At 35.6% G+C, this 65,235-nt stretch overlaps 4 protein-coding genes and 1 pseudogene across 4 annotated transcripts; 1 reads left to right on the top strand and 4 right to left on the bottom strand.

Annotated features, from left to right (window-relative positions):
• Positions 1–10,377: 10,377 nt before the first annotated feature.
• On the bottom strand, positions 10,378–13,167 carry LOC109013890 (probable receptor-like protein kinase At5g24010). The gene has a single exon (XM_018996135.2). The coding sequence runs from the start codon at positions 13,152–13,154 to the stop codon at positions 10,587–10,589; it is 2,568 nt and encodes an 855-aa protein (XP_018851680.1). The 5' UTR covers positions 13,155–13,167; the 3' UTR covers positions 10,378–10,586.
• An 8,686-nt stretch (positions 13,168–21,853) lies between these two features.
• On the bottom strand, positions 21,854–25,837 carry LOC109013894 (annotated as a pseudogene).
• Positions 25,838–26,366: 529 nt separating this feature from the next.
• Positions 26,367–29,163, bottom strand: LOC118349034 (probable receptor-like protein kinase At5g24010). The gene has a single exon (XM_035692347.1). It carries the CDS (start codon positions 29,014–29,016, stop codon positions 26,515–26,517), a length of 2,502 nt encoding a protein of 833 aa, XP_035548240.1. The 5' UTR covers positions 29,017–29,163; the 3' UTR covers positions 26,367–26,514.
• Positions 29,164–32,206: 3,043 nt separating this feature from the next.
• On the top strand, positions 32,207–33,505 carry LOC109013889. Its single transcript, XM_035691642.1, has 4 exons — positions 32,207–32,631; positions 32,720–32,818; positions 32,950–33,111; positions 33,228–33,505. The coding sequence occupies exons 1-4, from the start codon at positions 32,392–32,394 to the stop codon at positions 33,270–33,272; spliced, it is 546 nt and encodes a 181-aa protein (XP_035547535.1). The 5' UTR covers positions 32,207–32,391; the 3' UTR covers positions 33,273–33,505.
• Positions 33,506–39,094: 5,589 nt separating this feature from the next.
• On the bottom strand, positions 39,095–41,952 carry LOC109013888 (probable receptor-like protein kinase At5g24010). Its single transcript, XM_035692660.1, has one exon. The coding sequence runs from the start codon at positions 41,926–41,928 to the stop codon at positions 39,349–39,351; it is 2,580 nt and encodes an 859-aa protein (XP_035548553.1). The 5' UTR covers positions 41,929–41,952; the 3' UTR covers positions 39,095–39,348.
• Between the last annotated feature and the right edge of the window lie 23,283 nt (positions 41,953–65,235).

Raw genomic sequence — 65,235 nt, 5'->3', positions numbered from 1 at the left:
ATTTGAGGTTTGGGAAAATGGATAAATTCTTGAATTTGGAAGTACTCTAGACTTGTTAGAGTTGATTATCAGGTTTTATGAGTTAACTCTCCGGACCCTCGGGGTCGGGGTGTTACAGATGGTATCAGAGCCAGGTTAGAGATTCTGCATACTATAAACCTTGGAGGTTTAGATATCTGTGGGTTTAAGAAGAAACTTCAGATTTGAGGTGTAGAATTTTAAAGAATAAGAGATGATTATGTGGATATTTGAGGTTTAGATTTTACGGACTTTATGATTGAGTTTCGAGATTTTGAGGTTTAGGGATTTTAGATCCGACAAGCTTACTTGGTGGACTATAGGAGATAATCTTTATAAGATTAATTTAAGGTTTAGATTTTTGAGGTTAGATTTCTAAAGACGAAAGAGAGTTTAGAGCGATGTCGGGTTTGCAATATTAGATGGTAGGAATGACTATATGTGCTGATTAATGATATGACTAAGAATGGGTAAAACCATGTGTGCAGTACCATAAAAGTTTAAAGGTTTAATTGGAAATTATTATTTTTATTTAACTTGAATTTATTTGGTTTTGTTTGATTTAATTGGAAATTATTATTTTTATTTAACTTGAATTTATTTGGTTTTGTTTGATTTTATTTTATTTGAATTGAAATTATATTATTATATTTATTAAGTTTATTTTGTTTTGTTCGTTTCGTTCAAAGCTGAAAAGCAGGTTAAGGATTAAGTTATGGCAGGATGATGGTACGACTGAGAACGCTTTTGTTATATTTAGCAGAGTAAACTTGAACTTTTATCAACTTGGTGTGCATTTATAATATCAAGGTTTGAAAGGAACGGCATAGTCTGGGTAATCTATTTGGGGAGTAAGATATTTGAGATTTTCGATTTCATGGATGTATGACACGAGGGTTTAGAATAGAAGATTGTAAGTTCAACAAACTTTAAAGATAGACTTACGGAAATTTCACCAAAAGTTTAAGGTTTTGTAGATTTTCGGAAATGATTGTTATCGTTTAATGTTTAGATTTTGAAAGCTTTGGGAGTCAATTGTTTTATTATTGGATATAAGTTCATCGATCTTACAGATTTCGGAAATTGATTCTTATATAATTTAAGATCTTAGAATTGCAATTTGAAGGACTGATTTATAATGAGATTGAAATTTTTTAATTCTGCAAGCTTGGAGTGTTAGCTTGATTTATTTTGGAGACTGTTTAATCTGTGACCATTAATGGGGTTGATCGAAATTGAGTTATTAATATAGGAAATTTTAAGGGAATTATTTCTTTGAGGATTGAAGGTATTGGTCCAGTTTGGATAATAATTGTTATTAATTCGAGGTTTTAGTGGTAGGTTTTGAGATTAGATCCATAGCAGATTTAAGGATAATAGTTGGTGCAGATCCAGGAATTAATTCTTGGTGAGTTTGAGGAAAGTGTGTAATAGTTCATGGTTTTGGAGATAAAGAATTTTTTACCAAATGTGGTGAGAGTTTTTTTTGGTTAGTAGGCGTTGAGCTACCTCATACTCAATGGTATTATGTTGTATTATATTTAAGGATTCAAACTTTATGCTGATCTTAAGGAATTAGAGATTAAACTTTTGGTGGTGCGGAATTAGGATATAATTCTTGTTGATTTTGAGATAATAGGTCTGGATGATGGAAATGTTTATTGATGGTTAACTTTGGAAGTGGCTAATAGGTTACCAACTTGTAGAATTCAATTAAGGTTTGTGAGTTTTAACATAGGAGTCGATTGAGGTTATCGCAGATCGTGTTACGAAAATAGTAATAATCATTGTGATTCCTTGGATGTTGTGTAAAGGTTCTTGTGGAAAGATGAGATTTTGGATAGTATTGCCACCCTAAGAATACTGGTTGTGATGTGCCACTGGGAGACTAATACGAGTATGATGGAATTGCCTATGAAAATAGACTTGAGAGAACATTACTCATGCTTGTTGGGAGTTGTTGTTGGTATGGTCTTTTCGAGCGTGTTTTGAGTTGTATCTGGCATCCTGCTTTAGCGTGATGTTTGACCTTACAAATTTCGAGGACGAAATTTTTTTAAGGGGGGAAGGATGTAACACCCCGTATTTTAGTGTAATTTTTTACTGAAGGATTTTTATTATTTATTCAAAAATTTATCCTCTTATTTTAAAATTGGTTGGATTTTTAGTGAGTTTATTTCTATGATTTTAATTTGTTAATTTGGTGAAAATTATTTTATTGTATGCTTTCTTGATATTTATTTATTGTTATGCATTTAAATTGCTTATAATATTTAAATTAATCACTGGGTGATTTAATTATTTCAATTTGACTTTACCATTACGTTTAAATTATTTTATTTAATTTGTGGTTTTAAAATCGTTTCCGTTGGATCATTTTCGTGACCCTAGTTATGAGGATTGGACCTCATTTTTTTCCTTCTTTTTCTTTCCTCTCCTTTTCTTTTTCTCTTTTTTTCTTTTCTCCTTATTTTCCTTCGGTTTCTTCTCTCCCGCGCGATCTCTCTCTCTCCTCTCCTCCGCCCGTTTCCTTCTCTCCCTCCCAGCACCGTCGTCCGCCGGCGGTGGTCGACACCGCCCAGCCCCTCCGCTTCCCCTGCCGCCGACGAAGCTACCCCTCCATTTTTAGCCTCCCTTGTGCCGCCGTTAGCCACCACGAGACCCACGAAGCCGCGGCACTCTTTCCGCCGCTGCGCCGCCGTCGTTCCACCACCGGCCACCATCTTCCTACCACTTCATCCCCGACCTCTTGGCAATCCTTTGGACCCAACCCCGGCTCCGATCCGTCACCGGTGAAGCCCCACCAAGTCCATTTCCGATTTGTACACTTTTGGCCTTAAACCACCATGTGCGCCGTCTTCCACGGCAAACCACCACCACCATTGGCTTCACCGACCTCTCTAGGCCCTACCCTATCATTTTGGGGTCTTCGTTTGTCTCCGTTGAAAAGTGGGTATTTGTGACCCACGGCCACAGTGTATTTTACACTGTGGTGTTGCTCAGACGTCGCCTTTTTCAGTTTCGTGATCCTTCGGAAATCATTATATAGCAATGTAAGTATTTTTTTCAAAGAATTCTCGTGAATTTAATGTATTTTTGCACTAGCACATTACACTGTATTTTAATTGCTGGTTGGTTTTGCCGGACTGAGTCCGAGGAGTAACGGGGTTGATTGGATTGGGTGATGGAGTTGTTAGTATGATTGGTTTAGACTATGAGATTTGTTGGCTGTTCGGGTTTAAATATTGGTGTTTTATCTATGACGTGGGTTGTGGTGGATATTGGTGATTTTATGAAGTAATGATATACTTTGGGATTATGAGGATTTTTAAGTTTTGAGAAATTAAGATAGATTATTTTAGAAGCTTAGGCTTAAATATGGAAATCCGTAATTGTTTGAAAACTTACGGAAATTGTGTGATTATTTTTTTATAGGTGACGATTATTAGTCGACTCAACATTTTTTGAAGAAATTTCTGAAAAGCTAAGAAGTCCAGGTAAGCGGGGTTCATATACTAGTTTTGCATAAAAGAAATAAAATGAGGTTGACTTTGAAAATAAACGTGTTTGTTTTGGAAAAGAAATGAGCTGAAAATAACCTCAGATGTTTATTCTGCATATGCATAAATTCAATATAAGAGAAAGTATTTTTCTGTCATGACTGGTGTAGACATGAGCTAGTTTTGTGTACTTTATTTCTGAACTATGTAAAAGAGCGAATATGAAAATCTGGAAGTTTTGTTATGAACAAATGAGGATATTTTGTTTATGTTTATCTCCAACATGTGAAATTATCTGAAGCTTTTCAGTGTTTTGTTTTGATATGATGTGTCATCTGAAAATCTTGGCATGAAGTTCTGATTCTGTATATGATTATAATCGGATTTTCGATGAAATCCATTCTGTTTCTGTTAAGGCCTAGCCACGGGTATAATGGTGGTTTATAACCCTACCACGGGGGTGAAACATGGAAAATGGCCCAGCCACGGGTATAATGGTGGTTTATAACCCTACCACGGGGGGTAAACATGGTATTGTCCCGATGTGATATTAAATGAAGATAAGATTATAATGTTTCAGTTTAGAAATGCCAACGGAAGTTCTTTTTGGAATAAGTTCATTTTTCTGAAAATTTCGCTCTAATGTTTTTGTACAAGTTTTGTTTCTACATTCTGAAAGTAAATGTTCTGTTCGGCTTATCAAATGTTATAAATGCTCATGTTTACATGCTAGTATATGCTCTCTGCTTACTGAGTTGTTGATAACTCACCCCGTTAATCTTCATAATATTTCAGATGACATCGATGGCTCAGCTGAAGATCAGTATTAGAGTCTATGGAGAAGATTAGCATTGTTTTGTTGTTGGGTATCTCATGATATTAGTGTTGGTGTTGGAGGTTAATTATTTTTCTTAAGTTTGCTTCAATGGATTTAGACGGTTTATGGATACTTATGTTAATGTTATATTATTTCTAGTTGTTATTTGAGACATGAAGAAGAGTTGATTTTATTTGGGTTGTTGGATTGAATATTGGATAGATGAGTTTATTTGATTTATTTAATTGAAGTATATACGTTCGATTTGAGGTTTGGGAAATGGATAAATTCTTGAATTTGGAAGTACTCTAGCCTTGTTAGAGTTGATTATCAGGTTTTATGAGTTAACTCTCCGGACCCTCGGGGTCGGGGTGTTACAGATGGTATCAGAGACAGGTTAGAGATTCTGCATACTATAAACCTTGGAGGTTTAGATATCTGTGGGTTTAAGAAGAAACTTCAGATTTGAGGTGTAGAATTTTAAAGAATAAGAGATGATTATGTGGATATTTGAGGTTTAGATTTTACAGACTTTATGATTGAGTTTAGATTTCTAAAGACGAAAGAGAGTTTAGAGCGATGTCGAGTTTGCAATATTAGATGGTAGGAATGACTATATGTGCTGATTAATGATATGACTAAGAATGGGTAAAACCATGTGTGCAGTACCAGAAAAGTTTAAAGGTTTAATTGGAAATTATTATTTTTATTTAACTTGAATTTATTTGGTTTTGTTTGATTTTATTTTATTTGAATTGAAATTATATTATTATATTTATTAAGTTTATTTTGTTTTGTTCGTTTCGTTCGAAGCTGAAAAGCAGGTTAAGGATTAAGTTATGGCAGGATGATAGTACGACTGAGAACGCTTTTGTTATATTTAGCAGAGCAAACTTGAACTTTTATCAACTTGGTGTGCATTTATAATATCAAGGTTTGAAAGGAACGGCATAGTCTGGGTAATCTATTTGGGGAGTAAGATATTTGAGATTTTCGATTTCATGGATGTATGACACGAGGCTTTAGAATAGAACATTGTAAGTTCAACAAACTTTAAAGATAGACTTACGGAAATTTCACCAAAAGTTTAAGGTTTTGCAGATTTTCGAAAATGATTGTTATCGTTTAATGTTTAGATTTTGAAAGCTTTGGGAGTCAATTGTTTTATTATTGGATATAAGTTCATCGATCTTACAGATTTCGGAAATTGATTCTTATATAATTTAAGATCTTAGAATTGCAATTTGAAGGACTGATTTATAATGAGATTGAAATTTTTTAATTCTGCAAGCTTGGAGTGTTAGCTTGATTTATTTTGGAGACTGTTTAATCTGTGACCATTAATGGGGTTGATCGAAGTTGAGTTATTAATATAGGAAATTTTAAGGGAATTATTTCTTTGAGGATTGAAGGTATTGGTCCAGTTTGGATAATAATTGTTATTAATTCGAGGTTTTAGTGGTAGGTTTTGGGATTAGATCCATAGCAGATTTAAGGATAATAGTTGGTGCAGATCCAGGAATTAATTCTTGGTGAGTTTGATGAAAGTGTGTAATAGTTCATGGTTTTGGAGATAAAGAATTTTCTACCAAATGTGGTGAGAGTTTTTTTTGGTTAGTAGGCGTTGAGCTACCTCGTACTCAATGGTATTATGTTGTGTTATATTTAAGGATTCAAACTTTATGCTGATCTTAAGGAATTAGAGATTAAACTTTTGGTGGTGCGGAATTAGGATATAATTCTTGTTGATTTTGAGATAATAGGTCTGGATGATGGAAAGGTTTATTGATGGTTAACTTTGGAAGTGGCTAATAGGTTACCAACTTGTAGAATTCAATTAAGGTTTGTGAGTTTTAACATAGGAGTCGATTGAGGTTAGCGCAGATCGTGTTACGAAAATAGTAATAATCATTGGGATTCCTTGGATGTTGTGTAAAGGCTCTTGTGGAAAGATGAGATTTTGGATAGTATTGCCACCCTAAGAATACTGGACGTGTTGTGCCACTGGGGGACTAATACGAGTATGATGGAATTGCCTATGAAAATAGACTTGGGAGAACATTACTCATGCTTGTTGGGAGTTGTTGTTGGTATGGTCTTTTCGAGCGTGTTTTGAGTTGTATCTGGCATCCTGCTTTAGCGTGATGTTTGACCTTACAAATTTCGAGGACGAAATTTTTTTAAGGGGGGAAGGATGTAACACCCCGTATTTTAGTGTAATTTTTTTTACTGAAGGGATTTTTATTATTTATTCAAAAATTTATCCTTCTGTTTTAAAATTGGTTGGATTTTTTTAGTGAGTTTATTTCTATGAATTTAATTTGTTAAATTGGTGAAAATTATTTTATTGTGTGCTTTCTTGATATTTATTTATTGTTATGCATTTAAATTGCTTTTAATATTTAAATTAATCACTGGGTGATTTAATTATTTCAATTTGACTTTACCATTACGTTTAAATTATTTTATTTAACTTATGGTTTTAAAATCGTTTCCGTTGGATCATTTTCGTGACCCAAGTTATGAGGATTGGACCTCATTTCTTTTCCCCTCTTTTTCTTTCCTCTCATTTTCTTTTCCTTTTTTTTTTCTTTTCTCCTTTTTCCTTCGGTTTCTTTCTCTCCCGCGCGAGCCCGACCCTCTCTCTCTCCCCGTGCGACTTCGGCCTCCACCCAGCCCACCGCCGTCGAGCCGCCGTGGTCGACACCGCCCCCTCCTTTTGGTTCCCCTGCCGCCGGCGACCTCACCCTACCAACCTCACTTCCATCCGAGCCACCGTTAGCCTCCACGCACGGCTTGAAGCCGCGGCCTTCACCTCCTTCGCGCGCCGCCGTCGCGCCACCATTGGCCACCATCTTCCTACCACTTCATCCCTGACCTCTTGGCAACCTTTTGGACCCAACCCCAGCTCCGATCCGTCACCGGTGAAGCCCCACCAAGTCCATTTCCGATTTGTACGTTTTTGGCCTTAAACCACCATTTGCGCCGTCATCCACGGCAAACCACCACCACCATTGGCTTCACCGACCTCTCTAGGCCCTACCCTATCATTTTGGGGTCTTCGTTTGTCTCCGTTGAAAAGTGGGTATTTGTGACCCACGGCCACAGTGTATTTTACACTGTGGTGTTGCTCAGACGTCGCCTTTTTCAGTTTCGTGATCCTTCGAAAATCATTATATAGCAATGTAAGTATTTTTTTCAAAAAATTCTCGTGAATTTAATGTATTTTTGCACTAACACATTACACTGTATTTTAATTGCTGGTTGGTTTTGCCGGACTGAGTCCGAGGAGTAACGGGGTTGATTGGATTGGGTGATGGAGTTGTTAGTATGATTGGTTTAGACTATGAGATTTGTTGGCTGTTCGAGTTTAAATATTGGTGTTTTGTGTATGACGTGGGTTGTGGTAAATATTGGTGATTTTATGAAGTAATGATATACTTTGGGATTATGAGGATTTTTAAGTTTTGAGAAATTAAGATAGATTATTTTAGAAGCTTAGGCTTAAATATGGAAATCCGTAATTGGTTGAAAACTTACGGAAATTGTGTGATTATTTTTTTATAGGTGACGATTATTAGTCGACTCAACATTTTTTGAAGAAATTTCTGAAAAGCTAAGAAGTCCAGGTAAGCGGGGTTCATATACTAGTTTTGCATGAAAGAAATAAAATGAGGTTGACTTTGAAAATAAACGTGTTTGTTTTTGAAAAGAAATGAGCTGAAAACAACCTCAGATGTTTATTCTGCATATGCATAAATTCAATATAAGAGAAAGTATTTTTCTGTCATGACTGGTATAGACATGAGCTAGTTTTGTGTACTTTATTTCTGAACTATGGAAAAGAGCGAATATGAAAATCTGGAAGTTTTGTTATGAACAAATGAGGATATTTTTTTTATGTTTATCTCCAACATGTGAAATTATCTGAAGCTTTTCAGTGTTTTGTTTTGATATGATGTGTCATCTGAAAATCTTGGCATGAAGTTCTGATTCTGTATATGATTGTAATCGGATTTTCGATGAAATCCGTTCTGTTTCTGTTAAGGCCCAGCCACGGGTATAATGGTGGTTTATAACCCTACCACGGGGTGAAACATGGTATACGGCCCAGCCACGGGTATAATGGTGGTTTATAACCCTACCACGGGGGTGAAATATGGAAAATGGCCCAGCCACGGGTATAATGGTGGTTTATAACCCTACCACGGGGGTGAAACATGGTATACGGCCCAGCCACGGGTATAATGGTGGTTTATAACCCTACCACGGGGGTGAAACATGGAAAATGGCCCAGCCACGGGTATAATGGTGGTTTATAACCCTACCACGGGGGTGAAACATGGAATATAGTCCAGCCACGGGTATAATGGTGGTTTATAACCCTACCACGGGGGTTAAACATGGTATTGTCCCGATGTGATATTAAATGAAGATAAGATTATAATGTTTCAGTTTAGAAATGTCAACGGAAGTTCTTTTTGGAATAAATTCATTTTTCTGAAAATTTCGCTCTAATGTTTTTGTACAAGTTTTGTTTCTTCATTCTGAAAGTAAATGTTCTGTTTGGCTTATCAAATGTTATAAATGCTCATGTTTACATTCTAGTATATGCTCTCTGCTTACTGAGTTGTTGATAACTCACCCCGTTAATCTTCATAATATTTCAGATGACATCGATGGCTCAGCTGAAGATCAGTATTAGAGTCTATGGAGAAGATTAGCATTGTTTTGTTGTTGGGTATCTCATGATATTAGTGTTGGTGTTGGAGGTTAATTATTTTTCTTAAGTTTGCTTCAATGGATTTAGACGGTTTATGGATACTTATGTTAATGTTATATTATTTCTAGTTGTTATTTGAGACATGAAGAAGAGTTGATTTTATTTGGGTTGTTGGATTGAATATTGGATAGATGAGTTTATTTGATTTATTTAATTGAAGTATATACGTCAGATTTGAGGTTTGGGAAAATGGATAAATTCTTGAATTTGGAAGTACTCTAGCCTTGTTAGAGTTGATTATCAGGTTTTATGAGTTAACTCTCCGGACCCTCGGGGTCGGGGTGTTACAACAACAATTACACTTAGACACCATCGGGATCCCAGTCATTTTAATCTTGGCATCCACACTCAAGCAATTATTGGAGGCCTTCCACATCATTATAGAAATTTTTTTTGGGATATTATTGTGCCAAATCCAGTGAGCCCAATTAAGAGGAGGCGCATGAACCCTAATGCAGTCCCAAGCACTTTTAGTAGAAAAACTACCATCCTTCTCCTTCAACCAAACTAGCACGTCCTGCCCCTCCTTCCTTCTAGCCAAGAGTTGACACACCTCATTAGCTCTTTGTTGACCCACAAGTCTTTCCAGAAGAGGAATATCCCAGCCATTTTCAATACGACACTCTTTAATTTTAATCATAGGATCAATAACAGGATAATGGGCATATAGGGGACCACCCTCTACCCAATTATCATACCAGAAAGAAAGGTTACCCTCCCTAACAATCCATTTAGAGTTATGCATAATATCAGGGATACTATTGACAATAGACTTCCAAAACCGAGTGCCCTTATTATGCCCTAAAAGGGATAAATGATTCTCCTTGACATACTTGCCTTTGAAAAAATCTGCCCACAAGAGAGTAAAGAAAGGGTTAAAAGCGATATTGGTGCTATGGCATCTGGGGAAAATAATAATTGATACCCAATCTAGAAAACTATAAGAGTAACAATTGAACCGAGCGAGTGATGGAGGCAAATTGGGTTCAAGGATTTAGCATAAACAGATGCAGCCTCACTAACTCTGAGGTCGATCAAATATATTATATACAGGGACTCAAAAAATATCTGCAATTAATCATATGAACTCCCTATAAAGGTAAAATCAATCTTGTCAGTCTTCAGTTTTGCACAAAATCTTATCAGTGAAAAATGAAGATAAATTACTTCAATATTTCGAGTAGATGAGAATGAAAGTTTCGATTTTTCTCAAAACTTTCTTGTTTTCCAAAGAAGGTTCCACATTTTCAAGCAGATAAACACGACAGTAATCAGCCTTTTCCTCTAGGCCTCTCAGCTACAATTTGCACTCTGCCCATTGAAAGTAACCGAATTGAAGCATAAACATAAGTTTAATTGCACTAATATCAAACAAAGCAACACATCAAAATACAGTTGAAAAGCGCTGCGAAAAAAAAAAAACAGAATAAAAAAGACGGGACCAAACCCACAAAGCAGTGGATGAGGATTATCTGGCAGCATCAACCCCCAGCTGAGAGAACACTCCACTATCGGTTGTACTGGAACCATCGACCTCTCCTCCTATCAACAAATCATTATCCTCCCAATCAGGGATGCTATTAAGCAAAGGCAGCTCGACAAAAAAGGCATTTGTTGCTGTGTCCTCGTGCGGTTCTCTGTGCACAGCAGTTTGATGAAGCTGTAATGCATACTCCAAGTCCCATATCACATCAAGCATTGTAGGCCTGTTAGCTCCATCACCCTTCAAACACTTCTCAGCAGTTTCACCAAACTTTCTCAATGACTCAAGGTTAATGTCTCCCACTAACAATGGATCGATAATATTTTCAAGTTGTCCTTTCTTTTGCCAGAGTATCCCCCATTCAGCTAGGTTCATTTCCTCCCTCTTGGTTGAGTTAATAATAGCTGGTCTAGCACAAAGGACTTCAAGAAGTACTACACCAAAGGAGTAGACATCAGATTTCTCTGTGAACTGAAGGGATCTAAAATATTCAGGATCCATATAACCAAAGCTACCTTTTATCCCAACACTAAAATTGTCTGGATCATTGGGGCCTGATCTTGAAAGGCCAAAATCAGCAACTTTAGCCACAAAATTCTTATTCAGAAGAATGTTTGTTGACTTGACATCACGATGAATTATTCCCCCATGCGAACAGGTGTGAAGATAATGAAGACCTTTTGCTGAACCAATACAAATTTCAAGACGTTGCTTCATAGACAGTTTAGACCTTTTGGATGATCTATTAGACTTCTCATTCTGATCATAGAGATGATCTCTGAGTGTCCCCTTTTCCATGAATTCATACACCAGTATCATCTCGGACCTTTCTTCGCAGTATCCAATCAAGGAAACAAGATGGCGATGGCGAATTCTGGATAAGACCAAGACTTCTGTTTCGAATTCTGGAAGGCCCTGGCCATGTTTCGGATCACTTCGTTTCACCGCCACTGTCATTCCATTCTGAAGAGTCCCCTTATAGACTTTCCCAAACCCACCCTCACCTATCAATAGTTTGGGGTCAAAGTTATGAGTGGCATCTTGTATTTCAAGGAGAGGCATCTTTAACTTCAAGTTTAAACTACGAATTGAGGACGCATTCGCTCGTCCTTTACGAGAAGTAGTATCTTTTCCATGAAAAACTGGCCATGAACCCACACCATCATCACCTTGCTTTGCTTTCTTGTATTTTATACCCAAAAAGAACAGCACTATTACAATGAAGACAAAGGCCACACCACATACTGTACCAACTATAACAAAAACCCGACTCCTATTTTCATTACCAGGAACATCGACCAAACTGGACTTCTTCATAAACTCCATAATCTCCACCCCATTCAGATAGGCAGTTTTATTTTTAGAATCCTGCCTAGGCCCTACACTAATATCCATGTATCCCGAGTCATCTGATTCAACCACCAAATCGTAGTAAAGTGGAGCAGCCAACAGATTACTAATGTTATTTGTAGAGATCATGTGAGTGAAATTACCATAAAAATAGAGATTGAAGAACACATCACTAGCATTTTTACTGATAATATCGCAAAAGTGCAGCCGAACCAGATGCGTGGCCCTACTACTCACGTCAAAACGCCAAGTTATTTTCGAAGAATTTGATGACCCTTCGCTGCTATCTAAGTTCAATTCTCGACATGTCTTGTAGACAAGATCCGATGCCATATAATTAATTGGGCCATTAACATTATAGTTAAGTTTACCTTTATAACGAACACAGGTTTTCCCAGATTCTCCTGGGAGTAGATATTCATCATCCGGTATCCAATTCCTCCAGAGTGAGTCGTTATTCTGTGGACCTCCAACATCAACCCTGTGGATTGTAAGTAAAACCTGAGATCGTACACCATAGTATCTATGATTGCTCAGGCCACTGGGTGTAATTAGATCCAAGTCATCACTGAGTAATTCTTTATCAGGGACAAGAAAGACTTCAATGGCGCTTACGAAAGCAAAAGATTTTCTCCGAGGAATAAAGTGGATGCTGAATTTGGTTGCATTGATAGTGAGGAAGTATTCTTTAATCAAAGGTGAATTGCTATTGTCTTTAATTCGAAAGTTTGACAACAGCGAGAAATTAAAGGCTGAAACATCGAAGTGGGCATCGGCCAGATTAGTCCTCCCGGCGGAAAACGGAAAGAAATGGACACGAACATAATAAAAACCAAAATCAGTGATGTTAAAATCAAATGAAGATTGTTTTTTGAAAATTCTGGCAGTTTGATAAAGAGACGTATCTGTTGATGAGTCGGTGGTGACAATACTGATAGCAGAACTTGGTCCAAAAGAGAAGGAGCCAAAATTCAGGTCACCCACGAATTCTCGACCACCCAAAGGTATGTTGGATACTGATCCACAATTGATAAAGTGAGTAGAAGCTGATGAGAGAAGTAGAAAAGAAGAAAATTGGAGATTCAGGAGAGGGAAGAGAACCATGAGAAAATGAAGTTTTTCCATGGAAAAGGGGTAGGAATTGCTACCCTTTTCTTTTGATCCTCTTTGCAGTGGGAGACGGAAGTGAGACCTTAGCTGCATACGAGGAGGAAGAAACAATGGCTGACAATAATTAAATTTAGGACACGGGATTTAGAAGAAAGTTTATTGACGTCTGAGGGTATATGTTCCGTTAAGAAAAGCGTCTAGCATATAACGCCAAATGTGATGGCTCGCAGCTTGAGAAAAAATAAGATGTAAGAAATGTCTGCATCAACCTTTCGTGGGATTGGGGTCGGAGACATTTCAACGTAAGAAAAGTCTTCCTAGTTTTTTTCTCAGCTTTTGCATCCAGCAATCAAAAGGAAAAGGGTAGGAACTTGCGAATAGGACTTTTACAGAAATAGAAAAATGTCTTTCAGCGTGCAGAAGGGTATTTCTCACAAAACTTGAAGGATGGAAAGGAGCGTGGTTCCATGGTAAACCATCAAGTCACAACGTATGGTATCCTGTGTTCTTTCCTTAAGCCTTTTGAAACTGCCCTCAGCTTTCTTCTTGTACTGTTCTTTTCAAGGAAATTTGCCTACTCTTGGAGTTCAACACTTGCACGTCGCCCAAAAGCACTAAGACATGGTCTCTGTTCACATCCTAACATAAGATTTAGGCCTTATTTGAATGTTGAGAACTCTTCTTCTTTTTTTTTTTAAATATCACTTAAATATAAATATTTTTTAATTTAAAATTTTTAATTTTTTATCTAATCATTACATAATCGTTATAATTTTTTTAAACTTTTAAATAAAATATAAAAAATAATTCAATTTTTTCAAATTTTAAAATTAAAATATTATATCCTAAAAATATTTAACTTTTTCTCTCATTTTTCAAATTTTAATAAAATATTTTAACTAAAAATATTTTACTACTAATCACAAATTTCTCATTTTATTTTCAACATCCAAATAAGATCTTAATGAAATGTTTCAAATTTATCTAAACAGTATAATATTATATTTTCACTTCCAAATGATATTTATAATTATAAAATGTTTAAGTGTTGTGATTTTTTTAAAATAATTTATATATATAATTTATATAAAAAAAATTAATCTTTTAATAATACAACCAACAATTTAAAAATAATATGGCTGTATAAATGGCCATATGACTGCATGGAGCATACTCTGTGACACCTTGTGTCCCTGCACTTTGCTAGACCTCGATGCTCAAGACGCTCAAAGAGGAAGACTGATAAAAGTAGAACAGTTTTTCTAACTTTGACGGCTAGCTTGTTGACAGATTCTGTTGACTGCTCTGCAGTGAAGAATCAGTCAAAATTCAAGTCCCGCTGAAACTAACTATGTTAAGCTGGTTTGTCATTTTTGTCAAGAGCTTCAATTTATTTAAACAAATCTTTTCTGTGCAAGTATACCTGTAACGCTCCGTTTTTAGAGGTATAGTTAACTCATATAATTTAAAATCATCTCTTATAATGTATTTATCTCCGTGAAATATAAACTCATTTATTCAAAATCAAAAATAGATGTTCCTCCATCAAGATATCAAATAAATACATCAATGAAATAAATTAAAAACTCCACATACTCAAAAATATTCATGACTCAAAGTACTAAATGACATAAAATTATAAATCTATTAGATAAGACTCTCCAATAAATACTTGTACCCCTTTGGCACTTATTCCTCTATTATAACGTCTCGTTCTCGGAGGTCCTGATAGTTAGCTCTTGTAACCTAAAACCATCTCTCTTAATATGTTTATATACTCTAAATTCTCCATCAAAATACAAATCCATTTATTCAAACCAAATAAATATGTTCCTCCACCAGGACACAAAATAAATACTTCAATAAAGTAATTTAAAAAACTCCATAAAGATTTAAAAATATCCATGGCTCCAAATACCAAATAACATAAAATCATAAACCTACTAAAAAATAATTCTCCAATAAAAACTTGTACTCTCTGACACTTATTCATCTATGATTATTAAACCTTACTAACACTTACTACTCTTGACTTCCAGCTGAGGCATCAAAATTATCTGAAAAATATTGAGAAGATAAGAGGTAAGTTATCAACAACTCAGTAAGCAGAGAACATATACTAGTATGTAAATATGAGCATTTACATAATTCAGAATGTAGAATAAAATATTTACTTTCAGAATGCAAAACAAAAACATGTTATCAAAGACATCAGAGCGAAACTTTAAGAAAACAATCTTATTCAAAAATTCTTTGGCATATCAAAATCCGAGACCTCACATTTATCATATCGGAGCATCACAGCGGGACATATACCATGTTTAACCCTCGTGATAGGGTTATAAATCACAATTATAACCCGTGGAAGGGCCATATCCACTATTATCACCAATTGTTGGGCCGCATACCATGTTTAACCCTCGTGGCAGGGTTATAAACTACAATTATAACCCGTGGAAGGGCCGTATCTATTATTATCACCCGTGGTTGAGCCGTATCCACTATTATCACCCGTGGTTGGGTCGTATCCACTATTATTACCGGTGGTTAAACCGTATGCCACTATTATCACCCGTGATTGGGTTGTATACCATGTTTAACCCTCGTGGTAGAGTTATAAACCACAATTATAACCCATGGAAGGGTCGTATCCACTATTATAACCCGTGGTTGGGCCTTATCAGAACATAATAGAACCATCAAAATCAGATTTTAATCAGAATACAGAATCAGAATCTCATGCCAAGGTTTTCAGATGCCACATCATATCAAAAACCAAATACTGAACAGCTTCAGATAATTCCACATGTTCGAAATAAATAGAATCAAAACATTTTCATTTATTCACAGCTAAACTTTTAGATCTCATGCATCAGAACATCTTTATGTCATCAAAACAAAACTTTCAAAAAGAAAAATTCATATTCGCTCTTTTCCAAATCAGAAATAAAATGCACAAAAACTAACTCATGTCTACACCAATTATGACAAAAATACTCTTCTCTTTCTTACGGATCTCATGAGTAATGCAGAGTAATTAATTGAAGTTATTTTCACATTTATTTTCAAAATTTCTTAGCTTATAAGAATTTCTCCACATCAAAACTGAATGAAAATCAATTGTCACCTATAAAATTGTCATGTAACTCCCATAGGTTTCAATCGAACACGTATTTTTAATATTTAAACCTAAAATGCTAAATTGGGCTATTTTAAATTTCTCCCACTGAGGCATTAAATTCTAACTTATTTACCATTGAAGTGTAACTATAAAATCTAATACTAGATAATATAATTATAATAAAATCTATTAAGGAAAACAACCAAAAATTCTGAATAATAAACTTAATCAAATTTAAGTATTAACAATAAAATAAAATAAAAATATGCACTCAACATTTACTTCTGAAATTAAATTATAAAAAATTAATGTTTAACAACATAATTTAAATCCCTTAAATATTTACTATAAAATAAAGTTGATGGACTGTTTTGAAATAAACTGAGTGAACTTAAAAATATAAAATCCAATGCGTAAACAAAATAAACAAAACAACCCAAACCCAAACCCAAATGTAATAATAAGGGCATAAAGGTAATATCAGTTTCAAGTCCCCCTATTGTAAACTAGACTTCACTAAGCAAGAGGAGCCGTGCACGGATCCTTACCGCGAGGTTACATGTGGTGGTGGTCTAGGTGCATCTCTACCCATTACTTTCCATTCCCACCCATTACATATACCTGGAGTCATAACAATTGGTATCAAGTGCCGTCGATCCTATCCATTTCTACCCAAAACATTTTCTACCGAGAATACATCATTCAATATCCAACCTAGAAAACACCCACACAAACACCCACCACCATGGCCGAAAACACCAGATCCAAACACAAACATGAAGTCTTGCAGCATCAGTTGGAGACTCACCAAAATGAAATCCTGGAATTGAAAATAGATGTTAGTACATTGAAAGATGATGTCCAGGAAATTAAGGATATGTTCGTACCCTTTTTGCACAACCACACAATCCACCCCCTCCCCCAATCAACCCAAAAATGCCTCTGGAAGTTGAAAATCCAGATCCACGAAAGTTCAACCTCAGGGGAGTCAAACTTGATTTTCCTAATTTTCAATGAGTTAATCCAGCTGCGTGGCTTTTTAAAGCCAACCATTACTTCGAATTTCACCAAACGCCACTAGCACAGAGGCTGTTGATGGCCTTTTACCACATGGAAGGCGATGTCCTCGTACGGTTCCAAAATGCTGCAGAGGGAGGGTTCTGCCGTGATTGGGACACTTTTTGCAGATCGTTGCTCCTTCGTTTCGGGCCGACAGCATATGACGATCTCATGGAGGCATTAACAAGACTCAAAGTCAAACAGACCAGCTCAGTGGCTGGATATATGGCAGAGTTTGAGGGCTTCATTTTGGCGAATAAAGCTCTTTCACCAAAATGAAGCTTGAACATAAGAGACCTCGTTAGTCTAAATATAAGATACCTCGTTCAAACTAGTAAACAAAGAAAATAAATTTAAATTGTTTAATTAGTTATATAATTTTATGATTGTTTTGTATATTATATTTTGTAACTAATCTTTTTAATTTTATTATTTAAATTTCAGGTTGAAATGTCTGCTAGGGGAAGGTCAAAGCATGCCAGACCAAGAGAACAAGGTTCTTCTAGTAGTACGGTCAATACATTCTTAGGTCGTAAAATTTTATTAAAGCGTCAAGTAAAGATCGACAATTTTTAGGATCTTCATTTTTAGGGCCGCTTCTTGACATTGGTGTTCGTGAAGCGCGATTGGTCACCGATTATGGACCACAGGGACAAGGCGTTCCAGTTCGTGACATATATTGATCTCGTCGTCGACTTTTATAGAAGGCTTGGTGCCTTCAGTCTGGATGCTAATAGTAAATATATTATCAGCATACAAGGTATTTCATTCCCGTTCTCGGCAGACATACTTGTCGATTTTATCAACATCGCATGTTTGGAGACTACATATCCAAACATGGTGTCCAGGGAGTCTACAGCTGATGAGGAGACAGTTGAGGACAAGGGCACTAATCCTGATGGACTGGATGGCATCTCGGATGCTGAGGTGAGGTAGTTAGTTGTTGGTCCAGATGCTCCTCTTTATAATGGGATGAAGAGCATCAAACGAGTTCATTTATCAGGTTTTTTCAAGTTATGAACTTAATCATCTCCCATAACATTGACCCTCAGCAGCACAAGACGGAGGTTGGCATGGATAGGGCGAGATTTATGATACATGTCACATGTATGATGCCTATCGACCTAGTGGGTTATATGTTCACAGGATGCGATCAGAGGTTTCATACGTTATGACAGATATTTTGTCGTTCAACCTCATGATCACATGATTTCTATTGTCAGTTGGGGTCTTACCTAATGTTGATGAGCGTATTCGAGAGCCGATTGGACCGATCAACGCCTCCACCCTGTCACAGAGCACGGGGCACTCGAGACTTCGTCTTCGTGCTCCTACTTCAGAGCCGGTCGATACTCAAACCATAGATAAACACCCAACTAATCGTGGGGTATCGGCCGATGAGACATCCATCCAGGCCAAGGCATCACGCACTCTTACTGCTAATCAGATTGCTGATATAGTGCGTACAGAGATCCATATTGCCTTCTCTGGCTTATGTACAGAGATCACGGGTGCCATTGATCATATGTCTCGGACTCAGGAGACAATCTCTACTCGATTGACACAGATAGAGACAAAAATAGATGCAATTGGGAATGTCCTCAAAGAGTTGGGGACATAGTATTTTATATATTTTGTTTGTATTTTGTTTTATTTTTGGTATGGACAATATTTGATATTTTGTAAGTTTAATTAATTATGCATTATATCTTTTTTTTATAAATTAATTGTTTATTACTATTATTATTTCGTTAATTGATTAAATGTTTTATTAAATTAGTGTCATCGTTCGAGCACATTATTACCGTTCGAACATTATTTAATCATTCGAAAATTAGTGATCTACATGTTCGAACGCTTAACCAGCCAATTTTTTTACCAACCGCAAATAATTATTTTATAAGTGACAAAATTTATCGTCCTTAAGTATACTGTTCTAACGTGTTCAAAAGGAATGCATGTTTCAATATTTTTTTCGAACGAAATTAAAATTTTGTCCTTAGATCTAACGTTTTGGGACAATTTTCATTTTGTTTTAAAGAAAAATCATCCCAATAGCTCAAAATTGTTGTAGTGGCACAAGGAATGAGGCACGTAATGCAAGGCCAGAAAAATATACATTGTAAGTAGGCTTAGTTTGGGTATTGAGAAAGAGATTTTCTCATAATATTTGTGAGAATACCTCATTATTATTTATTATTTTATTATTATTTTTCACTTATTTTCACTAATATTAATTATTATTCAATATTCTATCATTACTTTTTTATTACTATTCATAGAATATCTAAAAGTACCTCACTACCCAAACACAACCTAAAATCTTTAACGCTTTCAAGATTGCAAACTTAGAAGATTCCTGTAGCTGGGATTTTTAAATAGATTAAGGCCGAGATCCAATCATAAGTAAAAAAAAAAAAAATGTTCAAGTGGAAGTTCTTTTCAGGGTACGTACTGAGCTAAAGAGCAAGGCATAATTGAATTGAAAATTGAATGGGAGAGAAGTGTGGATCGAAAGAATCTTATATATAGGAGTAGTAGTGAAGCATGGATTTCCATTGATGTTTGGTGATAGTTATTACTTCCTCACTCTAAATGGGACTCACGTGTAACTGAGGATTGGAATCTTCAAAGTTGATGACCACCCAAAAGCAACATATAAAGGGATTACATGAATCTCGAATCACGTTTACGCAAATCAATATGGTAAAAAGATCAATGCTAAAGACGGGATAAAGTTGATGTCGAGCAGTAATCTCCACTAATCGTGCAATATTCGTAAGTTGCATGGAACTAGGGCTGTAATTGAGCCGAGACGAGCCGGTCTTTAGCTTGCCGAGCTCGGCTCGACTCAAAATATTCGAGCTCAAGTTCGAGCCCGAGCTCGAATTTTTTTTTTTTATTCTTTGTTTGAGCTCGACTCGATAAACTAAACTCTCAACTCGAGCTCGAGCTCGTCCCATAAACGAGTTCGAGTCGAGTCGAGTCGAGCCGAGCTGAGCTCGAGCTCGAATTGTTTATTCTTTTATTTTTTGAATAAATTTTAATAATTAATAAATTAAATAAAAAAAATAAAAGATTTAATATTGAATTTATATAAGTAACAAGTAAAATCTCTATTGAATTATAAAATTTTAAAAAGTTTATAAATAATTAATATCTAACTAGTTGATATTTATCCAAAATAACAATCTATTATATGCCTACATATATTATTAATACATACACTTAATATGATAGAATATATCTATTTTATATATGGTTCCTACATACTAGTATATGAAATAATTAAATTTTATCAACTAATTATTATACAAATTATAAAATATACATAGCTGTATATATTTATTAATATATAAATGAGTTTTAATCGAATCGAGCTAATGAGTCGACTCAAGTATAAACGAGTGGGCCTTAACGAGCCTTAGTCGAGTCGAGTCGAGTTTTGTTGGGTATGTGTCATTTACAAGTCGAGCAGATATCTACTTTCACGAACGAGCTTTCTTTTCACTAATCAAGTTCAATTCAAGTTTAACCGAGTGGGCCATCGAACAGACTGGTTTATTTACAGTCGTACGCGAAACACAACTTTCATCATATCATCCATGCATTTAAAACAATACAAAACTATAGAAACTCTTATTCCGTAGTACTCTTAATATTCTTCATAGTTATAATAGCAGTTTCTGTGTTTTCATTAAAGAATGAAAGAAGACGAAGAGTTTTCTACTTTTAAAATTTTATGAACTTTAAAATTATGATCATTTATGAAAAGGCTGAATGGCATGGCTTAATCTATATGAGCAAAATTGTTGATCCATAAATTATACCTAGAGAAAAGAAAATGAGAAAACATGTTAATTTGGAAATCAGTTATATAAAGATGGCTTATAAATATCCAAGGCAAGACTCATATATATATATATATATATATATGTAAGATAGGGGCACCCACAGTGGGCACCTCTTCCTCTTCTCTTGGGAGTCATTAAGTAGCTCTTAATCCACTTCATGAGATTTGATGGCTAGCCCTTAATGGCTAACAAGGGATTATGCTTAAATGGGCTACTATTACCTCCCCCTTTGGATGACACACTGGCATCATAAAGAAGTTTTCTCTCTTAAATGGTTCTCTATAGTCCTAGCATCTAGACTGTAGAATATGTGGGTGTTGTTCTGGTATATTGCTACGTAGCAAACTCCACAATCGCCAGGAGGATTTTGGATGAACAACAATGACAACGGAGAATCTGTAGAACAACTACACTAAAACCAAGATATTTCCAATGAGGTAATATCGTTTCCGCTGTATACTTTGATCTAATATTTCAAACAATATATATACACTAAAACCAAGATTTTGGACTAATTTTTCTGTAAATTTGATTGTCAAAAAGTTTCAAATGAGAGTAAGAAGTCCTAGTATCCATCCTATATATAATTATATAATCATCATAGTGTAGTGGTAATTTCTCCTCCTTTAGAAAACCGCAACCTTCAAGGTCGTGCCCAAACAATACCAGAAACATTTGTTAGATATTTATGCTTAGAATAAATAAATAAATATATCCAAAGTGATTGAAAATTAACTTGTATCATGCTAGGTTTGATTTTAACGGTTGTTGGGGTATATGAAATCATGAACAACAACGTGCTCTCTAATTTCCCCGTCAATAATTGATTTCAAATGGTGGGCCACACCATTATTGCTGAAATATTGGACGAGTTCCAGCTTTATGCAAAAAACAGAAGAAAAAGAAAATGTAAGAATAGCAAATCTCTAAAAATAATCTCCAGCTGTCCTCAACAATCTTCTCCAAGGTATCCTAATTTTATTACTTACCCTTGCACGTGGTAAAGGAATACCCTCATTTATGTCGGTCTTTTCTCTCATATCTTTCAATAAATTTGTAGGTAGAGATATAAAGAAAAATGTTGAATACTGTTCCTCCACATCAATACGCTTAGAGGGGGATATCAAGAATGAAACCTACTCAAGTGATCAAGGGTCTCGCTGGCTAGTTCTGATTTTTTTTACATTTTTTTTTTTTTTTTTTGGATCAGAATTTCAACCAGAGTTTATCCGGTTTTACTTGAATTCGAAGAGGCCAACAAGATGTTCACAATATAAAATAGTGGTATCGATACAGAATTTAAGCATGCACAAAAAGCCTTTTTCAAATTTCATGGCCAAAAAGATGTTCAAGTCATGCGAGGCACACTGCATTTGACAATACTATTAATTAAAGTTTTTTTTTTTTATTAAATTCCTGAATTTTTTAAAAAGATTATTAAATATTGCTATGAATTCAGGTGCAAATGCAAACCTGACAGTACTTACCCAAACGAGTTAACTGACTTCACTAACCGCTATATCAGAACTATCGTCCCCTCCTCTAATGGTTGCATCATCATCTTCATGAACAGGAAAGTTCAACACAACAGGAAACTGCAACTCCAATGAAGTTATGGTAGTCGTTGTGCTGTCCTCAAATGGCTCTATGGGCATCCCAGCTTCTTGAAGCCACAGTGCATAATTTAAGTAATATTACACATCTTGCATATTCAGTCTCTCAATACTAAATGCCTTCAAACACTTTTCTGCAGTATCACCAAATATTCTCAATGAACTTGGTTTGATGTTACCAACAAGCACCGCATCAATAATCTTCTCGAGTTGGCCTTTCTTTTGCCATAGCATCCTCCATTCTACTAAGTTCACCTCATCTAGCTAAGATGACTGTATGATAGCTGGTCTAGCACAGAGAACGTCAAGAAGTACAACTCCAAAGGAGTATGCATCAGATTTCTCTGTCAATTGTAAGGTTGTAAGGTATTCTGCATCAAGATAACCAAAGCTACCCTTTACACCCATGGTGAAGTTGTCCATATCGAGAAGGCCGGATTTTGAAAGCCCGAAGTCAGCAACTTTAGCCACAGAACGTTCATCAAGAAGAATATTTGTTGACTTAACGTCACGGTGAATGATTCCTCCAGCCTGACCAGTGTGTAGATTAGGAGTGTAAATTCAAATCGAAAAATCGGAAAATCGGACCGGACCGGTTTTACCAGTTTTGAACCGGTCCGGTCCGGAACCGGTTTTTAAAACGTAAAAACCGGCCGGTTCCGATCCGGTTCCGGTTCCGGAATTTTTTGGACCGGACCGGACCGGTTGATTAAAAAAAATAAAAAATAATATTTTTATATATAAGTTTTATACAAAATATTTTTTATATATTAAATATTAATATATATAAGTTTTATATATAATGTATAATTATAAATTTTTATGTGAAATTTTATATATAACATATATATTCATATATGAAATAATTTCTTATTATAATTTATAAATTATTACATAAAATGTTAATACTAAATCACTAAAAGTTTATAACTAATACCAATATATAACTTATAACTATACCAATAGTCTAATATTAATACTATTATATAGTCTAATATATTAATAAAAGTATAAAACACTTTTTTTTAAATCAAATTTTTTTTTTATAAACAAATTTTTAATGACAAATTGCGAAATTTACATTTTAAAAAAATCGGAAAACCGGACTAGAAACCGGTAAAACCGGAAGTACCGGTTTAGGAGGGTAACCGGTGCGTAATCGGTTTTGAAAAATACAAAACCGGTACATACCGGTTCGGTCCTAGATTTTATCCAAAACCGGACCGGACCGGACCGGTTACACCCCTAGTGTAGATAATGTAGGCCATTTGCTGCACCGATGCAGATTTCTAGTCTTTGCTCTCAATATAATTCAGACACTGAAGTTGATATCTCATAATTGTCATATGAATGATAAAAGTGATCTCTCAGAATCCCCTTTTCCATGAACTCGTAAACCAGTGTCATCTCACGCCGTTCCTCACAATATCCAATCAGAGAAACAAGATGGCGGTAACGAATCTGAGACAACACCATGATCTCCGTTTGGAATTCGTTCAGACCCTGCCCATGTCGTGGATCACTTCGTTTCATAGCCACTTTCCTGCCATCTTTAAGTGTTTCTTTGTAGACTTTCCCGAATCCACCCTCACCCATCAATAGCTTTTCATTAAAGTTCTTCGTTGCACGTTGTATTTCAGAAAAAGGTACACTTAATCTAAGGTTTAGACTAGGAGCAAGGGAAGCATTAGGAACTCTTTGAGTCAACCTATTATTGGAACTAAACCCTCCAAAAAGAAGCACTCTCAAAATGGGGTCGATTTTCTATATTTTAAAGCCAAAGCCACAATCATTATTAAAATGAAAAATGCCCCAATGTGGACCAATTACAACAGGGGAGAGTTTCCTCTTCTCTACTTCACTCCCCCAATGTGGAATGAACTTATCTGATTCCTTCACGACCTCCATAATCTCTAGCCCACTCAAAAAGGCATCAGGAACCGTGGAGTTCTTCACTGGTCCGATACTAACATTCATAGATCCCGAACCATCCGAATCAACCACAAAATCCACATAAAATGGAACTCCACCGGGTTGATCTCCAGTTAGATTGTAAGGATTGATCTCCCGACTAAAATTGCTAATGATATAAAGATTGAACCACAAGATATTAGGTGTTGTACTTATTATATCAGAGAAATGGGCCCGAAGAAAGTATTTAGATTTCTTATTGATAGGAAAACTCCAAGTTACCTTTGGGGAATTAGTATCTGCTATAATATTCAACTTTTTTGCCGTATTACAAACAAAAGCTGGGGAGATAAATCGATCTATGCTCTGTCTTGGTTTGTAATCATCTTTGAAAACATTCGTTGCATCTTTTTGGTTAGGTAAGTAATCATCATCTCGATCCCAATTCGTCCAAAACTCATCGTGGTTGGACGCGGTAGAAGTCCCAACGTCGATCCTATGGACTTTATGCAGAACTTTGGAGCTCAAACCACTGTAGTTACTCTTAGCTCCTTGAGAAGTAATGTAAGGGGCCTTATCAGGGATGAAGCTCTCGGGTCCAAGAAAGACTTCTATGGCATTCACGAAAGCCAAAGATGTCTCGTATGAAGTGGATTTCAAATTGACCACTTGGGATGGTGAGCAAGAATTCCTCAATCTTTGGAGAACTAGTAACGTTTCGAAAGCTATAGTTCGTCAAAAATGAAAATCGAGAAAGCGAAATATTGAACCAAGCAACAGACAGATCAGTATGTGACATGAAAACAAAACAAATGGAGGCGTACAATGTATGTGCCATCCTGGTTGATGTCAAACTTATACGAAGACGGGAGTTTGAAAATTCTTGCCGTTTGATAGAGATCAGGTGAAATGCTTGCTGATGAGTTGCTGTTTTTTACTGTTTCTCCCTTTCTGACTAAGAAACCCCGGTCGCCAACGAAGACTCGTGTATCGTTGACGGTGATGTTAGAGTGTGCTCCACAGTTGATGAAGTAATCATCAGGAGGAGAGTAAGCTGAAGAGAGCAAAAGTGAGGTGATATGGAGAGGTAAGAGAAGACAGAGTCGGAAAAGAAGCTTATGGGAGGAAAGAACTTTCATGGATTTTCTGGTAAGGATTGCTGCTTTTCCAGTGGTTATGGGTATCTGAGAATGGAATAAGGGTGGTGACAATCATGAAATTCATGGAAATCTTAAAGAAAGACCATGACTTGGACATTAATTATTCCACCTATTTCATAAAGAATGGCAGTGTTAGAAAGGCGGAGTCAATGCCCACAAAAAAGAAGAAAAAGAGCTGGGAAACAGAGGAGCCCCCACAAGAGAGTAAAGAAAGGGTTAAAAGAGTAACAATTGAACCGAGCGAGTGATGGAGGCAAATTGGGTTCAAGGATTTAGCATAAACAGATGCAGCCTCACTAACTCTGAGGTCGATCAAATATATATACAGGGACTCAAAAAATATCTGCAATTAATCATATGAACTCCCTTTAAAGTAAAATCAATCTTGTCAGTCTTCAGTTTTGCACAAAATCTTATCAGTGAAAAATGAAGATAAATTACTTCAATGTTTTGAGTAGATGAGCATGACAGTTTCGATTTTTCTTTTTCTTGTTTTCCAAAGAAGGTTCCACATTTTCAAGCAGATAAACACGACAGTAATCAGCCTTTTCCTCTAAGTCTCTCAGCTACAATTTGCACTCTGCCCATTGAAAGTAACCGAATTGAAGCATATAAACATAAGTTTAATTGCACTAATATCAAACAAAGCAACACATCAAAATACAGTGGAAAAGCGTTGCGAAAAAAAAAGGAATAAAAAAGACAGGACCAAACCCACAAAGAAGTGGATGAGGATTATCTGGCAGCATCAATCCTCAGCTGAGAGAACACTCCACTATCGGTTGTATCGGAACCATCGACCTCTCCTCCTATCAACAAATCATTATCCTCCCAATCAGGGATGCTATCAGGCAAAGGCAGCTCGACAAAAAAAGCATTTGTTGTTGTGTCCTCATGCGGTTCTCTGTGCACAGCAGTTTGATGAAGCTGTAATGCATACTCCAAGTCCCATATCACATCAAGCATTGTAGGCCTGTTAGCTCCATCACCCTTCAAACACTTCTCAGCAGTTTCACCAAACTTTCTCAATGAATCAGGGTTAATGTCTCCCACTAACAATGGATCGATAATATTTTCGAGTTGTCCTTTATTTTGCCAGAGTATCCCCCATTCAGCTAGGTTCATTTCCTCTCTCTTGGTTGAGTTAACAATAGCTGGTCTAGCACAAAGGACTTCAAGAAGTACTACACCAAAGGAGTAGACATCAGATTTCTCTGTGAACTGAAGGGATCTAAAATATTCAGGATCCATATAACCAAAGCTACCTTTTATCCCAACACTACAGTTGTCTGGATCATTGGGGCCTGATCTTGAAAGGCCAAAATCAGCAACTTTAGCCACATAATTCTTATTCAGAAGAATGTTTGTAGACTTGACATCACGATGAATTATTCCCCCATGCGAACAGGTGTGAAGATAATGAAGACCTTTTGCTGAACCAATACAAATTTCAAGACGTTGCTTCCAAGACAGTTTAGACCTTTTAGATGATCTCTTAGACTTCTCATTCTGATCATAGAGATGATCTCTCAGTGTCCCCTTTTCCATGAATTCATACACCAATATCATCTCAGACCTTTCTTCGCAGTATCCAATCAAGGAAACAAGATGGCGATGGCGAATTTTGGATAAGACCAAGACTTCTGTTTCGAATTCTGGAAGGCCCTGGCCATGTTTCGAATCACTTCGTTTCACCGCCACTGTCATTCCATTCTGAAGAGTCCCCTTATAGACTTTCCCAAACCCACCCTCACCTATCAATAGTTTGGGGTCAAAGTTATGAGTGGCATTTTGTATTTCAAGAAGAGGCATCTTTAACTTCAAGTTTAAACTACGAATTGAAGACGCATTCGCTCGTCCTTTACGAGAAGTAGTATCTTTTCCATGAAAAACTGGCCATGAACCCACACCATCATCACCTTGCTTTGCTTTCTTGTATTTTATACCCAAAAAGAACAGCACTATTACAATGAAGACAAAGGCCACACCACATACTGTACCAACTATAACAAAAACCCGACTCCTATTTCCATTACCGGGAACATCGACCAAACTAGACTCCTTCATAAACTCCATAATCTCCACCCCATTCAGATAGGCAGTTTTATTTTTAGAATCCTGCCTAGGCCCTACACTAATATCCATGTATCCCGAGTCATCTGATTCAACCACCAAATCGTAGTAAAGTGGAGCAGCCAACAGATCACTAATTTTATTTGTAGAGATCATGTGAGTGAAATTACCATAAAAATAGAGATTGAAGAACACATCACTAGCATTTTTACTGATAATATCGCAAAAGTGCAGCCGAACCAGATGCTTGGCCCTACTACTCACGCCAAAACGCCATGTTATTTTCGAAGAATTTGATGACCCTTTGCTGCTATCTAAGTTCAATTCTCGACATGTCTTGTAGACAAGATCCGATGCAGAATAATTATTTGCTCCATTAACATCATAGTTAAGCGTACCTTCATAAGGAACACAGGTTTTCGCAGATTCTCTTGAGAGTAGATATTCATCATCCGGTATCCAATTCCTCCAGAGTGAGTCGTTATTCTGTGGGCCTCCAACATCGACCCTGTGGATTGTAAGTAAAACCTGAGATCGTACACCATGGTATCTATGATTGCTCAGGCCACTGGGAGTAATTAGATCCAACTCATCACTGACGAATTCTTGATCTGGCAGAAGAAAGACTTCAATGGCGCTTACAAAAGCAAAAGATTTTCCCCGAGGAGTAAAGTGGATGCTGAATTTGGTTGCATTGATAGTGAGTAAGTATTCTTTAATCAAAGGTGAGTTGCTGTTGTCTTTAATTCGAAAGTCTGACAACAACGAGAAATTAAAGGCTGAAACATCGAAGTGGGCATCGGCCAGATTAGTCCTCCCGGAGGAAAACGGAAAGAAATGGACACGAACATAATAAATGCCAAAATCAGTGATATCAAAATCAAATGAAGATTGGTTTTTGAAAATTCTGGCAGTTTGATAAAGAGACGTATCTGTTGATGAGTTGGTGGTGACGTCACTGATAGCAGAACTTGATCCAACAGAGAATGAGCCAAGATTCAGGTCACCCACGAATTTCCGACCGCTCAAAGATATGTTGGATACTGATCCACAGTTGATAAAGTACTTGGAGGGAAGAGTAGAAGCTGATGAGAGAAGTAGAAAAGAAGGAAATTGGAGATTCAGGAGAGAGAAGAGAACCATAAGAAAATGAAGTTTTTCCATGGAAAAGGGGTAGGAATTGCTACCCTTTTCTTTTGATCCTCTTTTCAGTGGGAGACGGAAGTGAGTCCTTAGCTGCTTACGAGGTGGAAGAAACAATGGCTGACAATAATCAAAATTTAGGACAGGGGATTTAGAAGAAAGTTTATTGTTGACTTTAGACGTCTGAAGGGTATATGTTCCGTTCAGATAAGTGTCTAGCATATAACGCCAAATGTGATGGCTGGCAGCTTAAGAAAAAATAAGATACAGAAATGTCTGCATCAACCTTTCGTGGCATTGGGGTCAGACTTCAGAGACATTTCAACTTAAGAAAAGTCTTCCAAGTTTAAGAAAAAATAAGATACAGAAATGTCTGCATCAACCTTTCGTGGGATTGGGGTCAGAGACATTTCAACTTAAGAAAAGTCTTCCTTGTTTTTTTCTCAGCCCTTGCATCCATCAATCAAAAGGAAAAGGGTAGGAACTTGCGAATAGGACTTAAAAAAAAAAAAAAGAGGAAGGGTATTTCTCCGAAAAACATTACTGTCTACTTTTTTAACACCCCGCTGGTCACCCGAAACTTGAAGGATCGGAAAGGAGCATGGTTCCATGCTAAACCATCCCGTGTTCTTACCTTGAGCCTTTTGAAACTTCCCTCAGCTTTCTTCTTGTACTGTTCTTGGAGTTCAAGCCCTTGCATGTCGCCCAAAAGCACTCGGCCATGGTCTCCGTTCACATCCTGACATAAGAGATTGGGATCTCCTCTCATTGTCTTCCTAATCATAAATATTTTTTAATTTTAAATTTTTAAGTTTTTAAGTTTTTCACCTTATTATTATATAATCATTAAAAAAATTTCAAATTTTTAAATAAAACATAAAAAATAATTCAATCTTTTAAAATTTTAAAATAAAAATATTGTTAAAATATTATATTCTAAAAATATTTAAACTTTATAATATTATTTTTTAACATTTTCTATCTCATTTTTTAAAATTTAATAAAATATTCTTATTCAAAACATTTTATTATTATTGACATATTTCTTATCTTATTACAGCATACAAAAAAGGCCCTTAGTGAATCGTTTCAAATATATCTAAATAATATAATGATATATTTTCACTTTTCAAGGGCCAATATAAAAATAATATTTATAATTATAGAATATGTAAATATTACATATTTCTTTAAATAAATAAAATTAAGAGTCATATTAAAAAAAAAAATTAATATTCAAGTCTTTTGAAAAATATGACTGTACCAAACATCACTGATGGCCAAATGACTGTATCGAGCATACGCTATGACACCTTGTGTCTCTGCACTTTGCTAGAACTCGTTGGTCAAGATGCTCAAAGAAGAAGACTGATAAAAGTAGAGGAATTTTTCCAACTTTGACGGCTATCTTGTACAGAAGCATCAAAACAAAAAGTCTATATTGGCTGCTTAAAAAAAAAAAAAAAAGTTGATTACATACACTGTTGACTGCTCTGCAGTGAAGAATCGGTCAAAATTCCAGTGGACCCGCTGAAGCTAATTATGCTAAGCTGGTTTGTCATTTTTGTCAAGAGCTTCAATTTCTTTAAACAAATCTTTCTGGGCAAGTATACCTATTCCAGGTTTATCCAAGACAAAGCATAGGAATTCAAATTTACTTCGAATATGCACAAAACTTTTATTCAAGATATTCAATTTTGGCATGCCAGTATTCACGGATTACTAGTCGGTAAAAGTTCAAAGATCGCAACCAAGAAAATGGGGCCTGATAAAGCAAGAAAGTTGGGGTCATACGTACTGTTCTGAGCCCATTCCAAGCTCAATTCAGTTTAAACATGTCCATAGATATGAACAGAGGAAATCTGGCCTTAAAATTACAACCCAATCCCGAAGGCGGTTCTTTGACTCTATAAAAATTAAGGTGACAAGTGGGAAGTTTGTTGAGGGGTATGATACCAAATCTTGCCTATTAATGTGCCCATGTGCCCCCACATCAATTAGGAAAAGAAAATCCTTATGCTCAACATGAAAATTTGCCATTTTATGACGTTTCTGGCCCATCACTCCCAATTACACACTGGGTTTGAGCAAACCTATTGGATTGCTGCAAGTTCAGCCCCATCTTCTTATTCTAAAGTAGTTGGTTGGGTTACTGAAATTATCAAAGTACCACTATATTTTAACACAAAGATCTACCAATTTGCTCAATCAATTAGTTAGTCGATACTCATGCAATTATATGATAAGAAAACATTAACATAAAATAAATAAATTGCATAACATCAAGATTAGTAACGAAAGAAAACCCTTTAAAAAACTCCTTAAAGGTAAATCCTACAGGCAATCAAATCCAAAAAAATTAATTTTATTATTTGAAAATCAAGTAGAAGTAAGTCTCAATTACAAAACTTTTGTTAATTGATTCTCTTACTTGACACGACAAACAACTTGTTTGCCTCTACCGTAGTAGCAGCCAAAACATCTGACGATCCTTAAACATTGACTTTTCTCTTGAACTCCAGTAGCTGAATCACGATCACGCTATCTCTATCTTGGATTAATGATCTCACTTGATGAGAGAGAAATAACTAAAAAATTCTCAAGAATTTTCTCACACATATGTACTCGGAATATCATATCCACTATCTCCAAGCTGAAATCTCTATAGATACTAACCAATAGAATCCCTAAAATAAATAATTTGAAAGCAGTTTAAATTGCAATAGAATTCTACGAACAGAATGACTCTGTCGCGACGGACTCTTCTGATGTGATACTAACACATGACACTTTATCTTTTCAGCAGTAACAGTTTCTCATTCAAACTCTCCTCTAAATAATACCAGAACTCGTGAAACTCGAATTCTACTCTTTTGACTTGTCTAAAACACTTCCTAATTATTTAGATATAACTATAGATAAAATCAAAATGTTTTACATTCATCGAAATCGTAAAACTAAACCTGATTTTAGATAGTGAGATAAGATAAGATGGTTTTAAATAAAAATTTAAAATTGAATAAAATATTATTATAATAATAATATTATTATTTTGATATTTAAAAAAATTAAATTATTTATTATATTTTATATTAAAATTTTAAAAAATCATAATGATAAGATGAATTGAGATATTTTGTCAATTCAAATGGAGACAAAAAATAAGATGAAATCCATATCTTAATAACCCCTACCATCTACAGTTTCCATTGCCCACTCTTTTACAACTTTGTGGCCAGCGGTTTCACTTCACACGGCCCCTAGTTTCCATTTCCTCTCACACTTTATATACTACCCTGCCCTCGCACCTCCCATTCCATCACACCAAGGCAGAGAGGCAGACAGAGACACAGCACTGTCAAAGAATAAGACCAAAATAGAGCAAAACTCAGGAGGATGGTGGGGCAGTTGACGGTGACTAAACCAAGCCGCAGCGATGAGTTGTTAGATACTGATCAACAACTCAAAATCACCGATGAAATCAGAGCTCATTTCGAGTCCTTGGTCCCCAAGCGCCCCCTCAAACCCAACAGAAGCGAGTCTGACTCTTCAACCCCAACCCGGGTGGACTCCACACCCATAGACGAAAATATTCCTGAGCTTGACAAGTTCCGAGCGCTTCAATCTCGATCTCAGGTCTCTAGCAAGCATCTAGATTTTCTGCTTTTCTTTTTCATGATTCTTTGTAATTGCTCAATTTCTCGGAACGCTGGACGATTTGCAGATAACATTTTCGGTCGATGGAGTTCCTGAAGTGCAAGATGAATATGTGGAGACCCAGTACTACAGGGAGTTGCACTCCATCGACAAACAGCATCACACGGTTCGATATCGTTAATATCAACCCTTGTCTTACCATTTATTTTCTTTTCCAACGAAAGTTAATGATCTACTAATTTGGTTTCGAGATCTTGAATGCTAGCTTGTTGGGTTTCAATTTTTTTTATTAAACAGACAGGATGCGGGTTTATAAGGGTGTTGGGAGCAGAAGGTGAAGGTGGATACGAGGTACTTAAGTTGCAGAACGGCCAAGATGGCGCAGGTGGGGTGTCGTGCATTGAATTCAGAAGCAATCCTGCAACAAACGATTGGGTTCCAAGCATCAACGAAGATCAGGTACTAGTTTTTCATGGTTTTTATTAGGATCTGATTATATTGGAAGAAAAGGATTTGAACCATACTAAGTTGATAATCAAGAACTAACTGTTGTTTTGTTCTTTTAATGAACATAGGTCTTTGTCTCCTCCTCAAAACCAAATCGGAGCGAGAGCTCTTAGATACGTCGGTAGGAGAGAGTTCTCGAGAAAGGGACTTGGCACCAACTTTCCCTGTAAACTTTGATATTCGATAGAGATCAGATAAGCATCATGAAAGTTTTAAAAAATTCAAGTAATGGCTTTTCAATTATTCAAGCGACGACTTCTCCATTGTTCTTATCCGATTCCACCTGTACCACTAAGAAATATAATAGTTTTATTCACCATTGATAAGGATCCTTGACCTTTATCCGTTAATTTTCGTTTTGAATTGTGTTAATTTCGTGTAGAGAATTTGTATATTTGTATTCAAAACTGTCGATCATTATTTAATTCAATTATTTATGGGCATCATCGTTACAGACGCCAACAACTATTGAATATAGATTAGGACAAAGAGCCCACCAAACATATGATAATTGAATACGGAAATTTCTTTGGTAGATTTTTCTAATCATCGAAAGAATTTAAATGGTTTTTAGTTGCAAAAGGGATGGAATCTGTAGAACTGTTGTTTGAACATAGGGAGCTTTTATATATGTTTTTTGGTTTTAAAAATATTTTCTCAACTTTTGTAAAATTGTTTTCAGTTTGTGTTTGTGACGAAAACAAGTTGATAAAGAGATTAAAATAATGTTTGGGAGTTAAAACCTTTTTATGCATAAAAGATATTGAATAATGATTTACATATAATTTTATATAGTCATGTTTTAAATTGATAATATTATTTATGTAAAATGATGTTATTCTATAAGATATTTTATAAAAATGTTCATCATTTAAAATAAAATTGTGTAAAGAATTATGAAAATAGTCATATGTATATTATTTTCTATAATTAAAGTTTACAAGGGAGATACGATATGTGAACTTGCATTATTCACAGCCCATTCTAAGAGAACCTTGTTTGGTAAATATATGTTCTAATATTTTGGTTGCAATAATGATATATATAATTCTTTATAATATTTTAAATTGAGGTTATTTTTATAAAATGATGTTACTTTTATATTTTTTTTTCTTCCTAAACAAAAGGGGAGGCAAGGGTGATCGACGTAACAACTCTTTTTGGGCGTGATCATAAGAGTTTCTTTTCACTATAGAATATTTGGTTTGAGTCATAGTTATTGTCCCAAGGGTAAGTCTGTCACCATAGCATCCTAAAATATCTAACTGGTTCAAAATTCATCTCATTGCTCAAAGATCAGGTTTTACTAGTTTCAACTTATATCCTGAAAGGATTATGAAAATGATTATATGGATATTATTTTCTATAATTAAAGTTTACAAGGGAGATATGATATGTAGACTTGCATTATTCACAGCCCATTGTAAGGTCTAGTTTGTTTTCTCAACTCTTCACAATTCATTTCATCTAATTATTATAATTTTTTAAAATTTTCACACAAAATAAACTAAACAATTCAATTTTTTTAAATCTCAAAATAAAAACAATAATAAAAAATATATTTTAACAATATTTTATTTAATTTTTATTTTTAATTTCAACTCATCTCATCATATTTCATTTGTAAAAACAAACTAGGTCTAAGAGAACCTTGTTCAGTAAGGCTCAATTTGGATTAAGAAACACTCTCAATCCATCTTATTTCATCTCATCATTACAAATTCACAAATTCTAACATCAAATATAATAAATAATTTAATTTTTTAATATCTTAAAACAATAATAATATTAAAAAATAATATTTTATTCAACTCTCATTTCAACTCATTTCATCTCAACTTACCATCCAAACTTAATCTAAATATATGCTCTAAGAGATGTGCTACGTACAGGCCCGCATAAGCAGTCCCCGCGTACACTAGTTTTTGTCGTTTGTCCATTTCAGCTTAGGTGAATGACCAAATTAACCTCCCCCAAATTTCCTCATTTCAGTTTTTCACGAACGAGCTACGGAATTCAAAACTAGAATTCATTTTGCCGCTAATCCAGCCCACGCGAGACCCAGATTTTTTTTTTTCCTCCACCACCGGCATCCTACTCATCTCCTCCACCACCAGTGTTGTGCTCAACTCCTCCACCACCCTCATCTGCTAAGTCAATTTATATACTTGCTTGCAAAATGAACTGAATAATAAATCAATAATATAAACTGCTTTCATGAGAGAGAAAAAATTTATAACTTAAGAAGAATGGCCCAGAAAAAAGGGTAAATAAGAAAGAAAAAAAGAATGGAACAAGTAGGTGACATTAACTCTTTTAGAACATACCTCAGTTTGATTCAATACAACTCACTTTCTGAAACATAACGGAGTTAACAACATCCTTTACAATGATACAAAAGCATTCTCGGCAAGAATTAGGCATTAGAGTGGACTCTCACATTTTCTCAAACAATTAGACTGCAGCTTTCCAATAAAATTGTGTTTAAAACTCCCAAATTCAACACATGCCCATTAACTTGTTTATTCTATTCTACATCAGAAAGCAGACCAAGAGCATTTTACAAAGATGTAAAGAATCTGAATTGCTCCGCTGGAAAATCACATTGCAGAACATAGAAAAAAATCAAGATGTATGAACCAAGGGTTTTAATAAATCAACATATTCATATGATCAGACCATAACAGAGGAAACATTGCCATAAAAAAATCCATAATAGAAATGCCATAAATAAACCTATCTCACGAATGGAGTGGAATTAGGGCTCAAATAGAATGAAGTTAGGGCTCCAACGGAATGAGACTTGGTTGGGCAGAGCTTCGGTCTCTGAGAGGAAGGAGGAGAACAATCTCTCATGAGGTCTCGAGGAGGAAGGAGAAGAGAAGCCAAACGAGGAAGGAGGAGAGCCATCTACAATGAAGAGTTGTCTCACAAGACGACGTCGTCCAGAAAATTAGTGAAACGGGTCGTTTTTGTCACGTTGGGCGTGCGCAGCCAGGCCTCTAACACGGGACTGCATAAAGAATTTTCCATGCTGTAATATTCTTGCTGCAATAATGAGATGCATACAATTTTTTATACAATCATATTTTAAATTGAAAATATTTCTATAAAATGATGTTATTTTTATAAATTATTTTATAAAAATGCTCATTATTTAAAATAAAATTGTGTAAAAGATTATGAAAATGGTTATATGGGTATTATTTTTTATAATTAAAGTTTACGGTAAATTTTGGAGATGGAGATACCATATGTGAACTTGCATTACTCACAAGCCACAGCTCATTCTAAGAGAACTCTGTTCAGTAAATATATGCTCTAATATTCTTGTTACATTCTTATTCTGTGTTTGAATGCTAAACTGAATTGAGTTGAGTTAAGTTTAGATAATAAAATATTGTTAGAATATTATTTTTTAATATTATTATTATTTTATAATTTGAAAAATTTGAATTATTTATTAGATTTTGTATTAGAATTTGAAAAAGTTGTAATGATGAGTTTGAGATCCAAACGTACTAGAAAAATGCTATATAATACACATTTATCGTATTCCTATCTTATTGTTATGATGTAACGTTATCTATTAATCTTTGAATTTGTCCTTTTTTTAAATAGTTGATATAATGGTTTATGTATGCTGCTGCATTACTAGAACATCAAGACAGAAGTGAGATAAAAATATAGTATATGATATAATTTTTACAACAAAGGCCAAATTTTATCAACGATTCTAATGGATGCAATGTGCCCCCAATAGTTTGTAGGATAACTTGACACTTTTTTATTCATCATCATTTAATCATCTCATGATATGACATTAAATGATTTAAAAATGATTTATTAACTTTATTTGTATATTAATCATTTAATCTCTCAAAAAATGTTGTGAGAATGGATATAAAAAACATCCAAAGTGTCGTAAAAAAAATGAAACCCGATAGAAAAATTAGACACATCCTACAATTGTACAACTTTTGCTCAATAGATAAATAATATGTATTTAATTCAAACACATCGGGTAAAAAATTTAAATGAATTTATCCCTAATATTATAGTAATTCTACTTATCATTCACTCATCATTTCATGATATGATATTAGATAATTTGAGACTATTTATTATATTTTACTTGTGAACCTATCATCTAATATCATATCATGAGATGATGAAAGGATGATGAGAAAATAGATTATGAATAGATTTTTTGTAATGAATTATGCAGAAGAGTTTAATAACATAATGTCTCGTAGGTGGAAAGAAAGGCTTAGTGGTTGGAGTTGGCGATGATCGTTAGAGAAACTTACCGTTGAAGAGATTTATAAGATAGATGATCACCGCATCGTTGATAATTCATTAATTGTAAGGGGGCCAAATTCACATATGGAATTTATTCCATAAAATAAAATAAAATAAAAACTATTATCCGTGACAATCTATTCTCAGAATTATGCATCTAAGATAAAAGTACGATAATTCTTTTTTTCCAACTGAGAATGTGTAGATCCACTGCTTTTATGACTTTTTTGTTTCTACAATTTCATTTTCCAATTACCCATTCTTTTTTGCAACTCTCTCAAGTATGCGCCAACATATTCTCAATGTCGTTCAGTGTAGTTATCATCATCATACATTTCTTATTGAGTGGACACCTACAACTTCTCAAAAGTCATTCAATGTAGCTATTCTCTCTAATATAATATGATAACGATATTGTACTAACATAAAATTCATATATCATATCACGCGATTTATTTCATTAAAAAAATATAGTGACCATACCATAAATCACATAAAACTGCCAAATAATAAATAATCATCTATGAAAATGCCATGACAACATATGCAAAAATTCATGCTATGAAACCATAATTTTCTTTTAGGCAATCACATATTTCATGAGATACTAATTTGTTTGAGATGTTCTAACATTTAGGCTCGTTTGGAATTTGGACTGAACTGATATCAACTTAGTTCAGTCTAATTTTAAGTTGGATCTAACATTCAAACACCTAACTCTCAAATCACTAAACTCATCTCAACTCAAAACCTCTTTACACATAGGACCTACAATTTTTTATAACTCAAAACTTTTTTACATGCGGACTCGCAACTTTTTTCAACTTCCCATAAATAAATCTAAACTCATTTTAATGGATTTTATGGTCAACATCTCGGTGTCACGAATTCCACAAAAATAACACGTGGGGGTCGAGGGTGCCACAAACTGCTTGCTGATGAGTTGTTGTTTTTTACTGTTTCTCCATTTCTGACTAAGAAACCCCGGTCGCCAACGAAGACTCGTGTATCGTTGACGGTGATGTTAGAGTGTGCTCCACAGTTGATGAAGTAATCATCAGGAGGAGAGTAAGCTGAAGAGAGCAAAAGTGAGGTGATATGGAGAGGTAAGAGAAGACAGAGTCGGAAAAGAAGCTTATGGGAGGAAAGAACTTTCATGGATTTTCTGGTAAGGATTGCTGCTTTTCCAGTGGTTATGGGTATCTGAGAATGGAATAAGGGTGGTGACAATCATGAAATTCATGGAAATCTTAAAGAAAGACCATGACTTGGACATTAATTATTCCACCTATTTCATAAAGAATGGCAGTGTTAGAAAGGCGGAGTCAATGCCCACAAAAAAGAAGAAAAAGAGCTGGGAAACAGAGGAGCCCCCACAAGAGAGTAAAGAAAGGGTTAAAAGAGTAACAATTGAACCGAGCGAGTGATGGAGGCAAATTGGGTTCAAGGATTTAGCATAAACAGATGCAGCCTCACTAACTCTGAGGTCGATCAAATATATATACAGGGACTCAAAAAATATCTGCAATTAATCATATGAACTCCCTTTAAGGTAAAATCAATCTTGTCAGTCTTTGCACAAAATCTTATCAGTGAAAAATGAAGATAAATTACTTCAATGTTTCGATTTTTCTTAAAACTTTCTTGTTTTCCAAAGAAGGTTCCACATTTTCTAGCAGATAAACACGACAGTAATCAGCCTTTTCCTCTAAGTCTCTCAGCTACAATTTGCACTCTGCCCATTGAAAGTAACCGAATTGAAGCATAAACATAAGTTTAATTGCACTAATATCAAACAAAGCAACACATCAAAATACAGTTGAAAAGCGCTACGGAAAAAAAGGAATACAAAAGACACGACCAAACCCACAAAGAAGTGGATGAGGATTATCTGGCAGCATCAACCCTCAGCTGAGAGAACACTCCACTATCGGTTGTATCGGAACCATCGATCTCTCCTCCTATCAACAAATCATTATCCTTCCAATCAGGGATGCTATTAGGCAAAGGCAGCTCGTCAAAAAAAGCATTTGTTGTTGTGTCCTCGTGCGGTTCTCTGTGCACAGCAGTTTGATGAAGCTGTAAGGCATACTCCAAGTCCCATATCACATCAAGCATTGTAGGCCTGTTAGCTCCATCACCCTTCAAACACTTCTCAGCAGTTTCACCAAACTTTCTCAATGAATCAGGGTTAATGTCTCCCACTAACAATGGATCGATAATATTTTCGAGCTGTCCTTTATTTTGCCAGAGTATCCCCCATTCAGCTAGGTTCATTTCCTCCCTCTTGGTTGAGTTAATAATAGCTGGTCTAGCACACAGGACTTCAAGAAGTACTACACCAAAGGAGTAGACATCAGATTTCTCTGTGAACTGAAGGGATCTAAAATATTCAGGATCCATATAACCAAAGCTACCTCTTATCCCAACACTAAAATTGTCTGGATCATTGGGGCCTGATCTTGAAAGGCCAAAATCAGCAACTTTAGCCACAAAATTCTTATTCAGAAGAATGTTTGTTGACTTGACATCACGATGAATTATTCCCCCACGCGAACAGGTGTGAAGATAATGAAGACCTTTTGCTGAACCAATACAAATTTCAAGACGTTGCTTCCAAGGCAGTTTAGACCTTTTAGAAGATCTCTTAGACTTCTCATTCTGATCATAGAGATGATCTCTGAGTGTCCCCTTTTCCATGAATTCATACACCAGTATCATCTCGGACCTTTCTTCGCAGTATCCAATCAAGGAAACAAGATGGCGATGGCGAATTCTGGATAAGACCAAGACTTCTGTTTCGAATTCTGGAAGGCCCTGGCCATGTTTCGGATCACTTCGTTTCACCGCCACTATCATTCCATTCTGAAGAGTCCCCTTATAGACTTTCCCAAACCCACCCTCACCTATCAATAGTTTGGGGTCAAAGTTATGAGTGGCATCTTGTATTTCAAGAAGAGGCATCTTTAACTTCAAGTTTAAACTACGAATTGAAGACGCATTCGCTCGTCCTTTACGAGAAGTAGTATCTTTTCCATGAAAAACTGGCCATGAACCCACACCATCATCACCTTGCTTTGCTTTCTTGTATTTTATACCCAAAAAGAACAGCACTATTACAATGAAGACAAAGGCCACACCACATACTGTACCAACTATAACAAAAACCCGACTCCTATTTCCCTTACCGGGAACATCGACCAAACTGGACTTCTTCATAAACTCCATAATCTCCACCCCATTCAGATAGGCAGTTTTATTTTTAGAATCCTGCCTAGGCCCTACACTAATATCCATGTATCCCGAGTCATCTGATTCAACCACCAAATCGTGGTAAAGTGGAGCAGCCAACAGATCACTAATGTTATTTGTAGAGATCATGCGAGTGATATTACCATAAAAATAGAGATTGAAGAACACATCACTAGCATTTTTACTGATAATATCGCAAAAGTGCAGCCGAACCAGATGCGTGGCACTCCTACTCACGTCAAAACGCCATGTTATTTTCGAAGAATTGGAAGACCCTTCACTGCTATCTAAGTTCAATTCTCGACATGTCTTGTAGACAAGATCCGATGCAGAATAATTATGTGCTCCATTAACATCATAGTTAAGCGTACCTTGATAAGGAACACAGGTTTTCGCAGATTCTCTTGAGAGTAGATATTCATCATCCGGTATCCAATTCCTCCAGAGTGAGTCGTTATTCTGTGGGCCTCCAACATCGACCCTGTGGATTGTAAGTAAAACCTGAGATCGTACACCATAGTATTTATCATTGCTCAGGCCACTGGGAATAATTAGATCCAAGTCATCACTGACGAATTCTGTATCTGGCACAAGAAAGACTTCGATGGCGCTTACGAAAGCAAAAGACTTTCTCCGAGGAGTAAAGTGGATGCTGAATTTGGTTGCATTGATAGTGAGTAAGTATTCTTTAATCAAAGGTGAGTTGCTATTGTCTTTAACTCGAAAGTTTGACAACAACGAGAAATTAAAGGTTGAAACATCGAAGTGGGCATCAGCCAGATTAGTCCTCCCAGAGGAAAACGGAAAGAAATGGACACGAACATAATAAATGCCAAAATCAGTGATATCAAAATCAAATGAAGATTGGTTTTTGAAAATTCTGGCAGTTTGATAAAGAGACGTATCTGTTGATGAGTTGGTGGTGACAGTACTGATAGCAGAACTTGATCCAACAGAGAAGGAGCCAAGATTCAGGTCACCCACAAATTCCCGACCGCTCAAAGATATGTTGGATACTGATCCACAATTGATAAAGTACTTGGAGGGAAGAGTAGAAGCTGATGAGAGAAGTAGAAAAGAAGGAAATTGGAGATTCAGGAGAGGGAAGAGAACCATGAGAAAATGAAGTTTTTCCATGAAAAAGGGGTAGGAATTGCTACCCTTTTCTTTTGATCCTCTTTGCAGTGGTAGACGGAAGGGAGACCTTAGCTGCATGCGAGGAGGAAGTGTTGACTTTAGACGTCTGAAGGGTATATGTTCATTTCCGTTCCGTTCAGATAAGTGTCTAGCATATAACGCCAAATGTGATGGCTGGCAGCTTCAGAAAAAATAAGACAGAATAAATGTCTGCATCAACCTTTCGTGGGATTGGGTTCAGAGACATTTCAACGTAAGAAAAGTCTTCCTTGTTTTTTTCTCAGCTTTTGCATCCATCAATCAAAAGGAAAAGGGTAGGAACTCGCGAATAGGACTAAAAAAAAAAAAAAAAGAGGAAGGGTATTTCTCCGAAAAACATTACTATGTCTACTTTTTTAACACCCCGCTGGTCACCCGAAACTTGAAGGATCGGAAGGAGCATGGTTCCACGGTAAACCATCCCGTGTTCTTACCTTGAGCCTTTTGAAACTTCCCTCAGCTTTCTTCTTGTACTGTTCTTGGAGTTCATGCCCTTGCATGTCGCCCAAAAGCACTCGGCCATGGTCTCCGTTCACATCCTGACATAAGTAGGCGATATTGATATCTCCTCTTGTTATCTTTTCAAACATAAATATTTTTAAATTTTTCATCTCATTACATAATTATTAAAAAAAAATTAAATTTTTAAATAAAATATATAAAATAATTCAATCTTTTCAAATTTTAAAATAAAATATTATTAAAATATTATATTTTAAAAATATTTTAATTTTATAATATTATATTTTAACTTTTTCTCTCTCATTTTTTAAAATCTAATAAAATATTCTAACTCAAAATATTTTATTACTATTCATATACTTCTTATCTTATTTCAACATTCCAAATTCTAAATGAAACTTGAATCGTTTCAAATTTATCTAAATAATATAATGTTATATTTTCACTTTCCAATGACTAATAAAAAATAATATTTATAGTTATAAAGTGTTAACTATCACGTAATTTTTTAAAAAAATAAATAAAATTAAGATTCATATAAAATAGTTAATATTTTAATAATCAACCCAAGTCTTTTGAAAGATATGACTGTATCAAACATTATGACTGTGTCGAGCATACGCTGTGACACCTTGTGTCTCTGCACTTTACTAGGCATCGTTGGTAGTACTCTATTAATGGTGCAATATTACGTACATTATTAATGGATATTTCCCACCTATTACCTACAATATTACGTGCAATAGTACTCTATCAAGCATACGCTCAAAGAAGAAGACTGATAAAAGTAGAGCAATTTTTCCAACTTTGACGACTATCTTGTACAGATCCATCAAAACAAAAATCCATCAAGAGCTTCAATTTCTTTAAACAAATCTTTCTGTGCAAGTATACCTATTCCAGGTTTATCCAAGACAAAGCATAGGAATTCAAATTTACTTCGAATATGCACAAAACTTTTATTCAAGATATTCAATTTTGGCATGCCAGTATTCACGGATTACTAGTCGGTAAAAGTTCAAAGATCGCAACCAAGAAAATGGGGCCTGATAAAGCAAGAAAGTTGGGGTGATACGTACTGTTCTGAGCCCACTCCAAGCTCAATCCAGTTTAAGCATGTCCATAGATATGAGCAGAGGAAATCTGGCCTTAACAGTACAACCCAATCCCGAAGGCGGTTCTTTGACTCTATAAAAATTAAGGTGACAAGTGGGAAGTTTGTTGAGGGGTATGATACCAAATCTTGCATATTAATGTGCCCATGTGCCCCCACATCAATTAGGAAAAGAAACCTTATGCTCAACATGAAAATTTGCCATTTTATGACGTTTCTGGCCCATCACTCCCAATTACACACTGGGTTTGAGCAAACCTATTGGATTGCTGCAAGTTCAACACATCTTCTTATTCTAAAGTAGTTGGTTGGGTTACTGAAACATTATCCAAGTACCACTATATTTTAACACAAAGATCTACCAATTTGTTTAATCAATTAGTTAGTCGATACTCATACAATTATATGATAAGAAAACATTAATATAAAATAAATAAATTGCATAACATCAAAATTAATAACGAAAGAAAACCCTTTAAAGAACTCCTTAAAGGTAAATCCTACAGGCAATCAAATACAGAAAAATTAATTTTATTATTTGAAAATCAAGTAGAAGTAAGTCTCAATTACAAAACCTTTATTAATTGATTCTCTTACTTGACACGACAAACAACTTGTTTGCCTCTACCGTAGTAGCAGCCAAAACATCTGACGATCCTTAAACATTAACTTTTCTCTTGAGCTCCAGTAGCTAAATCACGATTACGCTATCTCAATCTTGGATCAATAATCACACTTGATGAAAGAGAAATAACTAAAAAATTCTTGAGAATTTTCTCACACATATGTACTCAAAATATCATCTTCAATATCTCCAAGCTCAAATCTCTATAGATCCTAACCAATAGGATCCCTAAAATAAATAATCTGAAAGCAGTTTAAATTGCCATAGGATTCTGCGAACAGAATGACTCTGTCGCGATGGACTCTTCTGATATGATACTAACACCTGACACTTTACTTTCTCAGCAGTAACAGTTTCTCATTCAAACTCTTCTTTGATAATACCAGAACTCGTGAAACTCGAATTCTACTCTTTTGACTTATCTACTTAGATATAATTATAGATAAAATCAAAATATTTTACATTCATCCAAATCACAAAATTAAGCCTTATTTTAGATAGTGAGATGAGATGAGATGATTTTAAATAAAAGTTAAAAGTTGAATAAAATATTATTAGAATATTATTTTTTTAAGATTTAAAAAAGTTGAATTGAGATTTGAAAAAATTAAATTATTTATTATACTTTATATAAAAATTTAAAAAAATTATAATGATAAAATGAATTATCTCAATTCAAATGGAGCCTAAAAATAAGATAGAATCTATCATCTTATTGACCTCTTCCATCTACAGTTTCCATTGCCCACTCTTTCACAACTTTCTGGCCAGCGGTTTCACTTCACACGGCCCCTAGTTTCCATTTCCTCATGGACGGCTCAATATATTTTGTGGTCTAAGGCGACGATTAAGTATATGACACTTTAATTTAAAAATAATAATAATATTTAAATATTAAATAATAAAATTTTATTAAAAATTTTTTGAAATGCAAAACAAATATTAATATTATTTTGATTAGTAATATCTATAAGTACTATAACAATTTAAAAGAGAATCTAATTTTTCTGTAAATAGAGTATTATCCCTTATCCATATATATACTTCTTTTACTACTTCATTATGAAAACAAATAAGGTCATCGATATGAAAATAAACATCATATTGTATAAAATATTCAAGAGTAATATATCGTCATTTTATTACTTCTATTCCAATTTCACTATTGTCCGAAAATTTTGTACATTGTGAGTTTTTTAATAAAACTTCTATATTTACTGGTTTTTTTGACCAAATTTTACCATTTAAGACTGATTTTGTTTTAGAAAAAAAAAAAATTTCCATCTTTTATGCTAGTCAAAATTTTTTCTATAGTTTATTTTTTAGGGTCATAATATATATATTTTTCTATTAGGGGCCTACTCAAGGTGGGGGGGCCTTAGGCGGTGGCTAGGGGTGTAAATTTAAACCGGGAAACCGGAAAACCGGACCGGACCGGACCGAACCGGACCGGTTGGTCCGGTTTTGAACCGGTCCAGTCCGGAACCGGTTCCTATTTTATGAAAACCGGCCGGTTCCGGTCCGGTTCCGGTTCCGTAGTTTTTGGGACCGGACCGGACCGAACCGGACCGGTTGGAAAAAAAAAATATAAAAATTAATTTATATATTATACAAAATATTTATATATATAATATATAATTATATGTTAAATTTTTATATATAATATATATAATTATATATCATATATGAAAAAATTTTATATTATAATTTATAAATAATAACATAAAATGTTAATCTTAAATATGAACATTTGTAATTTATTTGATCATATGTTATTAATATAATTATATATAAGATAATGTTGTTATAATTTATAAAATAAAAGTTTAATCTTAAAGATAAAAATTTAATTGATCATATGCTTTAAGCATAATATATATATTAAATTTTTAATAATATTTTATAATAAGAATTAATACTTTATTATATGTTTTTTACATTTAAAAAAAACCGGAAAACCGGACCGGACCGGACCGGAAACCGGTAAAACCGGAAGTACCGGTTTAGGAGGGTAATCGGGGCGTAATCGGTTTTGAAAAATACAAAACCGGTACATACCGGTTCGGTCCTAGATTTTGTCCAAAACCGGACCGGACCGGACCGGTTACACCCCTAGCGGTGGCCTTAGTTGCCTACCCCTTGAGCCGGCCTTGCATTTCCTCTCACACTTTATATACTACCCTGCCCTCGCACCTCCCATTCCATCACACCAAGGCAGAGAGACAGACCACTGTCAAAGAATAAGACCAAAATAGAGCAAAACCCAACAGGATGGTGGGGCAGTTGACGGTGACTAAACCAAGCCGCGGCGATGAGTTGTTAGATACTGATCAACAACTCAAAATTACCGATGAAATCAGAGCTCATTTCGAGTCCTTGGTCCCCAAGCGCAGGTGCTTGGTGCTTGTGTATAAGAGCAGGTGATCAACGTGTCATATGTTGATCTTCAGTGATGAAGGGGTAAGGTACAAGTGTAATCTGGGTAGACACATGTGTCGAACGGATTCACCATATGTAATGGGTAATCTGTCAGTGAATCTGTCATGAGCATAGTTGCACGGTGCTTAAGCCTCAGAGTTCGCTTAGAGCTGTGTGGCTTGTATGGATGGAAATGAGGATTTAGTGTGGGCTAAGATGCATGAAGGTAGTGACAGGTGTATCGTTAGGATTGAGATGTGTGATTCCATCGGTCGAAATCATGCGTCAAATGTGGTTGTAAGACGAATGTCTTAGTGTCTTAATCCTAAGGTGAATCATGGGTTCACTTTAGTGGATGAGCACTCGAGACAAGACTTTGAGTTGGAAAATGTGGTGACCGTAAGTGGTCCCCGAAGGGTTTAACATAGTAAAGGGCATGTAAGTGTATGAGATAGAAGGAGAGTGTTCTAAGTGATATGTAGCTCTATTTCTAGTTTAAGTTGCTTATGCATTAGATAGAGAATGACGCTAAGGTATGTATATGCATGTAGGTTGCCATCTGACAAGAACATGAATGGACTGCATGACATGCAAATAGCATGGAATCCAGGTAAGTGTTACGTTCATACTCTTCTAAAGTCTTTATAAGATAAAAGAAAATGAAAACGATAGCTTTTCCTTTATGACGCTTTAAGAAAAGACTAAAGACGTTTTACGAAAGAAAATGCTAAGTGTTCAAATGTATAAGTATGTACAACCCCTCCTTGGTAGCCTCTGTTTACGCAACCAAAGTATTAATTGTACGCATGTGAATGGATGAATATACGCTGTATCTATTATATGTATTTTCTAAGAAAATCCATAAACTGATGAAAATGCATGAAAGGTATGACAACGGATGCTTTTATGGATCCTATGAACCGACCCTTTCATGTGCGCCACGAGGTGATGCTCGTGGATGCCATGAGAGACGACGTTCAAGGTGACGCTTATGGATGCCATGAAAGCTGACGTTTAAGCTCATGTATGTTCTTAAATGACGTATGCACGAACGAACTACTAAAGAAATGATAGGATTGAAATGAACTGAAAAATGAAAAGACGATTTTCGGGCTTACGCCCCAAACGATGCTTTCTCATGAAAATGAATGTTTTCTCACGAAATGACTGTTAAAGGAAAGAATGAACTGAATGAAAGTTTCAGCTTTTTAGAGCTGACATGAATGAATGAATGAAAAACAAAGAAAGATATGAAAGCATGAAATGTATGAAGATACATAACGGTCACATAAATGAATGAAAATGGTACCAATGAATGGACAGATTGCAATGCCGGGTAAGTAGTACTGGAAGTGCACCCAGTGTTGCCCCATATGAAAGGGATTCTCAACCCGTTGCCACAGGCGGAATCCGGGTCCAAAGGAAGACCCCTAACCCCAAACACACGGGGCGTAACAGTGTGTACTGGCTTATGAAACTGATAAGAACGAATGGATGTATGCATGTATATACGAACACACAAATGCACGAACCTTTAAGAAATAAAGGCACTGACGGGGGACACGTTTTAAAGAAAGGAAAGCCTTTTGAAAAGAAAAGCTTCGTCCAGTGAAGTTTTCAAAAGAACGCACGCATGCACGTAAACATGCACGAACTCTTGAAGAAATGAAGGCACTAACGGGAGAAACGTTTTACGAAAATGATGCCCGTGCTTAAAAGAGAAAACCCCGTCCAGTGATGTTTTCAAACGAACGCACGTATGACACGTATGCATGCATGTAATAGTATGTATGAATGATGAATGCATGAATGAAAACCTATATTGTTATATTTTAACTGTATGAAGTAATGCTTACGAGTCTTCGACTCATTTTAGTTTTTATGCATGTCCCTCCCCCTGCAAGAACTGCATGATCAGGACGGACACAGCCCATGGGAAAGAGCACGAAAGTCTAGGCACGAGTTTTAAACGTACGAGAGGCATTTTTATTTCAAGATTTATGTTTTCCGCTGTAAACCTCTTTTATCCCAAATCACTTTTTAATTTATAAACGTGGAGTCTCGCACCCTGGGTATGCAAGTGAAAAGTTTTAAATAGGACGGTAATTCCCGTCGTCCTTTTATAAAAATATTTTGTAAAAAGTCCCACCACAAGGACGGACGTAACACATAGTTACTGCCCTAAGGGCAAGTCTGTCACCACAACATCCTAAAACATCTAACTGGTCTAAAATTCATCTTATGGCTCAAAGGTCAGGTTTTACTATTATAAGTGGTTTCAACTTATGTCCTGACTCAAACTTCTGATCTCGAAGACATGAAAAATAAAATTGTGTAAAGGATTATGAAAATGGTTATATCTATATTATTTTCTATAATTAAAGTTTACAAGGGAGATATGATATGTAGACTTGCATTATTCACAGCCCATTCTAAGGTCTAGTTTATTTTCTCAACTCCTCACAATTCATCTCATCTAATTATTACAATTTTTTTAAATTTTCACACAAAATAAAATAAATAATTCAACTTTTTTAAATCTCAAAATAAAAATAATATTAAAAAAATAGATTTCAACAATATTTTATTTAATTTTTATCTTTAACTTTAACTCATCTCATCACATTTCATCTATGAAAACAAACTAGGCCTAAGATAACCTTGTTCAGCAAGGCTCAGTTTGGATTAAGAAATACTCTCAATCCATCTTATTTCATCTCATCGTTACAAATTCACAAATTCTAACATCAAATATAATAAATAATTTAATTTTTTAATATCTTAAAACAATAATAATATTAAAAAATAATATTTTATTCAACTTTCATCTTAACTCATATCATCTTAACTTACTATCCAAACACTTAACCTAAATATATGCTCTAATATTCTTGCTGCAATAATGATATACATACAATTTTTTATACAATCATATTTTAAATTGAAGGTATTTCTATAAAATGACGTTACTCTTATAAGTTATTTTATAAAAATGTTCATTATTTAAAATAAAATTGTGTAAAAGATTATGAAAATGGTTATATGGGTTTTATTTTTTATAATTAAAGTTTACAGTAAATTTTGGAGATGGAGTGTAACGTCCCGTTTTAGGAGATCCGGAGAGTTAACTCTTGTAACCTAAATCCAACTTCCATTACATATTTAAATACTCAAATATTCACAAAAAGTACAAATCTATTTATTCAAACCAAAGAAATATATGTTCCTCTACCAAGACACCAAATAAATACCTCATTGAGATAATCTAAAAACTCCATAAAATGTTAGAAATATCAAGGACTCCAAATATCAAATAACATAAAATCATAAACCTACTAAAAAAAACTCTCTAATGAACTTGTACCCCTAGGCACTTATTCCACTACTATCATCACACATTACTAAAACTTCCTACTATTGTTCTCCAGCTGAACCATCCAAATTATCTGAAAAATATTTGGAGTTAACGGGTGAGTTATCAACAACTCAGTAAGCAGAGGACATATACTAGTGTGTGAACATGAACATTTACAGAGATCAGAATGTAGAACAAAAAATTATCGTTTTCAAAATGTGGAAGCTTATCAAAATATTAGAGCGAAGATTTAAAAATAATTTCAAAAAAATATCATTTGGCATAGTATAAATGATCATCATCATCATCAGAACGTCATATCAGAACAGAAGCCATGTATAACCCCCGTGGTACGGTTGTGCATATGTGGATAGCCAAGCAGAACATAAATCACTCTGTCACCAAGGTGTGCACTCAAAACAGAGACCACTACTATAACTCGTGACAGAGCCGTATCCACTATTATTACCTGTGGTTGGGCCATATCCACTATTATTACGCTTGGTTGGGCCGTATCCACTATTATAACCCGTGGTTGAGCCGTATCCACTATTGTAACCCGTGGTTGGGCCGTATGCCACTATTATCACCCGCGGCAAGGTCGTAACTGAATAGAGCGGAAACAGAATCAAATTCAGAATCAGAGAGTCATGCCAAAGGTTTTCAGAATTCATGTCTTATCCAAACAGAAGAACAAAATCATATCACAACATAATTTATGCACAAACTTCATATTCATTCTCTTTTCCAAAGTTCAGAAATAGAATGTCAAAAATAAGTTCATGTCTACACCAATTATGAAAAAAATGCTTTCTTTTTCATCAGGATTCAATGAGTAATGACAAACAAATAACTGAAGCCATTTCCACATTTCTTTTCAAAACATATAATGCACATTTTCATAAATCAACCTCAATTCATTTTTATTTTTATGCAAATTTTAGCATAGGAACTCCGCTTACCTAGACTTCTTAGCTTTTTTAGAATTTTTCTCAAAATGTCGAACAATAATTAATCGTCACCTATAAAATAATCACGTAATTCTCATAAATTTCTAATTAATCTCATATTTCGATATTTAATCATAAGCTTCTAAAATAATCTATTTAATTCCTCAAAACCTAAAATTCTCATAATTCCCAAAATACCCTCATTTTCCCAAAACCATCAATATCCACTTAATCGAATTCGTACCGAATAAGAATTTAATCAAGCAAGCATTAAAATAAATATAAAACTCAATAAAAATTAATATTCAAAATATTTAAAATACTAGCAACATTTTATAAATAAAAAGAATACATTGGTTACTAAAATTTCCATAAAATAAGTCATGAAAAACTCATCTTTTAAAAAAAATAGGTTTACTTCCTTTAATTAACAATATTATTAAAATACAAATATAATATCTATTGAAACCTAAAGCAAAACTCATTTAAACATAAACCCAAAAAAAAACTTTTCACCCGAAAACATTAGGTTAAACCTTCTATATATATATATTAGGTAAAAACTAGTAAGAACCCAGCCTAGGTTAAAACTTTCCATATATATAATCTATATATAAAGTACGTATATATAACTCATAAGCATAAACCAAACAAACAAACACATGAGATTAACACATATGCGGCGGCAGAAACTTACCCAAGGGAAACTGAGGCACGTGTCGAGGGTGAGGCGCGACGGGGCTAGCTAGAGGGACTGATGTGGTGCGGTTGAGGAGCAGGAGTGCGGCGGAAATTCCGTCGAGTTGGGCTGAGCACGAAAGAAAGAAAGAGATAGAGAGCAACCGAGAGGGAGTGAGAGGGTGATAAGCAAAAGAAAAAGTGATGAGAGAATGAAGAGAGAGAGAGAGAGAGAGAGAGAGAGAGTGAGTGAGTGAGTGAGAGAGAGTGAGTGATCACGACATGAGGAAGAAGATAATACCGAGAAGAATAGAGGGTTGTACGGTGGCGACGCGTGGTGGCTCCGGACGAGAAAAACACTGAGCTGTTGATGCTCTGTTTTCAGGAGCTAAAATAGAGTATGTCGTGTGTTCCTCCTTCAACGGCTGGCGACGGTGGTTGGCTTTCCGTGGTGGTGAGGACGGCTAGAGGGTGGTGCGCTATTGCACAGAGGAGTTGGTGTCAGTGAGTTAGGGTGGCAGGGCAACTGCGTCACGGAGAATCAACCCGCGTTGCGCTACTGGCTTGGCCAGTGATTGGATGTTGCACGGCTTGGGGTGGTTCTACGAGACCAAGGCAGAGGAGTGTTCTACAGTGGCTATCTTAAGGTGTTGGTGGTTGAGTGGGTCACGGCGGCTGCGATGGCTTCATGCGGCATGCAACGCGGTGCACATTACGTGGAGTAGGAAGGTAGAGGCTTCCTGTAGGTTGGCGGTGTGTTTTCCGGATGAGGATCGGGCTGGGCTATTTGCAAGAGGAGTTGCTACGTGAGGAGTGGTTGTGCTAGCAAGTAACGGGAGACAGTCATGGTGGCTAGTGGTGGTGCAAGGCAAATCTGCGTGTATGGCAAAGAAAAAAAAAATGTTGGTTGGTCTGGGTTCTCTTGTGGTGACTATGAGGAAGTGTTGCGGCTTGTTGTTTTGCAGAAAGTATGTGTATATATATACATAAGGGTGATTGAATGTTAAAAAAGGAAACCCTAGAGTCGTAGGAGATGTGCATGGGGATGGGAAGAGAGTCGTGCAGGTGAAGAAACTGCTAGCTCATAAACCGATAGGTTTTCAAGGTTTAAACAAGCGGCCAAAATTCCAAATAAAAAAAATAAAAAATCATCGATCCATAACATAAAAACCAAAAGAAAATAAATAACCTAAAATTTCAAGCTCAAATAAATAAATAATAAAAAAATATCCATAGTCCATCCATACAAATTCTGGGTCTTAGTGTTACATGGAGATACCATATGTGAACTTGCATTATTCACAGGCCACAACCCATTCTAAGAGAACTCTGTTCAGTAAATATATGCTCTAATATTCTTGTTGCATTATTATTCTGCGTTTGGATGTTAAACTAAATTGAGTTGAGTTAAGTTTATATGATAAAATATTATTAGAATATTAATTTTTAATATTATTATTATTTTAAGATTTGAAAAAGTTGAATTGTTTATTATATTTTGTGTTGAAATTTGAAAAAGTTATAATGATAAGTTTGAGATCCAAACGTACTAGAAAAATGCTATATAATACACATTTATCGTATTCCTATCTTATTGTTATGATGTAACGTTATCTATTAATCTTTGAATTTATCCTTTTTTTAAATAGTTGATATAATGGTTTATGTATGCTACTACATTACTACAACATCAAGACAGAAGTGAGATAAAAATATAATATATAATATAATTTTTACAACAAAGGCCAAATTTTATCAACGATTCTAATGGATGCAATGTGCCCCCAATAGTATTTAGGATAACTTGACACTTTTTTATTTATCATTATTTAATCATCTCACGATATGACATTAAATGATTTAAAAATAATTTATTAACTTTATTTATATATTAATCATTTAATCTCTCAAAAGATGTTGTGAGAATGGATCTAAAAAACATCCAAAATGTCGTAAAAAAAAAATGAAACCCGATAGAAAAATTAGACACATCCTACAATTGTACAACTTTTGCTCAATAGATAAATAATATGTACTTAATTCAAACACATCAGGTAAAAAATTTAAATGAATTTATCCCTAATATTATAGTAATTCTACTTTTCATTCACTCATCATTTCATGATATGATATTAGATAATTTGAGATGATTTATTATATTTTACTTGTGAACCTATCATCTAATATCATATCATGAGATGATGAAAAAATAGATTATGAATAGATTTTTTGTAATGAATTATGCAGAAGAGTTTAATAACATAATGTCTCGTAGGTGGAAAGAAAGGCTTAGTGGTTGGAGTTGGCGATGATTGATAGAGAAACTTACCGTTGAAGAGATTTTTATAAGATAGATGATCACCGCATCGTAGATAATTCATTAACTGTAAGGGGACCAAATTCATATATGGAATTTATTTCATAAAAATAAAATAAAACTATTCTTCGTGACAATCTATTCTTAGAATTATGCATCTAAGATAAAAGTATGATAATTTTTTTTTTCCAACTGAGAATACGTAGATCCACTGCTTTTATGACAATTTTTTTTTTCTACAATTTCATTTTCCAATTATCCATTCTTTTTGCAACTCTCTCAAGTATGCGCCAACATATTCTCAATGTTCTCCAGTGTAGTTATCATCCTCATACATTTCTTATTGAGTGAAGATCTACAATTTCTCAAAAATCATTCAGTGTAGTTATCATCTCTAATATAATATGATAATGATATTGTATTAACATAAAATTCATATATCATATCACGCGATTTATTTCATAAAAAAAATATAGTGACCATGCCATAAATCACATAAAGCTGCCAAATAATAAATAATCATATATGAAAATGCCCTGACAACATATGTAAAAGTTCATTCTATGAAACCATAATTTTCTTTTAGGCTGTCACATATTTCATGAGATATAATTTGTTTGAGATGTTCTAATATTTAGGCTTGTTTGGAACTTGGACTGAACTGAGATCAACTTAGTTCAATCTAATTTTAAACTAATCTAACATTCAAATACTCAACTCTCAAATCATTAAACTCATTTCAATTCAAAATCTCTTTACACGTAGGACCTACAACCTTTTGTAGCTCAACATTTCTTTATACGCAGGACTCACAATCTTTTTCAACTTCTCATAAATAGATCTAAACTCGTATCAACATTTAAATACATCTCAATTCATCTTAGGTGGGCCCATAAAACTTACTTCACCATCTCAACTCACTATTATTCATAAAGAACTCAATTTACTCAATTCAATTTACTCAATTCAACTCAACATCCAAACGAGATATAATGTAAAATAAGTTTTCTGACCAACAACATTTTATATAACATGCTAGCAAAACTAAGTGCCCAGAAACTATTGATAAAAATAGTAGATTAATTAAACTCACTTACAACGATACACGAATTAACACTTGATAATGACAACAGTATCTCTCATAACCTAAATAAAAGATTAATGGATTTTATGAAGATTTAGGCATGCCGCCCTTTTGTAAAAAGAAAATCAGAATCTAGCACCCTTATACGACACTAAGTGGGTGTTGCTACACATATTTCTAAAATCAAAATAACCTATTTTAGTGTTATTCCATGGGCAATCTGAAAAAGCAGTGGTTTTATCCCATACAACACCTAGAGGGGGGTGAATAGGTGCAGTTCAAATTATGTGGACTAATAAAATTTAATGGCAAGAAGCAAATAAAAGATGACACAAATCATGCAAATAATCAACACAAGGATTTGGTCACGAAGTGGAAACTCATTTGAAGAACGTCTTCAAATTCTAAAACCACTTCGGGTGTAAGCCACCACCTAAAATCCACTATAGAAAAAGTTCATTACAACCAATTTAGAGACACTCACAAAACCTTTGTAGTTCCTAAACTTGGCTTGCAACATCACGAGTGACCCACTCGTTCTCTACACGCATGTAGTGTCGGAACTCCGACCTTCTATAGCTTTCCACGAGAACCTCTCGATCTCTGCATCAACAGCAGCTTCGGAAACCTTCCGGCCAACAAAACGTCCACTTCAATGGACTTTGAATGAGATTTGATCTTGATAGTGGTGTGGTGGATTTGTGTTTGTCCAAAAGAGATTCACAAGGTGAGGAATAGGTTTCTCTCTTTGGCTCTTGAAACACTTAAGGTTTTGCTCTGTTTTTCCACACCATAGAACAGAAATGATCTGTTCTATTTATAGTCCTAGCAAGTCACGGCGCCCAAAACATGAATTTTAGGTTGTCTTTGAATATTGGCTCGAGCGAGGTGTCGAGCGAAGGTCGAGCGCACGTTATCTTCTGAAACTGCTCGAGCGAGGTGTCGAGCGAAGGTCGAGCGAGCGTCTCTGGATGAGTTCTGCTCGCGCGCAACATCGAGCACACATCGAGCGAATCACTCTGGATGGGTTCCGCTCGAGCGCCACGTCGAGCGCACATCGAGCGAACCACTCTGGATGAGTTCTGCTCAAGCGCCACGTCAAGCTCACCTCGAGCGAACCACTCTGGATGGGTTCCGCTCGAGCGCACATCGAGCGAACCACTCTGGATGGGTTCAGCTCGAGCGCTACGTCAAGCTCACCTCGAGCGAACCACTCTGTCTGGGTTCCGCTCGAGCGCTGAGTCGAGCGACCATCGAGCGAACCTCTCTGGAAGGTTCCGCTCGAGCGCCAATCGAGCGAACCTCTCTGGAAGGTTCCGCTCGAGCGCCATTCGAGCGCCAGTCGAGCCATGTTGAGCACACTTCAATATTTTTCATGTACCAATGCATCAACACTTGTTACAACTCAACTTTACATAGGTTTTCACAAGAATATGCCAATTAACACATTTTTCCCTCAACAATCTCCCCCTTTGGCATTTCTGTGACAAAACCTCTAACCTATACATAGGACTTAATCCTAACACACCCAAATCAGGATTCCCATTATTCAGGCAAAAAGTCTTGAGCACATTGAGATATTTCTGCAAACTTAACAAAAGGTTAAACGTACCAATAACAATATGCAAGAAATAATCTCATAAGCATGAACACTTGTAGCACAGTTCTCAGAAAAGACTTTTCATTAAGAATTAAAACATACATTGTTTTCAATTTAGACAAACAATGGTAGCATGAGCAGCATGTGATATAAATAAAAATAGCTGCTCCCCCACAAAACAAAACAAAAGCTGCCCCAACAGCTTTCTTGCTACTCCCCCTAAATCTCTATACTACTCCCCCTTAATCTATACTCCCCCTTTTTGTCACAAACTCCAAGGGTGTCAACTGTCCCCACCAGATTGACTGCCATCTTCTTCATTAAGCCGCTCCTCAATGTCGTTGAAGCGTTTAGTCACAAGCTGCTGAAAGCTGTCAACTTTGGCATCAAGATGATCAAATCGGGCTTCAAACCGAGCTTCAAGCCGGGCAAAGTACTCAAGAACCTGCTGAAGGCTGGGATCGACTGATCCCGCTGCCGGGCCCTGAGGCTGTGAACTAGATGGCTGAGAAGTGGAAGGCTGAGATGTGGATGGCTGAGAGGAGGATGCAGGAGGATGCTCAACATCCAGTGGGTGAGGGGTAATGTGAGCACGACTCAACTGCATGGTCCTACGCCCAATGGGAGCCTTAAGAGGAACTCTAGGCTCATTGGGACGAAGCATAACAGTCTGAGAGAGGGCTAACCTAGTAATGAGGCAGGCGAGAGGCAAGCCAGTCCGTAATTTCGGGGAATTAAACGCCTCAAGCATGACCCGACACAGATGACTCCCCAGATCAATGGAGACATCATTTATCAATGCATACAAAAGAGTGGCGCGGTTAGGACCGACATCACTCTGATGACCAGTAGGATAAAGGTTTGTAAGGACTATCCTACTGAGAATGAGAAACTCGGGTGAAAAACTAGAGGTGAGAATGGGTGTCTTACCATCCCAACTCGAAAATGGACCGATTAAACATTCAACAATGACAGTCAGACTTGGAGGAGAAGTCCGTGTATATGGATAAGTGGGGTTTGCCACTCGCGGGGCATGTAGCAAGTCCGCAACCATGCCCGGAGTCACCCGAAAAACAATGTTCCGGAGACTGACTTCAAAAGAGCCATCATCAGCGATGGCATCAATATTGGAGTAGAACTCCTTAACCAACTCCACAGAATGAGTGGGATGACCAGTGGTCAAGGCGAGCCACTGGCGAGACTCAAAAATGCGAGGAATGACAGTCTCAGAAAGCTCACCAAGGAGAACTTCCCGCTCAACAATAAGAGAACGGGTGGAAAAATTTTGAGTGTAGAGTTCTCTTGCACGAGGATTGCGAAAATGTGCTTGAGCGGGGACTGGAGGATTTTGGCGTGAACGAACCCTTCGAGACATGATTGAAGCTGGACAAAATCAATGACCGTTAGACAAGGCTAAAGATAATGTGAAATGCCCAATGCTTGATGAATGAATGCACATGCCTAATTGTCAAAATGCACAATGCACAATGCACAAGCCCACTAACACAATATAACAACCATTTTGCATTTTTGAGCACTTCAAACTCAATTAAGCCAAGATTGGGTTTTAAACCCAATGGAGGTCCCAAGCCTCAATGCCAAACACTATCCCAACACTAGAGTAGACAAAATTGACCATGGGGATAATGTAGTATCAATGCATGATGAAAATAAGAAATCAAACATCATTGATGCATTTTACCGAGCACTTGGAGTGCATCCAAGTACAAACCAAATGAAAAACCCCTTGGGGGTTCTAAAAACCTCCTAAATACAAAGAGAATGAAAATGGACAACCAAGAGGTCCATCCAAACAGCAAACAAACCAACAAAAAAGGTTCCATTTCGGAATCCCCAAATCAAGCCCTAATTTCCGAAATATATGAGTATGGAAATGCATGAAGAAATTCAAAATATAAACCGAAAATGATTGATAAGAGACAAAGATTAGAGACTTACCGTGATTAGAAAGGAATTTCTTGAGAGAAATCAAGTGAAAACCCACGGAAAGAGAAGAGGGAAGCGTCACGCACGAAGGGGGAAGAAGAAACGGCGCAGAGAGGAAAATAACGGGCTGGGGAAAAAGAAGGCACGCGGGGCATTTTAAAACACATTCGCTCGAGCGGAAGTTAAGTTCGCTCGAGCGGAAGCCCAAAATTTTTCAAACTCAATTTTTCATTCAGTGATTCAAGCATTCATGAAGTCAATTTTGAAGCTTGAAAAACACATCAAATGTAAAAGAGCATCATATTATCACAATTTACGCAAGTAATAAAAACAGAGTATCACATGTAAGATGAACATGCGTGTTTTGTGAGTCCCAACTCAATCAAGAAGTTTCAACCAAAATTGTGAGTGGGGTTAGGCTAAAACAAGAAACCATAAGTGCATGGGGAGCCTTTCCACGATACAGAAAGTAAAACCTAATGCTGTTAGGACCTAAATAGTTCTGTTTGAATTCATGCATTAGGATTGGCCTATTGAGTAATATGACCCATTTTCCTTTTTCTTCTTCTTCTTCCTTTTTTTTTTTTTTTTAATTTATTTTTAGAGAATTTTCATAGGAAGAATTTTGATATATAATCATGAGGTCATCTAGCCCGTGGTCAATTCTGTATACACGTGGAGCTCCCTTACATCTTTGATTGCCTCCCCAAGAACTCACTGGTGGCAAAACAACAATTGTTTGAGCTGGAAGTGTAGTGTGTGAAGCAGGTCACAACTTACAAATAGTACATATGTTTTAAACCTTTGTAACTTATAACGGTACATGATACAATTTTCAAAAGATATAAGTACCTAAAATTTTCAGAATTGACATCACGAACACTCTTTATCCCACGCAAGTGCAAAACATTATTCATGATTTTTTAGGAACACACACAACATGCTTTTAACAAACAGAACAAAAATGAAGAACAACTATACAACAAAAAAAATGCATGAATGCATGACCATCAGTCTATACCATGTCTGGTCTGCTCCTCCCCCTTTCTCATCCACACTTGTCTCACTTTTGGATGATTCACCTTATCAACCTTCTGTCTAGTAGTCAATTGGTCTAACTTCACATTGATAATCTCATTTTGTTTGGTCAAGACCATGACTTGGCTCCACAAGTTTTGATGCCCTTTTCTTGAGTAGGGCTTTTCAATTCTCTTAGGATGGTCCCTAACCTCAAAACAGTTTGGTCGAATGTGACCAATCTTACCACAATTGTGACAAACGTGGTTTGCCTTGTGAACTTCATGTCTCATGGAAGGTGAAACATACCTGGAAGCATTCAAGAACTTCTTACTCTTTTTAGAAGGATAGACAATCCTACTTTTAGAGAAAGTAGGGGCATGATGATTTTTTAACTTGAAGCAATCTGGTCTAACATGACCAACCTTCCCACAATGATGACATATAGGGCTTGTGTTGCGAGCTCCTTGTCTCTTGGGAGGTGGGACAGGCTTTTGCACATGTAGGGGTTTCTTACCCTTTTTCAAAAGTTGAGGTTTGCCATTCTCATTCAAAGCAGGAACAAACATTATTTTTCCTACCCTTTTGCATGGGATTTTTGAGGTTGAAGCCACATCAAATTTCCCTTCAATATATCCTATACCTCTCTTGTCACCAAAGGACTTTCCTGAGTTTAGGATTTTGTCAAGTTTTTGTTTCCCAGTAGACAAATTTTTCAACTTATCGTTTAACAAAATCAACTCACTTCCCTGCATTTTCATTTTATCCTTGAGTGACACATTCCTCTTTTGCAACTGATCGGTTAGACAACTGGCTTCATTCAATTTACCTTGGAGATCCTCATTTTCTCTTTTGCAAATATCTATATTCTCAATATGTGCTTTATTGAGTTTCCTCAATTTTACACATTCTTTGTACAACTTCTCATAGATTTCCTCCAACTCATCATCATCCCCGGATTCACTTCCGGATACACTCTCATTTTCAGACGTTGATTCACTTCTGTGACTTTGGCCACCAACAGAAGAAGTGAATGTCATGTAGTTGCGATTTTTCTTTGGAGAGGGACTCTTAGAAGAGTCACTTGTCTCAGAATCATTATCACTCAAAGACGCACCCATTTGCACACTCAAAGCGAATGTGCCCAAAACCATGACATTCATGACACTGAATATCAGATTGTACCCTGTCTTTGGTGGCTCTAGTATATTTCTTAGAGCTCATTTCCTTGTTTCCTGAACTGGAATTTCCATTAACTCTCTCAAACATTTTCTTCTTATCTCCCCAATTCCTTCTATTTCTAGATACAAACATATTCCTGAATTTTTTAGCATAAAAGGCTACTTCTTTGTCACTCATAGCCAACTCATCGGACGACTCATCAGATGACTCATTGATAGTGTTGAGAGCTATGGACTTATTTTTCTTATCCACAGGAAGAGTATGCTCATAGGTTTGTAGAGAGCCCACCAGCTCTTCAATTCTCATATTGTCCAAATCTTTGCTCTCTTCAATGGCAGTGACTTTGGGACGGAATCTCTCAGGAAGAGATCTGAGAATTTTTCTCACAATTCTATTCTCAGGGATTTTGTCCCCTAAATTAAAACTAGAATTGACAACATGATTGAGTTTGGCATAGAAGGCATCAAAAGTTTCATCATCTTTCATTCTAAGTTCTTCAAAACTTGTGGTCAGCATTTGAAGCTTAGAATTCTTAACAGCATTGGTACCTTCATGGGTAACCTCAAGAATGTCCCAAGCTTATTTACAATTTTCACACATGGAGATTCGCTTGAACTCCTCCTGGGACATAGCCATGAAAATCGCATTCAAGCCTTTGTTATTCCAACCACACTCACTTATTTCATCCCTAGAGTAATTATCCACACTTTTGGGAGTTTGAACTCCCTCAATGATAACAACTGGTTCTCTCCATCCTTTTGTTATGGAAACCCACACTCGTTCATCCACAGACTTTAGAAACGCTTTCATTCAGACTTTCCAATAAGCATAGTTGTTTCCATCAAAATATGGTGGTGATGTGAGAGATTGAGACTTATCCATTTAAACCACTATATCAGGAACACACTCAGGAACTGAATCCTAGCGGAGTGAACCCGCTCTGATACCAATTGAAAAAGCAGTAGTTTTATCCCATACAACACCTAGAGGGGTGGTGAATAGGTGCAGTTCAAATTATGTGGACTAATAAAATTTAATGGCAAGAAGCAAATAAAAGATGACACAAATCATGCAAATAATCAACACAAGGATTTGGTCACGAAGTGGAAACTCATTTGAAGAACGTCTTCAAATTCTAAAACCACTCCGGGTGTAAGCCACCACCTAAAATCCACTATAGAAAAAGTTCATTACAACCAATTTAGAGACACTCACAAAACCTTTGTAGTTCCTAAACTTGGCTTGCAACATCACGAGTGACCCACTCGTTCTCTACACGCATGTAGTGTCGGAACTCCGACCTTCTATAGCTTTCCACGAGAACCTCTCGATCTCTGCATCAACAGCAGCTCCGGAAACCTTCCGGCCAACAAAACGTCCACTTCAATGGACTTTGAATGAGATTTGATCTTGATAGTGGTGTGGTGGATTTGTGTTTGTCCAAAAGAGATTCACAAGGTGAGGAATAGGTTTCTCTCTTTGGCTCTTGAAACACTTAAGGTTTTGCTCTGTTTTTCCACACCACAGAACAGAAATGATCTGTTCTATTTATAGTCCCAGCAAGTCACGGCGCCCAAAACATGAATTTTAGGTTGTCTTTGAACATTGGCTCGAGCGAGGTGTCGAGCGAAGGTCGAGCGCACGTTATCTTCTGAAACCGCTCGAGCGAGGTGTCGAGCGAAGGTCGAGATCTCTGGATGAGTTCTGCTCGCGCGCAACAACGAGCACACATCGAGCGAATCACTCTGGATGGGTTCCGCTCGAGCGCCACGTCGAGCGCACATCGAGCGAACCACTCTGGATGAGTTCTGCTCGAGCGCCACGTCAAGCTCACCTCGAGCGAACCACTCTGGATGGGTTCAGCTCGAGCGCCACGTCAAGCTCACCTCGAGCGAACCACTCTGTCTGGGTTCCGCTCGAGCGCTGAGTCGAGCGCCCATCGAGCGAACCTCTCTGGAAGGTTCCGCTCGAGCGCCATTCGAGCGCCAGTCGAGCCATGTTGAGCACACTTCAATATTTTTCATGTACCAATGCATCAACACTTGTTACAACTCAACTTTACATAGGTTTTCACAAGAATATGTCAATTAACACATTTTTCCCTCAACACAATCAATGATGCACAACCGTAATACTTGGAAAGTCTATTTTATTAACATTATACTTTACATTTTCTGGACCTCTAGGTTTCATATAATACTCTCTGAGACCAGTCATTTTGTGTTCATATTCCTCCACAACCAGTGATCTAAATTTCCTAGCACTACGAGATTTTAAATTTATTCACATATGCCCAAACATTCTGTTCACAGCCCCAAGTAAGACTTAGGTTATGTTTGGATGTTGAAGTGAGTTGAGTTGAGTTGAATTGAGTTGAGTTGAGATAATAAAATATTGTTAGAATATTATTTTTTAATATTATTATTATTTTGAGATTTAAAAAAGTTGAATTGTTTATTATATTTTGTATTGAAATTTGAAAAAGTTGTAATGATGAGTTGAGATGAATTGAGAGATGTTTGGTAACCAAATGAAGCCTTAATTAACTTCTAGTATCAAACTATATTTTTTTCTCTCCATTATAAATCACAAGATCTTGCTCACCTGGTTTCACAAATCTTTTAAACCATCCATCATGTCTCATCTTATCTCAACACAAAAATATTTTTTAATTTCAAATTTTCTATTTTTTCATTTAATCATTACCTAATCATTACAACTTTCCTAAACTTCAAAATAAAATATAAAAAATAATTTAAAATTTTCAAATCTTAAAATAAAAATTATATTAAAAAAATTATATTTTAACCCTATTTTAACTTTATAATTTTTTTATTCGAAATTTTATCTCTCCTTTACCAAAATCTCATAAAAATGTAACTCAAACTATTTCACAACTATTAAAAAAATATTTTATTATTATTTACAAATTTCTCATCTCATCTCATATGTGTGACCAAACGAGACTTAAGGGAATGCTTGAGGAATAAGATGAAATGAGAAATTTATGAATAATAATGAAATGATTTGTGAATAGTACTGAAATTATTTGAGTTATGATATTTGAGTAAAAATATTATTAGAATATAATTTTATAATATTATACTTATTTTAGAATTTGTAAAAATTGAATTATTTTTTATGTTTTGTTTAGAAATTTGAGAAAGTAGTAATAATTAGGTAATGATTAGATGAAAAAGTTAAACATTTGAAATTAAAAAATATTTGTATTTAAATAGTATTTAGATGTTGAGATGAGATAAGATATGAGATGTGATGAGTTTGTTTGAAAGGTTTGTAAAACCAAACAAGGCCTTAGGCTATGTTTGGATGTCAATATCACATCAATTCATCTCAAACTAATTATTGATGGTTCCAACTATTTTTTTAAATTTTAAAAAAAAATTATATTTTAACCCTCTGTTAACTTTATAATTTGTTTTATTCAATTTTTTCTCACTCATTTCCCAAAATCTCATAAAAATCTTAACTCAAAGTTTCAAATCATTTAACTATTATTCACATATTTCTCATGTCATCTTATATGTTTAACCAAACGATGCCTTAACATTCTAACTCCACCAAAGCCTTTGTTGTATTATTTACAAATAATCTCACTATTATTCACTTATTTCTTATCTCATCTCATCTACATAATCGAACAAGACCTTAACATTCAACCCCCACCCAAGGCTTTGTAATATAAATTTCAACTTTCACACAAAGGAACTTGCCTCAAGGCAAATTGTCCCCTTCAATCATGAGGGAAAAAACATTTCTCCTCCCAAGAGAAAGATAGAGAAGTTATCTGAATACACAATATTTATATAAGAATAATTTTATTTGGCTATCTGAAACTTACTGCTCAGGTGACTCTCTTGACATCATGGCACACCTTGTGATGTCATGTAATTTATTAAAAAGACAAATACAAAAGGGATAGAGAAAACTTAGAGTTTCAATATTCATCTTTTTGTATTTTCAAATGCCTTCTTAGTTTGAAAATAATTTTGTGTTTTTTTATTTTTAATAAATCACGTGACACTATGTGGTGGTGCCATGTTAAGAGAACTATTTGAACAGTAAATTTCAAATGTCTCAACAACATCATTCTTTATATATAAACACCATCTTACTCCCCCAGGTCTAATGTTCAAATTCTCTTAGGTGCAAACAATCTCTAGGAGTCACATCCCTTGATGAAAAGTTAACGATTTAACCAGTTTATTGCAAGAAAACTTTTGAGGATGTGGTGCACAGGACCATGATTTATTCTGTAAGGATGGATCTGAAAGACCCTGCCTCATAGAGGTTCTCGACATAAAAAAAAATAATATATATATATATAAACATCATCTTTATTAGTTTAAATTTATATATTTCTCATCACATTTGTTTGAAATTTGAACTCTTTTTAGAAAAATACTATATACAGCCTCTATTTGAGAATTACAATGTAAATCTAAGTAATTTTATCTTTAAAATTTTTTAAAATTATAAAAATATTCCTCCTAAAAAAATATATTTTTTTTATTTAATAAAAAATCTGTACATACAATTTCCAAACAGAGATTATTGCAAATAAAATTTCTCCCAT

The sequence above is a fragment of the Juglans regia genome, chromosome 7, assembly GCF_001411555.2.
Source record: "Juglans regia cultivar Chandler chromosome 7, Walnut 2.0, whole genome shotgun sequence".
NCBI lineage: Eukaryota > Viridiplantae > Streptophyta > Magnoliopsida > Fagales > Juglandaceae > Juglans > Juglans regia.
Note: the sequence above shows the minus strand (reverse complement) of the source record. Positions and strands in the feature narration are given on the sequence as shown.

Bases quoted from the DNA above. Each gene is read 5' to 3' on its own strand.
- LOC109013890 (XM_018996135.2), bottom strand. From the start codon at position 13,154: ATGCAGCTAAGGTCTCACTTCCGTCTCCCACTGCAAAGAGGATCAAAA.
- LOC118349034 (XM_035692347.1), bottom strand. From the start codon at position 29,016: ATGGAAAAACTTCATTTTCTTATGGTTCTCTTCTCTCTCCTGAATCTC.
- LOC109013889 (XM_035691642.1), top strand. From the start codon at position 32,392: ATGGTGGGGCAGTTGACGGTGACTAAACCAAGCCGCAGCGATGAGTTG. The intron at 32,632-32,719 runs GTCTCTAGCAAG...GACGATTTGCAG, and splicing joins CGCTTCAATCTCGATCTCAG to ATAACATTTTCGGTCGATGG. The intron at 32,819-32,949 runs GTTCGATATCGT...TTTATTAAACAG, and splicing joins TCGACAAACAGCATCACACG to ACAGGATGCGGGTTTATAAG.
- LOC109013888 (XM_035692660.1), bottom strand. From the start codon at position 41,928: ATGCAGCTAAGGTCTCCCTTCCGTCTACCACTGCAAAGAGGATCAAAA.